At 31.4% G+C, this 71,112-nt stretch overlaps 7 protein-coding genes and 1 long non-coding RNA gene across 14 annotated transcripts; 5 read left to right on the forward strand and 3 right to left on the reverse strand.

Moving 5' to 3' along the window:
* Window positions 1-737: 737 nt before the first annotated feature.
* On the forward strand, window positions 738-5,796 carry LOC108336472 (pectin acetylesterase 8). The gene is made up of 13 exons (XM_017573036.2): window positions 738-942; window positions 1,858-1,979; window positions 2,074-2,156; window positions 3,181-3,310; window positions 3,390-3,469; window positions 3,573-3,659; window positions 3,740-3,864; window positions 3,966-4,026; window positions 4,168-4,221; window positions 4,298-4,375; window positions 4,863-4,968; window positions 5,138-5,283; window positions 5,363-5,796. Exons 2-13 carry the CDS (start codon window positions 1,859-1,861, stop codon window positions 5,489-5,491), a joined length of 1,200 nt encoding a protein of 399 aa, XP_017428525.1. The 5' UTR covers window positions 738-942; window position 1,858; the 3' UTR covers window positions 5,492-5,796.
* A 13,852-nt stretch (window positions 5,797-19,648) lies between these two features.
* LOC108322458 (pectin acetylesterase 8) lies at window positions 19,649-23,901 on the forward strand. Its single transcript, XM_017554563.2, has 13 exons — window positions 19,649-19,799; window positions 20,562-20,715; window positions 20,822-20,904; window positions 21,144-21,273; window positions 21,369-21,448; window positions 21,575-21,661; window positions 21,743-21,867; window positions 21,957-22,017; window positions 22,186-22,239; window positions 22,317-22,394; window positions 22,947-23,052; window positions 23,307-23,452; window positions 23,573-23,901. Exons 2-13 carry the CDS (start codon window positions 20,595-20,597, stop codon window positions 23,699-23,701), a joined length of 1,200 nt encoding a protein of 399 aa, XP_017410052.1. The 5' UTR covers window positions 19,649-19,799; window positions 20,562-20,594; the 3' UTR covers window positions 23,702-23,901.
* A 7,276-nt stretch (window positions 23,902-31,177) lies between these two features.
* Window positions 31,178-31,768, forward strand: LOC108328303 (secreted RxLR effector protein 161-like). The gene has a single exon (XM_017562158.1). It carries the CDS (start codon window positions 31,178-31,180, stop codon window positions 31,766-31,768), a length of 591 nt encoding a protein of 196 aa, XP_017417647.1.
* A 1,802-nt stretch (window positions 31,769-33,570) lies between these two features.
* LOC108332322 (uncharacterized) lies at window positions 33,571-38,426 on the forward strand. The gene is made up of 6 exons (XM_017567526.2): window positions 33,571-34,166; window positions 35,092-36,117; window positions 36,386-36,580; window positions 36,667-36,818; window positions 37,360-37,470; window positions 37,935-38,426. Exons 1-6 carry the CDS (start codon window positions 34,020-34,022, stop codon window positions 38,002-38,004), a joined length of 1,701 nt encoding a protein of 566 aa, XP_017423015.1. The 5' UTR covers window positions 33,571-34,019; the 3' UTR covers window positions 38,005-38,426.
* Window positions 38,427-39,530: 1,104 nt separating this feature from the next.
* On the reverse strand, window positions 39,531-44,930 carry LOC108332640 (rop guanine nucleotide exchange factor 14). 4 transcript variants are annotated; one of them, XM_017567964.2, is made up of 8 exons: window positions 44,737-44,930; window positions 44,145-44,231; window positions 41,515-41,907; window positions 41,240-41,394; window positions 41,083-41,157; window positions 40,724-40,993; window positions 40,185-40,532; window positions 39,531-40,005 (listed from the first exon to the last, which is right to left on the reverse strand). In XM_017567964.2, exons 1-8 carry the CDS (start codon window positions 44,915-44,917, stop codon window positions 39,661-39,663), a joined length of 1,854 nt encoding a protein of 617 aa, XP_017423453.1. In that variant the 5' UTR covers window positions 44,918-44,930; the 3' UTR covers window positions 39,531-39,660. The 4 variants fall into 4 exon arrangements, with proteins under 4 accessions (XP_017423453.1, XP_017423448.1, XP_017423458.1 ...); XM_017567959.2 differs by having other exon boundaries at window positions 44,145-44,261; XM_017567969.2 differs by having other exon boundaries at window positions 44,145-44,307.
* Window positions 44,931-52,246: 7,316 nt separating this feature from the next.
* LOC108342008 (uncharacterized) lies at window positions 52,247-54,741 on the forward strand. Its single transcript, XR_001833331.2, has 3 exons — window positions 52,247-52,415; window positions 52,560-52,632; window positions 54,447-54,741. It is a non-coding gene; the product is annotated as an uncharacterized LOC108342008 (long non-coding RNA).
* Window positions 54,742-55,614: 873 nt separating this feature from the next.
* LOC108328296 (NDR1/HIN1-like protein 12) lies at window positions 55,615-56,569 on the reverse strand. The gene has a single exon (XM_017562146.2). The coding sequence runs from the start codon at window positions 56,346-56,348 to the stop codon at window positions 55,725-55,727; it is 624 nt and encodes a 207-aa protein (XP_017417635.1). The 5' UTR covers window positions 56,349-56,569; the 3' UTR covers window positions 55,615-55,724.
* A 1,975-nt stretch (window positions 56,570-58,544) lies between these two features.
* LOC108320985 (pentatricopeptide repeat-containing protein At1g77360, mitochondrial) lies at window positions 58,545-64,540 on the reverse strand. 4 transcript variants are annotated; one of them, XR_008249870.1, is made up of 3 exons: window positions 62,697-64,540; window positions 59,972-60,292; window positions 58,545-59,037 (listed from the first exon to the last, which is right to left on the reverse strand). XR_008249870.1 is itself a non-coding variant. In XM_052879017.1 (3 exons), exons 1-3 carry the CDS (start codon window positions 64,123-64,125, stop codon window positions 58,983-58,985), a joined length of 1,587 nt encoding a protein of 528 aa, XP_052734977.1. In that variant the 5' UTR covers window positions 64,126-64,540; the 3' UTR covers window positions 58,545-58,982. The 4 variants fall into 4 exon arrangements, 3 of the variants coding, with proteins under 3 accessions (XP_052734977.1, XP_017408083.1, XP_017408091.1); XM_052879017.1 differs by having other exon boundaries at window positions 60,190-60,292; XM_017552594.2 differs by having other exon boundaries at window positions 58,545-60,292.
* Window positions 64,541-71,112: the final 6,572 nt, after the last annotated feature.

Raw genomic sequence — 71,112 nt, forward strand, 5'->3', positions numbered from 1 at the left:
AAAAAAATTAGCTCCTCTGTGTCTTGAATCTTCCCATTTAGTTAGCAAGTCCATGGTCGGATCTGATTTCGATAAATTAAATATATGTGTAGTCAAATTTAGATTATTACAACCTTAGCTATTAGTTTTGTTTGAAAATTGTTATTTTAAAGCATATTTTACATGTTCTAAAAGAGTCAAATTTCGTGAAAAATAGTATCAAGGGTTATTGTTATTGGATTGAAATTGAAAAAAATACATTTGTGTGTAAAAGTTGCAAAATTTGGAAAAGTGAGTATACAGAAATGCTAAAATATTTTCACTTTTTAAAATATTTAATAATTTTCTATAAAGTTATATTCTATTAAAAAAAGTCACGTAAAATGTATATATTCCAGCAGACATTATTAGTATAGTTTTTTTTTTAAGTAAAAATTATTGGTGTTGTTATTCTTAAAAGAAAAAACTAATCAAACACTATTTGTTCAAAATTCATAATTAATTACTATAATACATATTTAAAATCATTTGACAATGGACCTACTCTCTTCCGTTATTCTTACCTCAACATAGTATGAGAAAGGTTATCATAATTTAGTAATTCACGTTCGAAAAAAAGCCTTCTTTAAGTTAAATTTGTTAAATAAAAACATAATTCTTTTACTCATTATCACTTCACTGCCTTTCTTTATGTCTTGATCTATTTTCAGTCTATTCTTTCCCTCTCAGCAATAAAGATTCATTTCATAGGTGCTACGCGTTAACATAACCATTCAATTTAAAGAGAAATGTTTTTCCTAGGAAAATAAAAAGAAAACAAAATAATGTTTATATAAGATTGTGTTCTTGCAAGTTTCAAGTGCATCAACACCACACCTATCTTCCTCTGTGAAGACTTGTTGTTAGCTGAAGCATTTTACAGGCCACCATTTTCCTCGACTACCTTTCACTTACCAATTTAAGGTATTGCTCATTGTTTTTTTCCTTCTTTGTTTTTCATACTATTTTTTTCACCATTTCTCATCGGTAGTTTGTGGGGTGGGAAGTTTCTATCATGGGCATTTCGAATGCTGGAAAAGTTGTTAACTTTATCCATGATGGAGAGTTGCTGATCCAGGAAGTGTTGGGATGTGAACCATTATCTGTTTCTGGTCTGATATTCAAATAGGGAAATACTAGTTTGTGGATTTTCCGCTATAGGTACTAATGGGGGTTTTGGAGTGGGTAATATCTGATATTTCGTTTTTCTAGGCTGCTTTGTTGAATTGATTAAACTTTCTGACGCCTAACAGATGAAGTTCTTTGGTGATTCTTGGATTGTTCAATGGATTTAAAATGTTTCATCTTCTTTTTGCAACAACGGTGCTAATAATAATATATTGTAATTTATTTGTAGATCAGATTCTTCTGACTTAACTATGCATGTTTTTTCCTATGTTCTCTGCATGTTTCTTCGTGTCTTTTAATCTGCATTTCTGTCGGTGCAAGAATTTAAGCCTGAAAACTCTATCAAAACAACATCAAAAGGTGTCTTTTGGCCAGTTCTCATGCTCAACTCAAGAATTTCCTCTGGTTTTTTTCATTTCATGTATGTAAAATCAAACTTATTGGTTGATTATTTTCGGGAAATTAGAGGAGTTGATCATTTGTTGGTGACCTGAACGCACAAGTGATGCGATGAGAGGATAGAAAAATGATAAAAAGTTGTCCTTGGTTTTGTGTGAGAGTTTAATATGATGACGCTTGTTTTACTTTTGTACGACATATTGTTTCTTTATGTTATGTTAAATAATTAACACACCCTATTGATACTTCCAAGGTGCAATTTCTCTTTTTTATTGATAAGTTTATTGTTTTCTATTTGTTTGATTGGTACAGAATGGAGACGAGTAGAAAGGGCCAATGGTTAAGTGTTCTGATATGTGTGGTACTATTACTAAAGGCAGAAGGGGTTCCTGTGGGAATCACTTTTGTTGAAAATGCAGTGGCAAAAGGAGCTGGTGAGAAATTTCTGCTATGATTATCATCTCCTTGGCCACCATTTTTAGGATTGTTCATAGCAGATTTGAAATTGATGTTTGAAATCTTGTGCAGTTTGTTTGGATGGGAGTCCACCAGCTTACCACTTCCATAAGGGATCTGGAGCAGGGATTAACAACTGGATTGTTCACTTTGAGGTATGTTTCCTTCAGCAAGATGGCTTCAATATTATGAGAGTCTTTTACCAACTCGAAAAAAATTCATTTTAATTTAAACTTTGAGTATGTTCCATTATGTTTTCTGAGTACGTGTACAAATATTGATTTGTTAAACTGAAAACTGGATCAGAAGGTGCATTTGTAATTTTTTATATGGGTTGTGTTTTTGCCAAGGTTTATCAAGTTATTCCCACATAAATGGGCATGGGAGAATATGACATTTTTGTTATTGGTATTAGTTTATCTTAAAAAAATTCCCATGTTTTGCTTTGATTTTAATTCAATGTTGAGGGGATGGGTACCTTTGTGTGTCAACAATTAACTTCCATTGTTACTCCCACTTTTTATTTATATCACTATCATTTTGAAAACCATACCCAATAGCCAATATGAAAGTTATTTTTGGTCAAAATGTTCCAAGAAATGTAATAATATATACCTTGAAACTTAGAGTCATATATTTCAATTCTTAAGTCTCAAATTTGGTTATTGAAATTATAGGGAATTAAGGATTTAGGTTGAGGAGGAGTGAAAGACAGATTGACTTTAGATAATAACCATAGGATTTAGTTCGTGTGCACTTCTTAGTTTTCACACTCTTACCCAATCATTAAAGACCGTGTTTTGTTAAATATGTTGATTTTTGTAATAACTAGCTTAAAAGTCATTTCAAAATTATTTGATTGTTGACCTTGTAAATTCTTTTCATTACATGATAATTAAACTCAATATAATATAGTGTTGATACGTGATTGATAAATTATCGGTTCATTTTTAAGTCTCTCTCTCAATATACATACATTTTTCCTTATAAATTTTTTAGAGAATGAACTTATAAGCAAGAGTATAGTTAAAAAGTATGTTATTAGCATATCTCTTTTAACGTTGTATAGATATACCAACACTGGTTAACTAGGTTGTCCTTTTTGGTAAAACCTATTCTAGTATGAAATGTGGAAAGTTCTCTATTTTTGTTGATGATCTTTAATTCAATTTCTTTTAGGGAGGAGGATGGTGCAACAACGTTACTTCTTGCCTTTCTCGTAGGGACACTCGATTAGGCTCGTCTAAAAAAATGGATACCCAACTTTCCTTTTCTGGATTTTTTAGTAACAGTAAAAAGTTCAATCCAGGTAACGTCTACAAATTAATAAACAGTGTTTTGACTGTTTTTCTCATGAATCTATCCCTAAAATTGTTATATGTTTCCAGATTTCTACGATTGGAACAGAATCAAGGTTAGGTATTGTGATGGGTCATCATTTACTGGTGATGTTGAAGCTGTTGATCGAGTAAGTTTTACAAGTTCAAAGGAATATTGTACTGTAAATTTGTATGAAAATATTAATTAATTTTATTTCTGCTGAGGTTTTATAATATTATTTTGCAAATCAGGCAACCAATTTGCACTTCAGAGGAGCAAGGGTTTTTGCTGCTGTTGTTGATGATTTACTAGCAAAAGGAATGAAAAATGCTCAAAATGTATGGTACATTGATGGTTACCTACTTTTGTCTTCATTTTGAATAATTTTTAATTCACTAGTTGAAATTTGTAACTTTAGGCAATTATCTCTGGATGTTCTGCTGGAGGGTTGGCTGCAATTTTAAACTGTGATCGATTCAAATCACTACTACCTGGAACGACTAAAGTGAAATGCCTTGCAGATGCTGGTTATTTTATCAATGTGTAAGCTTATTTATTTACTTTCTGCTTATCTTTTTCACCTGAATTCTTTTGGACTTTGTTAAGTCATGTAATGATTCAATATGTTTTTGTTTGTGCAACAGAAAGGATGTCTCTGGCGCACAGCGCATTGAAGAGTTCTACAATCAAGTTGTCCAAACACATGTACTTGTTCTTTCTCTCATTATTTCTCCCTGTACCATCTCACAAGCATATGATATTAATGTTTTCACTCTTTCTGTTTACAAGAAACTTTCTGAAGCTTTCTCCAATGGAGACTGACATTCTTTATCTTCTTTATTTTAGGGCTCAGCTAAGAATTTGCCTGCATCCTGCACTTCAAGACTCAGACCAGGGCTGGTAAGTTTGTGAATTCCAATACTTTTACCTATGTGACTTCTTTGGTGTACTAATACTTCTTCTGAATAATATGTAGTGCTTTTTCCCACAAAATGTGGTATCACAAATCAGTACGCCAATCTTCTTCGTAAATGCAGCTTATGATTCATGGCAGGTCAGATTATTCTCTTTCGAGAAAAAAAAAATCATTTTAATTCTGAAATGGTGTTATGTATTGTTCCCACTTAAAAGTAACACTATGTTTATATTCATTGATCAATTGGTGCCAGTTCTGTCAGTTATCTCACAAAATTCATATATGAGGATTTATACAAAACAATGTGATTAATTTTGCTTAACATTCCCAGTGAAAAAAAATGATTGCTTAATTAACTCTAGTGAAAATTCGGCTGTCACAAACTGAGCCAAGGTTTTTCTACACTTGATTTTTATCTTAGAATACTATATACCACTATGAACATCTTGTTTTCCAATGAGAACATTTTAATGACAGATGATTGAATTCTGAATCATATTTCCCCTCCAAGGAGGTGCTTAATAACTGATCTCATCATAAAGTTAATGTTTGCCACCACCATATTGCTATTAATAAGTGATGATATAATATTTTCTCTGATCCCTAACATATTGCTTTGATTCAGATCAAAAACATTTTGGCACCAGGTGCTGCAGATCCCCATGGCACCTGGCGTGAATGCAAGCTTGATATAAAAAAATGCTCATCAAATCAACTCAGTGTAATGCAAGGTGAACATCTTCGGATCTTAGTAACAAGTCACACTGAAATTCACTGATACCAAAACTCTAGGATTTTTTTTCTAGGCTTCTAATGACCATCCTAAAGCTGTCTAAACTTTGCCCTGCTGCTATATACACTATAACAGTTTATATGATCTCATTTGATGCATGATTTCAGTATTCAGGACTGATTTCCTGAGGGCATTTGGTGCTGTTGGAAACTCTCCATCAAAAGGGCATTTCATAGATGGTTGCTATGCTCACTGCCAAACTGGAACACAAGAGACATGGTTGAGAAATGACTCTCCTGTGTTAGGCAGCACAGTAAGAAACTGCATCAAAACTTCCTTTCTAAAATATGTGTGCATCAAAATTTCTGACATATTTGCTGAACAATTTGCAGACAATTGCGAAGGCAGTTGGAGACTGGTATTATGATCGAAAGCCATTTAAGCAGATAGATTGTGCCTACCCTTGCAACCCCACTTGCCACAATCGTATTTTTGATCAGAATGAGCGTCCAGACGTATAGATTTCAAATAAGTAGTATGTGAATTATCACTACAAACTATCATATAATAGTTGTCGGTGATTCTTCTCAAGAAGATGTGTTTAATGATTTAGAAGCTTCCGATGTAAGCGTATGCACCCTGATAAAAGGATGGTAAATGTCACCATGCAACCACAAAATTCTATCATCATGGAGAGTGACTCTTTCATCTTGCTTAAACTGTTGTGGATAGCTAGGTATGAAATCCTATTCAAATTGCACATGTTATCTAAATCCTGTTTGTACTATTAAATTTTAGAGTAAATAAATATTTTTAATAAGTAAAAGTGTATTATAATTAAATATTTATATATTCCTGTTGTAAGAGCTATACCATATCGGTCTGTTATAGCAGAAAATCAGGGACGTTTGTTCCTGAGTAAAATGTTTTCGCCTCATTCCGTTTCGAATGATAAATGATGGAGTGTAGGAAGAAATTTGATGGGAAAGAAACGGCCCAAACTCAGTGAATCTTCGTCTAGTTCATTTGGGCTATTAGATCTGTGAAACAGTCAACGAGAAATCAAACAAAAATTGTTTCACAATGGTTATAAGCTCTTTTTTAAATTATTATTTAGAGGTTATCTTTGAAATTGTTTTCCATAAAAATAAAAATTAAATATTCATCCTTCTGTTTTAAAAAAAAAAAAACTTATTATTTTCGGAGTATCGTGTTAAACCAAAAGCCATAATAATTTACTGATAATTTTTAGTATTATTAGATTTAGTACCATATTTCTCAAATTTTATTTTAGTATAATTTAATGTAGTATTTTATCTGTTTATTGGTTTAATCACTGATTCAACTGATAAATCTTGAATACTTCAATGGCTGGTTCCACTTTCAAAGCATATTTTTGAATAATATATTGAAATGTAATTTAAAAATATATATAAAAGTAATAAATTGAAAGATAAAATAAATCATGAAAATCAAATATATTAGCAAAGATAAAAAGATAATGGTTTAAGATGGTGGTGAAAATAATTGAGCTAATAGATAAATCTAATTTAATTAAAAATTATACTTAAAAATAATCAAAATTAAAAGTTAAATTAAATTAAAAATTCAACGTACAATATGTTCAGACACATAGTTTTGATAGTGATAAATGTTAATAACTTCTGAACTAAGTTGTTAATAACTTCTAAATGTGCCAAACTTTAAAAAAGAAAATCCTAGAAACATTGAAGAATAATTTTGAGAAACATATTTTTATTGAGAATATAAATAAATTCTACAATATTTAGGTATAAAATAATAATTGTAACAACATCTCTTAGTTAGAGTTGAATAATTTAATTTTAATAATTTGTTTTAGTTTTGATAAGACTATAACACTTTTAATGATTTGATTATAACATAACTTGTTTTATATGATAATATTTTTATCAAGTTTATATCATATTATTAGATATATTTTAATGTATCTTTCGTAAAATATTTTACAGAACTATCTATGATAGTGGTGTTATAAATAAATACAAGACTACTCGACGTTAAGCGCACAAAAAATAAGGCGATAAAACCTTATTTAAATGTAATTATCGGATTGTCTTGTGTAAAGTGATTTGATCACTTAAATATCAAATACAATTATGATACAATGACTTGTCTATAGTCTAAATGTAAGTACTACAAATAAGTTTCTCGTAAGAGAGAAGATTGTTTAGAAAAGAAAACACAAAAGAAAAAGATAAAGTGTCACATGAAAAATATCAATATAACATGCTCACAAATTCGAATAAAGCACTAATACAGAATAGATTATTTGCACATGAAGGGATTATATAAACAATTGCACTAATCCAAACAAATATTCGAATTGAAAAAATAATATATATATTATCTTTAACTTAAAAAAAGTATCATTCTTTATTAATTTCAAACTGTATTTTTATTACACTCTTAAAATATAGGTACTTATTATAATAATAATTTAGAAGTTTAGTTAGAAAAATAAAATAAATATCAAAACCAAATAACTTAATTCTAGAAACATAATTACTTAATTGGCTCAAGAAATTTAATAGACAAAATTACGTAAGAAAGTATAAAAATAAAATGAGTAAAACTATGGTTAAGTCTCTTTTTTTTCATCTCTGTGCATAAATTAAAATAATTATATCAAAATAAGAGTATTAGCTGTCATTATTCTTTAACAGGAATATTCTTTCAATGTTTTTTAAATAGTTTAAAGAGTGTTTGTTTAATAAGAGAGATTTTAGATTTTTTTTTTCTTAAATAACTTTTCGTATTTATTTTTAAATTAAATTTTAATGACTTAACTATGTTTTTTTTTATGTTTTTGTCAATAAAGTATAATTTGATTTTGATTTTTTTCTTTATTTTAAACTTTGATTATATTACGTCTTATATGCATGAATAATCTTTTTCATCCAATGAAGTTAATTGTTTTTTGATGTAATAAATGACGAATTACATTACATGTAATTTATAAGTTTTCTTTCACGAAAATATAGTTAACATTGTTGGATAAAAATAACTCTATTCATGCATTTCTTATTATAAATAGTTTATATGATTAAATATTAAAATAACGGTGAAACCAAAAACATAATTAATCCATTTCTAATATATATATATATATATATATATTAAAATTAGGATAATTAAATTAAATATTGTGTCATAATTAATTTATAATAAATTTAAAATGTTTCAAATATTGAAAACTATTTACTTGGAAACTAGGACAGATATACAGGAACGTCATGGATTTTATTCCCCTTAAAAAATATATATATAAATTATATATATTTTATGTTATATATATTAAAACAAAGTGAACAATGTTCATCAATGTTTCTCAAATTTGATATTGATGGTAAATATTGTAACAATTTATAGTAAGAGACATCATCAATTTCAGATTGTCCAAGCAACCATAAAATTGGTAGTGGACTTAATCAAATAAGCACTTTACGAAGAGCTGGTTGATGAAGATCTCATTTGAATTCAGTTTGAAGCTTAATATTAATATGCATGTACGAGACTACTTGTGAAGTTTTTCAAAAAGCTACAAAAGAAGGTAAATATTTCTTATGTGATGATGCTAATATTGCTTATGATATTCTCTCATGAACTTATTTTTTTTCTTTATCTTATGAAAGATATATTGGTAATTACCCATTAATTTTGTCATGTTTTGCAATATAAGAATTAATATATTAAATGCAATATCTTTGATTTTTTGATTTAAAGAATGAGGAAACAAATTATTTTAAAGGACGTCATATAATTTTGTAAGAAACATGAAATCAATGTACCTGAGATGATTACTTTATATATTTCTAGAAGAGATCAAGCTCGAAAAATGTTGATAACATTACACTTGAACATTATTATTGTATTAATTAGTTCATTGCTACACTTGATTAATACCTAATTAAATGAGCTTAATAGTAGATTTTATGATAATATGATGGAGTTACTTACTTTGAGTGTAGCTTTAGATCTAAAAGGCCTTTACAAATCATTCAATATGGAAAAAATTTGTGAATTGGCAGTCAAGCTTTATCTTGATGATTTTATAGAACTGGAAAAGTTACATCTTAGAATACAAGCTCGACATTATGAACTTGATGTTCCATTTCATTCTAAAATGAGAAATTTATCAATAATTTATGAGATATGTCAAGAATTGGTGAAAACAAGAAAAAATGACTTATTTCTTGATGGATCATTTGATTTGATTCTTGTTTCAACTATTACAACTGAGAGATCTTTTTCAGTTATGATGTGAAAAATAGACTTATAAACAATATAAAAGATGAATTTCTAATTGATTGTTTGATTACCTGCATTGAGAGAATGATTACTGACAAGTTTGATATCGATTCTATTGTTAATAAATTTTATAATAAAAAGAAATGTCATGTATAACTTATATAGAGATATCATGTATTTATTTATTATAATTTAATTTTTATTAAATTTTATTTCCTTTCAACTCTCATTTTGAATTTTCGAATCCATGAAAAAATAATATTTTTAGAAGGTGCTAAAATCAAACTATCAAATTCTAACTTCATATTTATACACACATTATCATAGGAAAAGCTTTGAATTTGATTCCATTCTTGCATAAATGATTGGAGGTTAAATAATGTTTTTTCCTTAGAAGGAAAATTTAAATTTTGAGTGTTGGATATGTATGGAGCCATAATGGGGTTTATCTTTGATTTGAAAATAATGGATTGGTGATCTTCAATGATGAAAGAAGTTGGTTGTTTAGAATAACTCAAATAGCCTTCTTAGTGACCAAGCACTAACCATGGTCCAGCCTTTCACAAACCTAAACACCACAAAAGTAAAAGAAAGAGATGAACGAAATTGAAGATCCTATCCGACGCAAAACGCACTCACCAATCATTTCAACCAAATCAATGCCAATCAAACATTTCAAAGCTAGATTCCCCTCATCCAAATACATCACTACCTCACCATCATAAACTCAAACATACAACCACATAAGCAAAATAGCAAAATGTAAAAACCACCAAGAAATGTCAATTTGAAAATATTAATAACATCAACCTAAACATAAGTTTAATTTGTGAATTAAACTCAACATTTCTCTCTCACTTTTATATATAAGTTTAACTAGAGATAAAATCAAAGATAATATAGTGAGGATAGTTGTTATTTTACATACTAGTTTTATGATAATGTGGTAGGTTTAAATTTATTTCTTAATATGATAATAAAGTTTATTGTATGTTTGTTAGCCTTACTATATCTCATTCGTTGTTGAATTACTATTAAGGCATCATGAATATCTAGTTTCACATATTATGTATATATATTTCAGTTTGACAGAGTAAATTTAAGATTTGGCATCAACCAAACATAAGTCCGATATATAAAATATAAGGAAATTTTTCACTTTCGAATTTGTTAAGATAAATTAAATTCACTTCCTAATAATTTTTTTGTTACCTTTTTCTTCTCATACCTTTTACTTTATGAGTGAATAACTTGCTATTCTGATCACTGTTGTGGAAAGAAAGAATTTTGCGTCGGAAAACAATATAGTAGATAATTATCTTATGAGATAATCAATTAGCACCCTGGTCCAAAGATTTAACTATATATGCTCGAATATACCAATTAATTTAGGGTACATTGATTCCAAAATTTTCGATTATTCATTCATGATGATATCACATGCAACTTTGATCAGTGTTAAGCATAGACCATTAAAGCACATCCTCATAAGCAATTTTGTTACCGAATATTTTAAATTATTTATGAAAATAAATTATCTTCTAAATACACATTAGCATTTAGACATTCACTAACATTTTATTTCATAATTATTTATGTTATTATTGGATTTAGATGGAGTGTTTTTTATGCAAAAGAAGTGATATTTAATTGATTTTATTGTATATGTGAGTTGTAGATATCTGAGATTTGAGTTTTATCAAATAACTTGCAATATGTGAAAATCTAACTTTTAATGAATTTTTTTCGTATAAGTAACTTCTGAATATTTAAGATCAGAACTTTATGGAATAAATTGTGAATGTTTGAGAATCCGAACTTATAACTTTTAGAAGTTAATGGGCCTCAATTTTCTTTTTTTTTTCTATCATAGAACAAAAGTTTTTATTAGAGACTCTCCAGAAGTTTACAAGAGTAGTTAGATGTTACAATGACACATATTTCTCTCCTACATGGCTTCCAAGTGTACATATCAAAATGAAACATGAATCCTTAAATAATTTATCGTTTTACATATATATGTCCTTTTGTTTCTTTTGAAATCTTTAAAAACAAATCATTAATGTGAACTTAAAGTCGTCTTTACTTTAATTATGGTTCAAAATCAAGATTCTAAGTTTAGGACAGTTTTGCTTTCAGGTTTAATAGGCACCAAAAAGAGCTTTTTTCAATTGGTTAGTAAGGACTAACTTAGTCGCTAAAAAGAGTCAAAGTTGTGTGGTGATTTTGTCTTGGTGATACAGGTCAAAGGCATAATGGAACTTCATGTTGGTATGAGTTGTAGTGTTAAAGTGGGAAATGCAACGAAGTCTAAGAGGTTAATGGAAGGAAAATGAAGTTGTGACTCAAAGCTTTGGAATAGAAGGAGCTTTTACGTACTTTTCTATCTGTTGTCTAATTATCAACGAGCTTTAACATCTCAACTACTTAAAAGTCATCATGTGTTTACTAATTATATATCACGTCAACCATTATTTTATAAAAATGCATATGTTCTTCTAAGATTTAAAAAATTATTTATTGATTCAAGAAATCACGATAAATTAAAATAAAATTATTTTCTAACAAAAGCCTCCAAAACTCTTCATTCTAAACGTGTTCTAAAACATAAATTACTTGCACAAAATCAACATAAATACAAATCTACACTTAAAAAGTTAAAAAAATCATCTAGATATTCATTCTGATTTCCTCTAAAATTATTAGTATATGAAGTTAAATCAAAACAATTCCTAGCTACACCATTGATATTTATCTTAAACTAATTATCAGATTTAACTTTTCATGTTTGTAAATGAAATCATCCTATTATTTCCTTGTCTGAATATTAAAAAAGTTTCAACATAAAAAGAAAAATGAGAGACTATGTTACTTACCTGTCTCTTAGATTTATTCTTTGCTACATGTAATAACTCTTTAATTTGAAAAAAATAGCATAAGTAAAAGTAATTGAATTTTAAATTTATTATAATTTCTCATTTTTCAAATCATGTAGATAAATATAATAAAAATAACCACTTTAATTACCATAAACAAAGACTACTAAGAGACTTAATAAACTCAACAATCAAATGTAAAGAAAAAACTACAGATCCCAAAAAACTTATTTCAAACATTCTCATGACTGCATATATAACAATTTTGAATTACAAAAATCAAATAGTAAATATTAAGTTGTTAGCAAATTACAAAATTTGTTATGAATATAAAAAATTAATTTTGTCTATTAAAATATAAAATTTCACTACGGAAAATGGCTTAAATTTCTTCTTCTCTAATAATTCGGACGTGATGACTTTTTATATGTTGATAAGAAAATAATTAATAAATTAAAAAAATATATTTCTTTTATTTTAGAGTAAATTGTCTTTTATGCTTTATGCCTTTTAGTTTTCCTAAATTTTTTAATAAAATATGTAAATTTAAAGGAAAAATTGCATTTTACCTATTTAGGTATTTTCTCTAAATTCAAAGTCGACACTTATTTTTCTTAAATGTTTAATAAAACGATACTCGTATCTCTTTAACTCTTTAGGAAAAAGGACGCTCATTTCTCTTATAATATTTAAAAAAAATTATTTGTATAAATTTTTTTGTAATTTTATATTTTAAGACTTTAATTTTAATTTTTTATAATTTTTTATTTAAGTTTTAATCAATATAATATTTTAAAGTAAAATACGGGATGCAGATATCCTTTATTAAAATTATGATTTTAAGCTTGATTTTCTTTTAAAATACATTAAATTCAATGGATTTGTTGGTGATTGCCTCTTTGAATTAATATTTTTACAGCAACATTATAGAAGGACTATAATAGCAACCTGAGTAAAAGTTACGTCTGTTTTTCACCATATATATATATATATATATATATACTTGATTAATTGTTGAGAAATGCTATAAATGTATTTTCTGTTAACCTTTAAATAAATATTTATTAATAGAAATTTAAAAAAAAATTAGAAAATTGGAAGATTTACATTTTATTTAATACTTATAACATATTTTATAATTTTTAATTATTTAATAGTTAAAAAATGTATTCAAAAGAATGTGGGTACATTATTTTGTTTGTTATTGTGCTTATACTTTTACATGTATCTAACAAATTTATTTTATACGGGCAATGATAAAATGGTATATCTTTAAACATCTTTTCTCTTTGGTTGGAAATGTTCTTTTTTATGGAGTTGAGATGCTTTCTTTCTTAGTGAGAAGAGTTCTCTCTCTCTCTCTCTCTCTCTCTCTCTCTCTCTCTCTCTCTCTCTCTCTCTCTCTCTCTCTATATATATATATATATATATATATATATATATATATATATATATATATATATATATTAATAAGTGAAACAATAACTATATAATTAATAAAGAACATGTATATTTGAGATTTTAACATAGTTTAATAAATTTTTACCTATACAAGTTTGAATAGTATGTCCAAATTATCTTATACTTAGTTAATATTTAATTACCTAATTACTCACCTATCTAAATATGAGACCCAAATGTAAATGTCAAGAATTTCGGTTATGCATCATACATTATATACCTAATTTATTTTTGGTGGTATGAATCATACTAAACAGGTCACCTAAAATGTGATTGGTTTCAACTCATATATATTAATTTAAAATATTAAATTAGTTAACTAGTTTAACCTAAAGTAAAACAGTGAAGTGATAGATATATTTTGATATAACATATTTTTTTACTGGTGCAGTTTTATAATATTGTGCAAACTACCAGACATTAATTACGACGTAAGCTCTCACCTTATAATTTCTGATTTACTAATGATAACAACCACATATTTATAAAGTGTGCATTATGTAGCACGATACGTTTTATTTATAAAGGGTGGTTACGAATGATGTGCTAACCAAAACAACACTACTTCTCAACTAAATCAAATACTAAGAATTACTATGTTGCACTTTACACTAAAAGACAAAACAAAAATCCATCATACATGTTTTGCGAGTTTACGCACCTTCAAGCATTTAGGTTCATCCATCACAATAATCCGTTAAAATTTGTTTTCATGGTGACTTTTCACTTTCCTATAGTCTTCCTTTTTGAGCTCCAAGACCTTTTTCCTTCTTTCTATGGTAGTTACTAATGATTTTTCTTCTTACCAAGAGATTAAAAAGGGAAAAGAAATCAAATCATCTCAAAACAATTAATACCAACTTAATCACCCAAAATAATCTGTTTTTAGTTCTAAAATATATTTGTCCACTTCGATCACTTTTAATATCTTCAAAACAGTGGTTGTAGGAAATAACTTACGTTTATCTATTATATTAACATAAACTAAGATGGAACAACTCTCACTTATCCTTCAAAACAAAACTTAAAAAAAAACAATTAATTATATATAGAGAGAGAATGAATGTTGCTATTTTCTGAAATGATAACTAATAAACAGAAGAGAAAGTGTTCCTTTACCAACTATAATTTATTTCTCTTCTTTAGATTAGATTGAAAGCCAAACTTTTGATTACGTTTGGTGAATAAAAGGAAAACCATATTTGGATGTGAATAAAAAAAAGTAATTTATTTCATTTAAATATTTGATAATTTTCTTTAACTATACATCAGATTCTATAGCTATGTTTTGAATGTTATTGGATGCCTAGTATGTCAGTGGGAAATGAATAAAATAGGTCTAGTCACTTCTTAAATGTGTTATTTTTTTGTAGTCATTTTATTAAAATTACATGTCTATTAAATATTCAACAATTTTTAATTCAATATCTGTTTTTAACTAGTTTTCTTTTTCTCTATCCTTTTAGTAGCTTTTGTATCTTTTAAAAGTTGTATTTTAGTTTCTTTATTTTGATTCAATTGCGTTTAGTACATAAAAGACTTTTTACCTCCTCTATTACGTTTTCGTTTTAATGAAATTGTTGCATAAAAAGTCTAAGTGACAATTTTATAATAAGAATAGATGAATCGATAAGAGTTTTATAAAATTGTTGTTACTGAAATGTAACTGGCTCTTTGGATGAAATGTTGTCGACTCTTTGAATGAAACGCGTGGAGAGGGAAGTTTTACATCCAAAAAGATTTATTTATTTAAAGATGACCCTTTTAGTGTATTACACAAACTTAGTGACATCATTGCAAATGAGCCCCCAACAATCCTAGAGTGGTGCCCAACACTCTCGATTACTAGAATCACTGACTGTTGAGTGTCCAACGATCTTAGGGTACCACGCAACATCCTAGAATACTGGAACTCGCTTATTTGAACTCTCCACTTAGTGCCTAATTAACGATTATATGGTACTGCTCAGGATTATAGCAGACATATAAGGGTTTTAGTGTGTTTAATATCGAAATCATTAGATATATCTAAATTATTTTAAGGTTTTCTTATGTCATATAGGCTAATTCTTTTTCAAAAATATCTTAGTACACTAATGAAGCAATTTGAAACATACCAAACATAAACCATCTATTTTATCCAATATAATTTCTTTATAAGAGTCACGTTATAAATGCTCCAATCAACACAATGAAGAAAATAGCTCAACAAAACCATCCAATAATCATGACATCAAAGTTCAATTTAATACAAAACCAACCTAAATAATTTAAGTGACAATGCTATACAGTTATAAATAACTACTAGTACAATTTACTAGTGTAATTTAATTGGACTATGCAACTTACACCATCATGTCATGTCACTATTTTTTAAAATCCTTATAGGTATATTTAAAGAACATAATTAACATTTATATAATTAATTAAATATAAATATAAATAAACTTAATATGGTTAAAAATATTTAGTAAAAACATCAATTTTAATAAAAGTATTTGCTAAGATTTATATGTAAATTAAATTTTGTTTAATTTGGGAAGAAACAAAATTGTTTAATTTTTAAAATTAAGACTAAATTGAAACAAAATAAAAATATAAGGACGAAATTGAGACAATAAAAATACAAGGACTACCTAAGACTAATGCAATGATATGTGACATTATTAGTGTCGATACTATCATTATCATATGGTACAATGTCAGTTTGATACATGACATTTAAAAAAAATAAAAATAAATATAGTTTGATAGAGGACAAAATAATTTTTTTAAAAAACTATACATATGACACTTTTTTAAAGTTTTATTAGTATATAACTAATGATAATTACCTAATTGTTTTAATTTTAAAAAAATAAAGATCAAATTAAAAAAAATAAGTAAAAGAGTTACTTGAAATTTTTTAGCTTAGGAAACTCAAAAATATTAAACTTCAAAATATACATTTATTAAATGTGTATTTTAAGTTTTGTTTTAATTAATGACTAAATTATAATTAATTGCTTGGAAAAGTTATCGGTTAGACTGGTATGTATGTAACAGTTACTGAGATCACGGGGCTGCTAGGCACACACTTCGATGTATTTCAGAACAAGACAGTGTAAGTTTGTTTAATGCTAATTTCATTTTCCAATGCAATCTGTTTGTCTCGGACAATGTGTTTTTGGAAGAGGAAAAAGAGACTTGGTTTAGATTAATACTTTCTATTTATATAGAATGCTTAACTAAGTAATACATGAATCGTTAGAATTATGCAAGGCCAGTTTATTTATTTTAGTTTATATGTCAATAAATATGTTTTATAAGTGTAATTTCTCTAAGTCTGTGTTCATATATATTTGAAGATATATATATCTGAAGATTGAAATACACCATAAAACTCTTAGTGACAAAGTATATTATTTTACCTAAGAATTTTTCAAATAAATAAATTCATCTTTTGTTATCTTTAGAGTATTTTATTTTTTATTTTTATGATGTATGTGTGAGATTAAGGAGTTACATGTGTCATTTCAATGTTTTAAATAAATTTTTATTCAATTATGATGGTTAGAGTATGATCACATTATTAATTTGAATTTTCTTTGTGAAAATATTACCTTCTTTATGATTAAGAGTGCTTACAAGTTGATGAGATTGTGTTTTGTGCTCACAAGTGAGGTAAGAAAAGTTAGTTATTTAAAAAGTTTAAACGTGAATTGATATGAAATTGAATTTTGAACTAAGAATTGATCTATTTTGATGAAAGTGATTTGGTGTTGAATTGCAATGATGAGTATGTATGCTTGAGATGTGTAATATGTTTAAGGTTGCATAATAGCTTTAAAAATGAGTGAGCCTCTTTTAATTGATATTATTTTTTACTTTGAAACCAGAGGTTTTGTTTGTTGATAAGGATTTCTCTAAGAAATAAATATATTCTTTTATTCTTCATTAATATTCCAATTTTAAAAAAAATCAAGATTTAAAACCAAAACTATCAGATTTAAAAACTAATTATGAAAAAAACACAATAATTAAATTTTCTTCTTACATTCATAAAAAAATTACTGTACAAAAACTCATAAAATTAAAAAATAAATATTATATTATGAAAGTAATATTTTACTATCCAATAAAACAAGCGATATATATATTTTTTTTCTTATAGAATAAAACAATAAGAAATGGAAGTACAAGGGTGAATTTACCTTAAATTTTTTTCTTTAAAAACATAAAAAAATAAGATATAAAAAATAAAAAAATCCTAATAATTTAATTTTTTATTGGATTTGATAATAAAGATATATTTTATAAAAAAAATAAAAATATACTTAATTTAATTTTATAAATTTCCATTATAATATACAGAATTATAAGACACGTCCGACTCTCATAATGCTCCACCCTGGTAATGGGCAACGTTGGCGTTGCTCTCGGGTTTAAGAACTAATTTTCAAAGTCAGAATCTATGAATACCTAATAATAAACATTTCTAGCCTCAATTTTATAGCCTCCACGACCTACGCCAACAAGCGTACACCAATCTATACGTTTGGATATTTGAAATGGAGAAAAAAAGAAGTGATTCTGCAACTTCTGATTGATAGGAAATAGAAAATAGAGGAAATCACAATTTTGTAACAATGAATAGATAATTTATTAACTTTAAACCAAACATACCCTAAGTCGTTCAACTGACATACAAGGCATCAAAGTCGGTCAAAAAGCTGCATATTTGGATTCTTTAAACATGTTATCAAAGATTTTAATTCTTACATGCAAAATATTTTGTTAAAGAAAAACCAGATTCAGTTTGGTGATTTCTACTCCTTTACTTTAATAGAATGTTATAATTTACTAAATTGGATGTTATAATTTGAAGAAATAGAATATAATAATAAGTTTCGATACTTTATATATAACTTTCACTAAATACTATATATATTGGATTCAGTTTCATTTTACTTAAATTATGTTGACAAACTTTTATATTTAAAATCATTTAATGTTTCATTTATATAAGTCAAAATCAATGTAATATATGCTTTTAAAATTTATTAAAATATAAACTATTTGCTAAGTTTTAATAAAGTATAACATAAATAGCTACGATAATGTACAATATTATTTGATATTTGAATTGATAAAATTTATCTTTTATATAAAATTATAACCATATAACACTTGATACAATTTATGCTTTAATCACTTTTCGAATAAATATAAATTTACAAAATATTTTACTGTTTCGAACCAAACTAGTTGTAGTTATTAAATTCAATTTTTATATACTTTTTTTAGTAGTTTCTTTCTGCCTATGGATAGTGACCATACCACTAATTGTCCTAGTCAAAACAAGACGTGAGAAGGATGATGAGTTAGTATACTGTTATATAAAATTACAACATTTTTAAAAAATCAAATCAAATCAGAAATAATTAATAAAAAAATATAACAATCCAATATGATTAATGTTTTCACGATGAGGTTAACATATTATCATATAGTAAATAACATAATCTATTACGATTAGATAATGTTTAGAACATAACTAAATATTTTTTAAAATATTTAAAATTAATTTATGTATAAGTTTCTATTCTGAAGTAATAAAAAAGTTAGAGCAAGTCTGTCTTTTTTTTTTTTAACTTTGTCACAAAGCTGGTGGCTGATTTCGTTAAGAACTTCTTGAATTTGTAGACTTATATCTAATTTTATTGTATCTAATTTTACATTATTAGACTATATCTTATTTTATTGTATTTTTTTTAAGAAAAGAGATTGAAAAAAAAAACCTCCTTCTCGTTAGACCAACGTGTTAATCCAGTTACACGAGATGAATGAAGGTTGAGAAGCACCTGGTCATGACAATTTATCGTGGGTACGAGTGTTGGCTCTTGGGTTCACAACCGATGAAAGTTGACAACCAATGTATTGTTTCTGTGTCCCTTTCCTCAGAAGAGCGTTGAGAGTCACAAATCACATACAGTGCCCCCAGAAACGAAAATCCAAAAACCACAATCTCCCTCCACGCCCTCTCATACCAATTTTCCACTCACCCTCCCAAAAATGCATCTTTCCCAAATCTCCTTAACCATTGCCTATCTCAGCAAGTCACCAATTATGTCTCCCCGTCCACCATTTTATAAGCCACCACCCTCAGCTCAGTTTCACTCACTCACTCACTTCATACCACACCACCTTTCCTCCTTTTCAGGTCTTCATTCTCCCCATATTCTTACTCTTTTTTCCCCTTCTCTTTTCTCTTCATTTCTTTTTGTGGGGTTTGGAAGAAGGTTCAGTTTTTTATTTTTGGGCCGGGGAATGCATAAAGTTATTGAATTTAGCTCTATAGTTGTTAACATAGGTAGTGTTGGAATGGGAGAAGAATTTTGTTTCTGGGCTATAATGAATGCAGGTTTATGCTTGGTTTTGTGATGTTATGACATATTTAAAACTAGTAATGCATGCCAGTTTCTGGGCCATTGTAGTACGTTATTTAACTTGCATAAACATTGGAGGTTTCATTTTCTGGGCTAATTTATCGAAACACTTTTATCTTTCTGGTATTAAACAGACGAAAGAGTGCTTAAGTCTATTTTTGTGGAATGGACTTGAAATATTTCATCTACCTTTTCCAACAAGAAAACAAGTTCTTTATCTTCTTGCCCATAATTTTCATTCTACGATCTCAGTTTCCTTCGTCCTTTTTCTTTCTTTCTTTTGGTATATTTTGTCTTTCTTTTTGTGTCTGCATAACGGTCAGTACACGTTTTGAAATGGACATTCGTTCCTCTCTCTTAAAGGTTCTGCACAGTAGTTAATGAAATATATATCACTATCTTCTGCCAGGATGTTTCAGCGAAGTTCTTATTATTCTTTTTGGCCAGCAAAATTTTTTGGCCTTATGTGAATTATTTATATACCATATTGATTCCTTTACATAGGCATCTCCGTGAACCTTGTTTTCTATGCACAGGTTTACCTTTTTCTTTTGGTTGGATTTTGCTGAATGGAGAGTGGAAGAATGATCCACTGGTTAAATCTTGTAGCCTGTGTACTGCTACTGCTTAAGGCAGAAGGATCTTTGGTTCCATTGACTTTGGTCGAAAATGCACTGTCGAAAGGAGCTGGTGAGGAATTTTATTTGTCATCTTATGAAACTTTAATACTCCAGTGTCACAATTTTTAGCAATATTTATATAATAGTTGAGAATTGAAGATTAACATGTGGTGCAGTTTGTTTGGATGGAAGTCCCCCAGCTTACCACTTTGATAAGGGAGCTGGAGAAGGGGTTAACAACTGGATTGTCCACATGGAGGTATGTCCCTTTCAGCAACCTGGCACCAAAATTTTTGTTTTACTAACTCATGGAAAAATTCCTTAGTCGTTTTTAGTATTTCTTATATGTGTATTATGTGTAGGAGTACAACACAAATATTTCATCTCTTGTGTAAATCTTAAATGCCATATTTGTTAGTTGTTTTTTTCTTGGTTTTGGACAAACCATGGAAATTTTCCTTTCATGATAATGATGTTCATCACCACAAATTATTTTAGGGAGGAGGATGGTGCAAAGATGCCGACGATTGCCTTGGCCGTAAGGACACTCGCTTAGGTTCATCTAACCAAATGGTTGAGGATCTTTACTTTTCTGGAATTTTAGGCAACGAGCGAGAGTATAATCCTGGTATTGTTGTCCACTAATTTGTGTATATTGCTTCTTCATACTAGTTATGAACTAATTATTTCGCTAAGCTTTTTCATGTATGCTATAAATTTCAGATTTCTACAACTGGAATAGAGTCAAGATTAGGTACTGTGATGGGTCATCGTTCACTGGTGATGTGGAAGAAGTTGATCCAGTAAGTTTTGTAGAATTCAAAGGAATGTGGAATTAAATTCAGAGTAAACTGTTAGGAGGGTTGGTAAATTTTATTTCTTCCAATTTTCTTTCTGATGAGATTTGTGTAATTTGATCTACATATCAGACAAACAAATTGTACTTCAGAGGAGCAAGGATTTTTTCAGCTGTAATGGATGATTTATTAGCAAAAGGAATGGACAAGGCTGAAAATGTACGAGACATTGATGATTTGGCACTTTTTTTCTTCCTCCTGAATGTTTTTTCTTTCACTAATTGAAACTTGAACCTGCAGGCTATTCTCTCCGGCTGTTCAGCTGGAGGATTGACTACCATATTACACTGTGACAATTTTAAATCTCTGTTACCTTCTGGAGCTAATGTAAAATGTGTTCCAGATGCTGGTTTTTTTATCAATGTGTATGATCCTCTAATTTTCTTTTACTTGGTTCTTCCTTACTTTTTATAGTTCCTTAGATCATTAAATGATTTAATGTATTCTACAACAGAGAGGACATCTCAGGAACACGTTTCATTGAAGACTATTACAGTAAAGTTGTGTCGACACATGTAAGTGCCTTTTCTCTTTTAATTATATGAGGAAATAACTTACTTACATATGCAGTGTCTAACACCAAGACTGCTACTGAAGTTTTCCCACTTTTCATTTGAAAGTTACTTTCTAATGGCTAAAGTTTTCTTAAGCAGAGACTGAGCGGTTTTTATGTATTATTTTAGGGCTCGACAAAGAATTTGCCCTCATCTTGCACTTCAAAACTCAGCCCAGGACTGGTAAGTTTGTGACATGTAGTTTTCCTTTTAGGTAGGCAACTTCTTTGGTGTTACTAATGCTTCTGAATGTCATGTAGTGCTTTTTCCCAGAATATGTGCTATCACATATCAGTACCCCAATCTTCATTGTAAATTCAGCCTATGACTCATGGCAGGTTAGATTACTCTCATGCTCAAGAAGTTTCAGTTTGTTTTCAGATTGTTCTTTTAGAATATATTGTCCATACAAGAAACTTCTTAAGCCTTGTTCTATTCTTTCATCAATTGACGGATATATAACAAGATGGTAAAGAAATTATCTCAGTATGAGTTAGCTTTTCACAAATTTCTCATTTAAGGATATTTTTTTTTCAGAACTAGAGGATCATAGACTCTATATATGAATCCATAATTCTAAGTGCAGGATTTTTACAGTTTCTTATTTAACTAAGGATGAATTGCTTCAAGCAAAGTAAATTAGTTTAGATCAGAAATTGAGCCAAAATAACTCAGCATAATCTCTTCATATGAATCTTCTGTTTTCAAAAGAGAACACCGAAATCTAAGTGGATGAAAGTATAATCATATTTTCCAACTGAAAATAAGCTTACTAACTCGTGTCAAAGGTTTTCTCATTGGATGTTTTAACCACTTATTGCTCTTTAAAAGTGGAGATATCCTTCTAGTCTTTTTCTTTTTCTGATCCTCAAGATATTGCTTTGATTCAGATTCGGAACATCTTGGCACCTGGCGCTGCTGATCCAAGTGACAGTTGGCATAGCTGCAAGCTTGATTTAAGCAAATGCTCACATGATCAACTAAGTATAGTGCAAGGTGAACAGATTCTGTTCTTAACAACTTCTGTGTAATAAAAAATGTAACACATGAAAGAATTTCACTGTGTTCTAATCAATCCTTGAAAACATTCTAAAATTTGTCATGCCTTTATTATCACCACTTGATGTATGTACTTTGTTCAAAATGAAGAACATTGATATGAAAAAAAAAAAACTAAAAACATTTAGAATGGTAATTCTCGTTTACATTCTTCTGCCATTTGAGTGAAAGTAAAATCTTGTGATTTTCAGGCTTCAAGAAGGAATTCGAGAAGGCAGTGAGTGTGGTTGGAGACTCTTCATCTAGAGGAATGTTTATAGACTCTTGCTTTGATCACTGTCAAACAGAATCACAGGAAACATGGTTTAAAAGTGACTCACCACATCTTGCCAATACAGTAAGATGCTGCATTATTTTCTTCCATTTGTCGAATATAAGCATTTTTGTGTGTTGTTATTATGATTACTTGCTTCTTTATGCAGTTGAAAAACTAACTTGTATGCATGACATTGTGCAGACAATTGCAAAAGCAGTAGGGGACTGGTTTTATGGTCGAGGTTCTTTCGATCAAATAGATTGCAACTATCCTTGCAACCCCACTTGTCAGAACCTTGTTTCTGATCTAAAAGACCACCCTGGAATATAGATTTCTTCCATCATTCCTATACACAATTATTAGTTAAATGGTTATTGTATGAGAGTTTAAGGTTTCCAAGTTTCATAGTTTGCAAAATAAGAAAAGGCCACCATTACCCTGAGATTGTGCACTGGGTGCCCTCAATCTTTAATGTTGTAATTTCTGTAATCTTAATCAAATGGCACATTCTGTGCTTTTACTTGTGTCTACTTTACTGGTGTTGTAGCAACTCAAGAGAAAAGTATTGAGCGAATAAGATAACAATACTTAGTGAGAAAATTTTATCATGATTGAATTTAACATCTTTGTCAAATGCTGTTACATATTAAATCTGTACTTCCTTTATCAATGTTATTATAATCAATAAAATAGAAAAAGTTAAATAAAATATAGTAGAAAAATAGAAACTAATCATTTAACTTTAAACCATTGTATAGGAAAATTCCTTACAACAAAATCTCACAAACTATAATTTGTCTTGAGTAAAATATTATTGTTCTTATTGCAATGTTCTACAAGATTCAAACAAATCAATATGTTAGAGAGGTCCAGAAATGGATTTTTCTTTTCCAACTAAAGGAGCTTTTGATTTATAGCAAGCATCACAAAGAAAAAGTACAAAAACAAGATTTGAAAATACCTCTTATACAAGGTTATACCGTTTTATTTTTTATATAATTATACTTTGCTTATGCTCTTCTATTGTGACTTTTATTAAATCCAAAAGTTCGACTACATTCCTAGGCCCGTTGATCCTATTTTCTTTTTCCAATTATTTCTATACGATATATATATATATATATATATATATATATATATATATATATATATATATATATATATATATATAATATTATTTAAGATGAGACGTTTGCTATTATAATAAACAACTAATAATGATTGGTAGTTTGTCATGGCATTAAACAAAGTTAATAAATATTAAATAGTCTTATTGAGTATTATCAATTACTAATTTTAGGTAATGCTACTAATATCGTAATTAATCACTATTATTTTAATGAAGTCATTATTTTTAAAGAAACTATGAATTTGATAATTATGATATATAAGAGATAAGGTTATGGGTTAGAGATTTCACATCCATGAGTTTACAATATATAAGTGTGTACAAACTTCACTTTGTAAGTGAATTTAATGGAATTAAATTAGGTTTAAAGTCTACTTTTTAACATGGTCGATTTAGTGAGATTGAAATAGGTTTAAAGTCTACTTCTTAACATAGTATATCAGAACAAGTTAAAATTTATTCTAGCGATATTTGTTATTTGTTGGACTTATTATTCCACTCATTGTCGGACCACCTATTAGTGTCTAGTTTAATGCTCGAAGTGTATATGCCTTGCCGTAAGATAGTGTGTTGGAGGTTTCATATCAACTAGACATAATATGAGTTTACAATAAATGACTGCAAATATCAATTTATAAGTTGATTTTATGATGTTGAGTTAGATTTAAAATATATTTCTTAATATGAATATAATTTTTTTGTTAAATCATTACCTTGCCCTAGATGAGAAAACATTGAAAGTATTAAGATAATAAAATTTCAAGCATCTAAGATAAAAGAGATTTGGTTTAATCAAAGTGAAAAAATATGTGTTTAATGAGATAGGAAATTTTGATTTTCTTTTCCTAATGAAGTTTTATATTAATATTTTATTAGGTATGGGTTATAAGTTAGAATAGGTCTTTTTAATTTTTAAATTCATTCTAGAAAACTATTTTATAAATTAAAAAATATGACTTTCACACGTAATAAAATAATAAAGATATTAACTTTGATTTATGAGAGATCCAATAAATAAATATAGGTTCTTTAATCTCCTTGTACCCACCAAGTGTACCAGATCCAATTATACAAGTATGCTTAAACAATTTGAAACAATCATTCCTAAACTTAGAAGAGCATCCAACAACACCAAGCTTAGACAAATAAACTAAATTTCTAGTGATACAAGTTCATAAGAAGTACCACCATCAAGTCTAAGTGAAATATAGTGTCAAGGATCAAATGATAAGTCCTAATAGCTTCACTCTATTCTCCATGAAGACGAACTTCTCATTTGGTTTATGGCTCGGGTTGAAAGGAATCCCTTTCTTTTTTAATCAAGCTTTACACTTATGATAGTCCTTCTGAAAATGTCCAGACTTGTTGCAGAAATGACATTTGTCATTTTTCTTTAAAATTTTAGTAGAGGACTCAACGATCTTTAATGGTCATTTACAATTTTCATGTTGTTATTATCAACTTTCTTTCAAGCTCATTGATTTTTCACATAATGAAATGATTTTCTAATGTGTTGAGTTCAGTTTCCTCTTAAACTAACATAATTTGTAATTCATGTATATTTCATTTGTCTTTCATGGTATTATAGTTCATTTGGAACATACCATACTTAGATGAGAATGAGTTAAAAATGAATTGCACAAGAAATTTCTCATCCATGTCATTTCAAGAAATTTGAGTTTTGTTGTTATGTTTGACATCTTGGTAACATGTCTCTGCATGGTATGAGAACATCAAACTTCATGATAGTCAAGATATTTGTCCAATGAGGGACTTGTCAACAACTTTGGGAATAGTCTTCCACAAATTTAATAAATTCTTTCACATTCTCATATTTGAAAAGAATATACTTAATGTTACTAAGTAAATTAATTTGCATAAATAACAAACTAAATCTATTTAACATTTTTCAAATCTTATATAAAATAGTGTCACTTACAAAATTATCTACTATCATGTTCATCAATTATAAAAGCAATTGATAAACCTTTGAGTAACAAAAAAATGTTTTATAATAATGAACTTCAATTAATTCATAATTCTATGGATAATTGAAATAAAATCATCATTAATTTGAAATCAAATATCTTTAAAATGTTAGGCATTTTACTAACAAAATTTATCATACTTAATTTCAAATAGTTTTGTATTGCTATTAACTATACATAACATTCTCTTAATTTTAATTTAATAATAATAATTAAACATTAATTTCATTTCAATTGAAATCTACAAATACCGGAAGAGGCATTCTCGCCTTGCCAATTTCAGCAGCAGCATATCTTATTCAGCACCACACATGCGCAATGGTGAAATTGCCTTTTATTGCTGTAATAACATTAATTGGGTATCCCTACACCTATATTAATTATAATTTTCAGCAACTAAAACAAAGGCTTTAAAATTGATGCCAGTGGAGAGCATAATCCAATTATTTCACGGAACAGGTATTTTATTTTCCCATCAAGTCATTCAATTTGAATTTGCAATTCAAACCTTGCAATTAAGGCATTTAGTTTTGATAACCAATTTTGAATTCGCATAATAGGAAATTCCAATTGCACTTATTCACGCCGTAATAATGATTTACGCATGCACTTTTCAATTAAATTGGATTTCAAGATTTGAAGACACGATCACTGCAGTGGCTATACTAACTGGAAAAAGCAGAAAGAGGAGAATTATAAATTTAACAGCTTTCTAATACTACATATAATTTATTACTTTCCTAATTCATTATGGGAACCTTAAGATCTTAAAACCATATGATTTTCAAACAAAATAAAGTAATAAAGATACTAATCTTAATTCATGAGATCCAATAAAAATATGTTTTTCAATTTTCTTTCTCAATTTATTTCTTGGTCATTCTATTCTTCTCTCACTGTTTGTTAAAATTTTTATATGTAAAACGTAAAAAATGGTATTTTAGAAGAGAAAGTGGTTTAAAAATATAAGATTCGATTATTTTGATATTAAAGAGTTTTAATATAAATAGTTTCATTATGAACGATTTTTTTAATTTTAAAACATAAAATCTCTCTAGAAATCACTTTTCTAGAGTTTTTTGATTTTTTTCTACGAGTTTTCGTCTTTTGTTCGTCTGATTGAAGAATCGAGACCTAATGATTGATCATTATGGTGAACTCTTCAATTTGGATCGATTAGTTTTTCACATAGAGTAAATTCATTTTCTACTCCTCTTTTTGGTCTGTTTTGTCATGAGTTTATTGTGGATGCATGTCACATTTGAGTCTTCTATAAGGTTGTCTACTAATCAGTGGTTATAATTTATTGGAAAAGTCAAGTCAAACAACTTTTAATAGCTTGCTGGTTTTCTGTTTAGACAGTTTTCGTTTTCTGATATACTATTATCACATACACGTTGTATATAAACATTGCATTACACTTCAGTTCAATAACAGACTCTCTATTCTTCACTTTTCTCTTCCAAATTCTCCAACAGAATTGGTATCAGAGCGCAGGTTACGAAGAAACCTGAGGCGTACTTCAAGAAGACCAAGAACACAATGCGGTTGTTTGGATCTTGAAGCAAGAAGAATGGCGGGGAGTGATCTTTCCACAACAAACCTTCCGATACTCACAGAAAAGAATTGGACGAGATGGAGCACACAGATGAGGGTGCTGTTCAAGTTTCAAGACGTGAGTGACGTTATTGAAGGTGATGACCGAGAGATTGGTCTTGGTGCAACGGACGACCAGAAAGCCGCGTTCAAGAAGAAGGATAACAAGGCCCTTTTCATCATTCACCAGTGCGTTGATGATACCCATTTTGAGAAGATTCAGAACGCTAGCACTTCTAGAGAAGCCTGGAGCATTCTAGTACGTTGTCACACAGGAGGGAAGAAGATCAAGAAGGTGAAGCTTCAAACCCTTAGAAGGCAATATGAGTTACTGCAGATGGAAGACAACGATAGGGTTGGTGAATATTTCAACAAGATACTCACCATTACGAATCAGATGAAAGGATGCGGGGAAGTCGTTAATGATACCATGATCATGGAGAAGATCATGAGATCGCTACCACGGAAGTTCGACTATATAGTAGTCGCGATAGAAGAATCGAAGGATCTTTCGATGATGAAAGTTGAAGAGCTCCAAAGCTCGCTGGAAGCCCATGAAATGAGAATGATGGACAGAAACTCAGTCAAGAACGACGAACAGGCCTTGAAAGTGCACCACTCCAAGCATGATGAGAAGAAGAAGTGGAAAGGAAAACGATCAAAAGGGAATTGAAAATCTGATAAAGACAAGGCTGATCATGGGTCTGCATCAGTGGAGAAAGATGGGAAGCCAGAGAAGCGTCATTATTCAAGGAAGGATAAAAGAAACATCAAATGCTTCAACTGCAACAAGTATGGACACTTTGCGTCTGAGTGTCACGCGGAAGAAGGAAGACAAAAGCGACATCAAGGCACAGAAGCGCATATCGCTCAAGAGGATTCAGACTTTGAACCTCTAACCTTGATGGTGACCACTTCAGGAAAAGGCTCAAGCTCTCACGCTAACATGTGGTATCTGGACTCGGGGTGTTCGAACCACATGACGTGTCATCAAGACTGGTTGATCAACTTTGATGCCACGAAGAAGAGTAGAGTCAAGTTTACTGATGACAGTACTCTGAGAGTGAAGGGCATTGGAGATGTAGTAATACGGAGAAAGAATGGCTCGCATGCAATGGTCACGGGTGTGCTTCTTGTTCCAGATATGAGATGCAATCTGTTAAGGTGGTGATGGAAGACAATAAGGTTGAGCTATTCAATAGAGACAAGAATCTGATCTTGAGAAGCAAGATTTCCAATAACAGAACCTTTCAGGTTAGCCTGGAAGTAGTGGAAAACTTTGAGTGCATGGCTTCAATAAAGACCAGTGAAGAAAGCTGGTTGTGGCACTTGCGATATGGCCACCTGAACTTCAAAAGCTTACAGCAGTTCAGCGCAAAGGAGATGGTTTATGGCCTGCCCAAGATTGTATTACCAGGAAAGGAGTGTGAAACATGTATTTCTAGGAAACATACAAGGAAGCCTTTCAAAGCTGAGTTGGGTACGAGGGCAAAGGCTTGCCTAGGAGTTGTACATTCGGACATTTATGGTCCAATTGAAGTACCTACAGTTGCTGGAAACATGTACTTCATCTCGTTCATCGATGAATTCAGCAGAATGACTTGGGTATATTTGATTAAGGAGAAAAGTGATGCACTGGAAACCTTCATTCGTTTCAAGACACGTGATGAAAAGGAAAGCGGACAACTGCTAAAGATATTGAGGACAGACGGAGGAGGAGAGTACACGTCTGTTGCCTTCGAGAGCCACTGTCAGTTGAGTGGGATTACACACGAGATCACCGCCCCATACACTCCTCAGCATAATGGGCTTGCGGAGATGAGGAATCAAACAATCTTTAACATGGCGAGAAGCATGTTGAAGGAGAAAGCACTGCCACAGAAGTTGTGGGGCGAGGCAGTATCCACAGCTGTCCGCCTGCTCAACAGGTGTCCTACGAAGAAATTAGAGGGTAAAGTGCCACTTGAGGCGTGGAGCGGTGAGAGACCGACAATTGATAATCTGAAGGTGTTCGACTCACTCGCGTACATGCACGTCCCAGATCAGAAGAGATCTAAGTTGAAGGATAAGAGCAGAGTAATGTTGTTCATCGGGTATCATCCCACTGGCGCGTATAAACTCTTCGATCCAATTGAAGAGAAAGTCACTTTGAGCAGAGATGTGGTGATTATGGAAGACAAATGCTGGGACTGGAATCAGAAGCGTATCAGCTTGATGAAAACCAGAATGGAAAAAGATGAGGATAACCCAATCACAACAGAGTCAGCAACGATGTCAGAAAACAGGCAGCGAGTTCAGTGTGATGAATCTGATAGACTAAGGAGGCAACAAGTGCAACCGCAGAGGTTCGGCGACTGTGAGGTTTATTTAGATGCGCAGATAGGTGATGAAGGTGATTTGGTGCACATGGCTCTATTGGCTGGAGCAGAACCCATAGACAAAATCGAGGCGTTAAAGGAACATGTGTGGAAAAATGCTATGAGAGAAGAAATAGAGTCCATCGAGAAGAACAGAACCTGGCAGCTTGTCGACCTTCCTGCCAAAAAGAAGAGCATCAGAGTGAAGTGGGTGTTCAAGCGCAAGCTGAGGCCTGATGGATCTGTTTCCAGGTACAAAGCACGATTGGTTGCAAAGGGTTTCCTCCAAAGACAAGGCTTTGACTTCAATGAAGTGTTTGCATCAGTCGCTAGGATGGAGACCATTCGTTTGGTGATAGCTGTAGCCTGTGCGAGATGGTGGTCTTTGTTTCAACTTGACGTGAAGTCCGCGTTTCTCCATGGCCCATTGGAAGAAGAAGTATATGTACAACAACCACCTGGGTTCATTGAAAAAGGCAGAGAACACCAGGTGTATAAGTTAGAAAAGGCGCTATCGGATTGAGGCAAGCTCCCAGAGCGTGGAACAAATGCATTGACTCATTCCTAATGAAACTCAACTTCACCAAATGCGTGGTTGAGCATGGTGTTTACGTGAAAAAGGGTGAAGGAGATGAACTGCTGATTATCTGCTTATACGTGGATGATCTACTCATTATTGGGTCGAATCCAAACTGCATAAACAAAATTGAAGAAGATGATGCAGTTATAGTTCAAAATGACTGACTTGGGAGAGCTGAACTATTTTTTGGGCATGGAGTTCACCTGTACTGAGACGGGTCTGATTTTGCATCAGAGGAAGTATGTTAAAGAATTGCTGGAACGATTCAACATGTTTGTGTGCAACCCAGCAAGGAGTCCAATAGAAGTGAATCTAAAACTAATGAACGACAAGAACGAAACCGACTCTGAAGAAACCTTGTTCAAGCAGATTGTAGGTTCTCTACGATTCTTGTGCAACAGCAGACCATATCTATCATACAGTGTGGGGTTGATAAGCAGGTTCATGAGGAAGCCAAGGAGAACGCATATGCTCGCAGCAAAAAGGGTGTTGAGATATGTCAAAGGCCCTGCAGACTTTGGTATATTGTTTCCATTTGGGAAGCGCAACGCTGATGAAGGAAGTTTAGAACTTATTGGGTTCACAGATTCAGATCATGGTGGAGATTGTGTTGAGAGGAAGAGCACATCAGGCTATATGTTTATGCTGAATGGATCTCCCATTTCGTGGTGCTCGAAGAAACAGCCTGTGGTGGCTCTGTCTAGCTGTGAAGCGGAGTACATAGCGGGCAGCTATGCAGCTTGTTAGGGGATCTGGTTGGAAGAAGTATTGAGAGAGTTGATGATTCCAGTGAAAACGCCTTTGCAGTTGAAGATAGACAATGTGTCTACTATCAATCTCTCTAAAAACCCCGTGAGCCATGGTCGAAGCAAGCATATAGAAGTGAGATATCACTTTCTCAGAGATATGGTGAACAAAGGAAGAATAGCTCTGACTTACTGCAGCACTGAAACCCAGCTTGCGGATGTCTTTACGAAAGCAGTGAAGATTGAAAGATTTGAGTGGTTAAGAAAGGAGATCGGAATTAGGTGCTGTGTGAGTTTGCCTTGAAGGGAATTATTGGAAAAGTCAAGTCAAACAACTTTTAATAGCTTGCTGGTTTTCTATTTAGACAGTTTTCGTTTTCTGATATACTGTTGTCACATACACGTTGTATATAAACATTGCATTACACTTCAGTTAAATAACAGACTCTCTATTCTTCACTTTTCTCTTCCAAATTCTCCCACATAATTGTGTACCCTCTGTTATTCATAGGAGCAAATAGAGCTTCCTATGCGTTGGTAATGTGTTAAGTCTTTTAGAGCGGTTTGGTCATCTATAAGATAAGGAAAACTAATTACCACTTTTTGATGTTGTTGGTGCTTTAATAAACTGTTATTCATTTTGAATTTGATATGATATGAGATTGGTTAAACTGAGTTAACTTAGGTTGAAGGTTCAATAGAGTCAGCTCAAGCTAAAAGCTTAGTTGAGTTGGCTTAAGCTAAAGGCTCAACTAAGTTAGTTCAGATTGAAAGTTGAGTTAATTTGACCTAGGTCAATGTTTGAGACGAGAAACACTTAGGTCAAAGGTAAGATTTGTTAACATGAATTGAAGGTTGAGATAAATTAATTCAAGTCGAAGATTGAGACGAGTCAATTGGATCGAAAATTGAAACGAATTCTCATAAACAAAAAGTTGAGCTAATTTAGTGCAAATCAAAAGTCTAACCGATTCAACATAAATTAAAGGTTAATTTGATTCAAAATAAGTCAAAAGTCAAACTAATTTAACTTATTCCAAAGATCAAATTGATTTAATTGTTATGTTAACATGATGAATGATATTTGAGTAGTTAGAGAATTTTCTTATAAATAATACAGAATTCAAAAGTTGAATAATAATATATTCATATGAATAAAATATTTGTAATGAAATTTTAAGCAGGTAAAAAAATATTTAATATGTCTTTTCTTTTTCTAATATTATTAAATTAAAAAAAATGAAATGACTAAAATATGATTCATAATTTCACATCCTTTTGGAATAACATGATAAATAAAAAGGATTTATCAAAATTAGAATGTCAATCAAATAAGCTTATTAATAGAATAAAAATATACATAATCATAAAAACTTGAGAAAAAGTTATATGAAATAAATTATTATATTATAGATTATTTATTTTTTTATGATATCTTCTCATCATATATAATCACATAGTATCTCAAATTAAGGATCATGTTCATAGAACATAGCTTTCACAAGTTTAAAAACATATGAATAAATAAATTTTAATTAATTAAAAATATATAATTTTTACATTAACAGTGCATTTTCATTCAATTCTAAAAACTTTCCCTTCACTTTTATTCTATATTTAGACAGATGTTTTTGTGCAATAAACCTACCACTTCTAAAGTAAAATGACTTTTGTCACAATTTATATATCTATTATTCATCTTTTTATTGATTTTATTTTCATACCAACCTTCCAACATAAAACAATCATTCATAAAGACACTTGACTAGGAGTTTGGAAGCCATCCATTAGCAAGTGTTTGGTCCCATAGGGGACCTTGACTTTAGAGGAACTTGCTGGGAATTCTAATGTTATGCAATAATCACCCAACTATGGCCTATGTACAAAATTAATTAAATCACATAATGGTTGCTGAGGAAAACTCTGTCATCTCAACACGGTTTAATACACGAAAACAATTACTTTCTTAGAAAAAAAGTTTCATCCTCTCTCCGCAACAACAATCGAGTTGCTTTGTCCCATTCACCCAGCTACTCCCATCACCACCTAAAAATGTAACCTCTACCCTTTCATTTTATCTGTACCAATTTTCTCTTCAATCCTACACAGTCTCAGATACCAATGCAAGTTTAGTTTTACCTCTCTGTAGATCTGACCACGTTGGAATCTCAAGAAAGAAGCCATTTTGAGTTCTGGGTTTTGTGAATTGGTGAACTGGGTTACTGAAAAAGTGGAGACTTGCTGTTGGGTTCATGGGTTCCAATGGTAGCAAAGCCACTCCTTCTTCTCCTTCTTCGTCGGGGAGTTTAAGGAAGGGTCGATCTAAGGGCTTTAGAGTTTTTCCATCTTATTGTCTTGGAACTACTTCTGGTTCTCACGACAGTGATAATGCAGACCAGGTAACTAACTGTTGTCTTTGCTCTTTCTTTACTTTTTTTTTTCACTTTCCTATGTTTATTTGTTTTCATTTTCTTCTGGTTTATCGACCCCCTCTACCTTTCTACCTACTATAAGCTCCTAACCGATAGGCTTTGAGGCTATTTGGATTGTGAAATGGAGGATTTTAATAGGTTCAAACATCGAAGGATTCAGAGGCTACCTACTTTCCGGTTCTGTTCAATGCTACATGAATTGGATTTAGAAGAACCATCGTTTCGAAACTTTCATGCGTTTTATCTGTTTGGTTTTTTAATTTTTTTTTTGATTGAGTATGCAAAATAACTTTTTATGCACGGGGTGGTGGTGTACTATTCTTGTTTTTACGTTGTTAAATTATTAGTGTTAATGTTTTTGATGCTATTTGTCGTAAGACGCTTTTACTATGCATGGAGTGGTGGTATACTGGTTTTTAATTTGCAATCTTAAAATACTAGTTGTGTTAATGTTGTTGTTATTTGACTTAAAACAGGACCTTCAATTTCACTGTTTTTAATATAAAGTAGTTGGTAACTAGTTTTTTCTGAGGATATCGAATTACTGCTGTTTTTAATATAAAATCTATTATTGAAGAACCTTGCGTCCTTTTTATCCACAAATAGAAAGGAGAATAGGAATTAGGTGAACGTATTCTCGTGGAGCATCGCATCTGGTCTGCAAATAATTTGCAAGAGCTATCTTGATTTTTAAGAAGCGTCAAGACCTGATTTCTTAAAGCTTTAAACATGTCTTGGAAGTAATACTTGGAATGGTTCGATTTTTTCTATTCAAAATCTGATTTCCAGAATAACCATCTTGAATTGAATGTTGACAGCAGTTTTGGTTGATTTGAACATAGTTTTATGGTGCTCGTTAACTGTCTGACCATAATTGTAATTCTTGCTGTAGGCTTGTGATCAGAATAAAGTAAATGGCAGTGATATTACATATGCTAATGGCAATGTAACAAATTCGCATGAGGTGAAAACAGAGTCATTTACAAAGGTTAAAGGTAGTGAAATAACTTGTATGCCTTCTAACATTGACATTCATGAATGGGGAGAAACAAGCATCCCCAACACCTCATCCAGAACTGCTAGCAGCTCTAGCCATAATTCTTCAACCCATTCCTTGAACCCTACAAGTCATTTCCTTTCTCAGCTTAGCCTCATTCCAGGTAGTGTAAGCTTCAGACTTAGCCGAACCACCAGTTTGGGGTCATCAAGGCCTTGTCCTGTTTCTTCTGCAAGTCTCTCAACAATTGACAATGAAGATGAGTGTAATCTCCACCCTAGATCTCCTGGAAGTTCGATTAACAGAAGAGAAGCACTACAAGGCAATGACCTGCTTCATGCATCTGTTTTCAATCAAATACATGTACAATCTCATGAAGATGCTTCTAGTAATTTAAGGTCAAGTGTCCTTACATCAGGTACACTTGGAAACTTGCAGAGAAATCCCATAGATGGAGTTCCCATAAGAGAAGGGCTGGATGTGAACTTATTTTCTCCAAGAATTTTAACAGAGACAGAAATTGATGACACTAGAAATATTGATCAACGAAATGGTGCTCGAGAATCAGTTGAACAGAATGTTCATTTTAGCCGAACTTTAAGTGTTGGAAGACTTCATGACAGAGTTCTTCGTAGAACAACATTTTCAGACCTCACCTTTTTCCCTTTGCAGCAGGAAAGAGAGCTGAGAGATGCTAGCCACCATAGCCAGGATATTGACAGGCAATCGCTGGAGGGAGATTCAAGAGTGTCATCATCTGATCACACGACCGTTAATTCTTCTACATCTAGCATGTCTAACTCCATGTTTGGTATCCAAGACTACGAGGATGATACTTCACGATTGAGAGAAGGTAGGTATCAGGATCTTCTGGAGCATAGGTCCAATTTCCTTGAACGGAGAAGAAGAATGCGGTCCCAGGTTTGTGGATTTTGAACTTTGAGTAACTATTAGTGATTTGATAATGTAGAAACAAACTAACCAGCAAAATTCAGTCTTTTTGTTAAAACAAAAGAAGAAAATCCACAATCCAAACGCGTCAAAGTGATGAAGTTGATAATTTATGTTGTCATTATTAAATCATAAATCTTTAAACAAGCAGAAGGAAAAGTAAGACTCAAGGAAACTTATTTATAAGTATCCATACCCGACATATTTCCTTTACTTATTTGCATGTAATATTATTTAGGTTCGTGCTCTTCAGCGGTTGGGTAGCCGGTTTGAAAATCTTTCTGGACATGATAGATCATGTATCTTGTCTGGTCAACATAGAAATGGGCATTGTACATGCCGAATCAATAATCGAAACACTAATTCAAATGATGATACCGGTGCCAGAGCTAGCATATCAAGAATTGTTATGCTTGCTGAAGCCTTATTTGAGGTAATTTTAATGTGCTGTTTAATTACTTTGATTTCAAATGATAATAAACTTAAGCAATTTGAATCTTTTGTACATGTTTGAATTAGGTTCTGGATGAAATTCACCAGCAATCTGTTGTTTTATCTTCCCGGCCATCTGTATCTTGTAGTGGATCTGTTCCTGCGCCTAATGATGTTGTTGATTCCTTGCCTGTCAAGTTATATGAGAAGTTGCACAAGCATCAAGAGGACGGTGCTCAGTAAGTCTTTTAGTTTACCACTACTCGGTGTCTAGTTTTTTCAGTGCGTTTTAGGATTTTCCATTTCTGCTTTTATTCCCTTTTGTATTGGTAATTTTGGTTTTGGAATTTATAGATTCTCTTTTGTATTATTTACAACATAACGTGAGAGAACACAAAAATAATAATTTGCATAACAATTATTAGGCTTAGTTAATTATAATATTTGTTCCTTTATAGTAGTCAATGTGTGATACTATCCCCTAGTCAATGTAATAGAATTGACTATACAATCTAACATAAATGACAATATTCTAATGCAACTGTTAATTTAATGAACTTTCCCAAAACAAAAAAGAAGGTAAAGAAGACTGTCAGAAGGCCACGGGTTTTGGTTACAGTATAGATTTTTGGAAGAAAATACTACATGGTACAATGATACCTGGAATTTTGATGCTTAGTTTGTGCAACTTGTTATCACTTTTACAGCATCTGCAAGTATTACATACTATAGAGGTATGTTACATTTTTCAACTCTGCTAATCCGTTTTTTTTTTCACAGATGCTATATATGCCTCGTGGAGTATGAGGATGGAGACAACATGAGAGTACTGCCATGCCATCACGAGTTTCATAGAACATGTATAGACAAGTGGCTGAAGCAGATTCACAGGTATGAGAAAATTTGATTGGGTTTTCTGGATCACTAAATTGGTAAATTGAAGCTTCAAATTTGTACAAACTACTTATGTTCCATTTAATCGAACCAATTTACTGCTGTATTGTATCTATGCATAGATAAATGAGCTCTACAGTTTTTGTGCACAAATAATGGAATGTAATGATGGCAGAAATTAGATATTTGCAGATTATGAGCTGGTTAAGATTCTACAATGGCAAAATATAGTAAATGTTGTAGCATCTCATGTTATGAGCCTTAGTATCAGTACAATGTATTATTTAAGTGTCAATTACCATTGGTTACTTTCAGTGGACACTTCTACCTGTTTCCAAAACATAATTAAGGGTGCAGGTCGATAAATTTGTTCATGAATAAGAGTTTTTTGCAGTTATTGAGAAGTATATCCAAATAAAGAGACTTAAGAATGTTTCTAACTTTAATGCTATTATGCTCAGGGTATGTCCACTTTGTAGAGGAGACATATGCATATCCGATTCAACGCCAACAGAGCACAAGAGTGTGTAGTTGTTGATGAATATCTGTTTTGGAGCATCCACTGTCACTTGCACTTTCTGCTGGCTGCCATTGTCACTGTTCTCAATCATCATTCGCTCCTATAGCTCAATACACATCAAATTCATGGTAGTGATGAAATGAAATGCTTAAGGGTGAGGGGAAAAGATAGATTGAAGAGGTGTAAAAAAGTGGTCACAAAGAAAAGGGACAATCCTCAAATATATATACTTTTAAGAGAAGGGGATAAAATTTTCCAAAACCATGATTTTTAAAAGTTCTATTCACTTAGATTTTAATATAACATTCTTTCTGAATCTCATTTATATAAATCTAAATCGATATGATACATACAGTTTTCAAAGTATACTACAATGTAAATCATTTGATAATATTTGTTATTATTGTCCAATTTTATATAGAGCAGAATTGATATAACTGTACTCTTCAAACCATATTAAAATATAACTCATTTGATCATTTTCTTATTGGTCAATTTGAATAACTGATGATCTGAAATTGTAACATAACTATTGGATTTATATAATTATTTTTTATATAAAATTATTAAATATGTGATATTTAATAAAAGTTTTACCCGATTAATTTAACCTCTCTTAAGTGAGTTTTCTTTAATGTTATATTATTTAATATTTTTTTATTCAATCATACGTTCTTATAAATAATTATTAGATTAAAAGTTCTATTCATATAGATAATATATACTTTTATATTATCTATAATTATGTGATGTCTCATAAATTAAAATAAATATAATATATACTTTTTAAAAATATTTTTCTATAGTAAAGTGGCAGGAACGATTTCAAATTCTGGTTGAAGCTTCATGATAGGTTGTGATGTGAAACTCCAATTCAAAATGTTTGGCAGCATTGTCTTGGTTGAAAATAAGTTTCAAGTGGTCCCAGGTTTTCTTAGGAGGTAGAAAGAGAATGCAGATTATTAACCATTTGAGGATCAATAGAAGCAAGGATCAAAGAAGAGATAACGAGGGAAGTAGGAGTAGTTGTATTCTCTTCTATAAATAATACATTCTCAACAACAGTTCTTAATAACAAATTTAATACAATTCTTAATTGATACAGGATAACAACAGAAATTTAATAATACTTAATTATTAGGCAAAGTTTATTTAGCAAATAAAAGGAAACAATTCATAATCATAATAGTGGATCTCTAATCAGATCCAAGCCTGTCGACTGATACATGTGATCATGAAATATCTAAGCTCAAATTGCATAAAATCCTATGATCTTTAACTTGGAAATGATTTAAAAGAAATGTAAGAAAGACGCTCGAATTACCCAAAATTCACTAGAACTATCAAAATCATGCATGAAACTCAATACACAGATACCAGAGCTCAAATAATTTGTCAAATCCAGTAAATTTGATCAACAAGTGTTTTGAAACATCCCTCGTCCTTTTAAGTATTCAATTGCTAGCCTAGCCATGAAGAAACTCGGATATACAATCACAATCTACAACTATAATTGTTGTGGACAAGATATAAAATTCCTAGGCAACAAAAGAACCCAAAATTTATAAGGCAAACCTGTCAGTTTGCTTCTTTTAATACCACCTGTATGGTAATAACAGTACTCATCATTTACAAAAGCCACAGTGAGGAATTTTTTAGGAGAATTTTTACAAGTTTCTACCCATGCACCACAATCGACGGCTTGGAGTGGCAGTTATAATGTTGGCACTGGCCTCAGTAGGTGGGAGTTCTATGTCAGAAGTACTGCCACAACTGGAACGACCATGCTGTCCTTCTGTCTCATTCATCTTGTCTATTAAAGAGTGTCTTATACTTGAACCAACCACCCAAGCTTCAGAGAGATTTGTCCCAGGAGAGTGACCTATTGAGATAGGTGAATTGGGATTGCTGAAAGCATCCTCCTGCAATATGTCTCCTATTCTAGACAGTATGCTAAATGCTAAACTTCCAAGAACTCTAGAGTATGCTTCCAATATGGAATGCCCAATATCCTACAAAAAGTTGTTAGAAAGAAGTTAATACTATAAAATTTGACATGGAGTTTTTATTTTGTGGGGGAAGAAGAACATATGAACAGTGTTGTGAATAAGTGGATAAAACAGACATGTAAGCATGACTAGGAAACTTTTCCCGCTCAGAATGACTTTGAAATAATTACTATCAAACTTACCTTGCCATGTTGAACTTTTGCAGCATCCAGAAATGTTTGAGGAAGGTTTGGATGTCTGGTCTTAAGCAGATTTAGAAGTTTTTCTGCACGTTCCAACAGTAGTTCCATCTTCTCTATACCTGACACAGGGTCCTTCAGGAAGGACCATGAGGTTCGAATCGGAGATTTGCCACTACTTTCCTGTATGATTCTTTCTTTCCATGAAAATGTAGCTGCTTCCAATTTATTAATGGTCTCTAGGATAGCATGTTCAGATTTCAAATTGAGAGCTTTAAGCATTTCTTCTCCAAAAATCGATTCAGCCATCAAAACCTTGTGCAGTTCCTCTCCCAGGCTTGCCTTTCCACTCTAAAACACAAACAGATTTAATTAGAATAAGAGAAACAACAACTGAAAAAGACCAAAAATCATTGTGATTGCTATATTTCTTGATCAAATTGGGTACGGCATTGTTATCATGTTGCTTCCAACCATCTATAATGGAAAGCAGTTTGCTTGAGGCTAGAAGCATAAAACTTCAAACATTCAAAGTTGATTACCTTCAGAAGTGCATCCTTAATTACTGATGGCACGGGTATCTCAAGCAACATGTTATCATTGATTGATTTGGCAGCCTTGAATATTTGATGAACTATCCTTCCCTGATGAAGCAGCCTCTTTCTTTCAACTTCAGAAAGTCCAGTTCTTGGTACTCGTGGTGATGGAAGCCACCATCTTTTGCTCTGTCTTCCAGTTGTGTTCCTCCCTTCTGACCGGCTTCCTTCCTCCGCATACCAAAACTCGGTATTCACCATCGAGTCTAGTGTTTCCTGTGTGAACAGAAGACCACAAAATGTTACAGGCTAATAACACAACACAATGTTTCATGGTCTTAAATGAGAATGAAGAGATGACCTACAATAAGCATTGAGTCCAGTTTCTGAAGTGCTGGAAGATTCATTTGAATGTCTGCACGGGCTTTTGGGGTCATTATCTGTTCAAAGATAATTTCTACCTTATTTTTTCTGTAATGTTATATGTATGAAAATATTCAACCCAGTTCAAAAAAAAGATACCTCAAAGATCCCACCATTGGCACCATTTTGCTTTGCAGGAACTAACTCAACCATATAGTTAGTAGGTAACAACAGCCATCCCATTTCTCTTTGCCATTTGCTCTTCCTTTCTTCAGACAGTGGTTCCAATTTCCACAACTCACCAAAAACCGTCACTGCAGATTTTCATCTTACTTTCAAATTTTCTTAAAAAAGTAATTTTGCAAACTACATGTACTTTTTATTTATGAGACCAAAAGATAAGAGTAAAAAAGTGCACATAAAGTAAAGGCAACCTGCAAGGCTTGTGATAGCAGTAGACAGTGCTAAAGCTGTGTTGAGGCCTTTTGATCCTCCTGTAATATCTCCACCAAGCAAAAGCTTTGCAAACTTCTCCTTCATTGCTTCTACATCTGAACTTTGAACGTCAAAGGCAGACTTGTGTTTAAGATAAAAATTCGGAGGGCTTTCTGGGAGTTCCCACTCTTCCAACCCTTGTTCATCTCTTTTCATGGTCAAACATTTTGAAGAGAATGATCCAAAAGCATCTTTACTGGATGAACAGCAACTGGAGTCATCATCATTAAATGAATCAGTTATACATCCATCTCCTCTACTCGTTATGCTTTCATCTCCACAAGAACGATTATCCGAAGGGAAACTCTCAAGGCCATTATATGTCACAACACCTGAAACATTATAAATTCATTTTAATAGCAGTATATACAACATCCAAATCCTCAACACCAAAATGAGAATCTATCAGGGAATGTTAAAAAGGAAAGAATACATCAACAAAGTACCATATGAAGTAATGCAAAACTGGAAACATTTCAATACCATGATTACAGAGAAGCCTTTCTAGAATAAAATGATTTTTTTTTTTCTAAAGATCACAGTTGGTTGATACTGTGAAAATCTGTCTATTTTCTCTATATTCAAGCAAACACATACTACATCAGAACCATAACTGAACTTACATCGCAACATTCTACAAGACTCACATGCAAGACTCATCATTTACCGTGTATTCCACATTGCATTTTCAGCTAATATTCTATTTTTTTTAAAAGCAAGTTTCAAGTCATGTGAATATTTTTGTTTTGAATATTCAATAATTCTTTTCCTAATATTGGTACCTAACAAATTGAATATTTTGGTTTAAATCTTTTTGTTGTATATGGTAAAATGAAACACAAACTTGTGACACCAGTGAAAAGTTTGTAAGAGATTTATATACATTAATTATCACAATTTAAGTCATTCTTTTATTGAATTGGATAACCAAAGGAAAATTATTTAGGAAATTGAGTGCGAAACTGATGATGAATAGCATGCTGAGAGACAAAAAATTCTGAATGGAAAACAGAGTTCTCGGTGATATGACAGAAAAGTACCCAAAAACTACTTCCAATTCAAATGGGAACAAAATAAAGATAATAATAACAAGAAGGATCAGAGATAAGTGAAACTCAAAAAGGAAAAGAGAATTCCCACACATGGGTCCCATACAAATACAAAGAAAAAGAGTACAAAGTTATGCTTTGATTTTCATTTTTGTTTTCTGCTACACTAATGTCTGGATCAGGGAGATGTATGCTTTTATTATTTTTGGATGGGTTCATTTAATCTATGGATGAATAGTATTTAAGATATTTGTTTAGAGTTTTATATTTCATTAAAGTTTTGTTCTTTAAATTTTTTTTAAATATATTAAGAGAAGAAAGTGTGAATAAATAGTTGAAAAGTAAACTTTACAAACAACTAACGTTTGAGTACGATGACAATGACAATAACACTTTCCTTTTTATTTATCTATCTTTGCTTTAAGAGAAAAAAAGTAAAAAGAGCTTGTTTTTATTTATGAAGCATGTAACATTGTTTTGTATGATTGAAGTATGAAATAAGTCTGTTACTGTGAAAAAGAAAGTAAAACAATTTTAAGATTATTAATAAGAAATAATGATACTTTAACAACATTTTATCATCATTTACATGTCATTTTGTGATTGGTTCAAAATTACTTCACAATTAATAATAATGATTATAAATACTAACATAAACCAATCACAATAACATATAAATGATCTTAAAATGTTGTAAAAAAAATATTTTCAAAATATCATTGTCTTAAGAATTGATTGACATGTCCCTAAAAAAAATGGTATGCTTTAATTATATTCATTTACATTTTTATCTATGAAGTTTCGTGTGAATTTAGTCTTTCAGTTTAAGAAACAAAAGCATGTTTTAAGTTTATATTAAAGTAAAATCCAGATGCACCATAAATTCAGAATATAAAAAGTAATAAGTCTTTTAATTATAAAAAATAAGTATTTTTTGTATATTTTTTTGAACTTTCAAAATTTAAAATGATATCAACGACTTTAATTTTCAATAATGCTTACTTTCACTTTCAAAATTTTAATTAGTTTATACATGTACATTTATTGTAATAAAAGAAATCATAAATGCTTTATTAAGATAAAATAATTACATTTATTGATTTCTACGTTACCATCATCATCTCAAATGAAGAAAAACGTACGCAGTGGAGAAAAACGTTAATTTCAAATTCAAATCTCTCTGTTTTTTTTTTGTTTGTTTGAATAAAACATAAACAAATGTGAGTCAGTCAGTGAATGGAAACACTTAAGTTATTAGTTGGTGGTCCTTCTACTTTAAGCAAAAATCACTAATAAAGACCCCAAATTCATATTCAAAGATCATCAAACCTCACACTTGATTTGATTTCGCAGTTGAAACTATGATTAATGATGATATAATAATTCAACTGAATTTGAAGCTAATAATGAAGCCTTTCAAATATAAAAAATGAGAGAAATCCTGAACCAAATAACAAGTAAAGTTTTTTGTGAGAGTGAAAAGTAACAGAAGATTACAGAAAGATGATGAAATCACTTACTCTCTGGCACATCAAAATCAATGCTGATCTTGGTTTCCTTCGTGCAGCAACCTAGTCTTTTTCTCAGAACCACCGACATCCTTTTCTCTGTGTGCCTCTCCAAGGTTGTTTCAGAAACTATCAGTGTCCACAATCACCAACATCTCAAGATCATTTTCTTTTTCTTGTACACAAAAATATAAAATAAACTAAAGGGTATTATTATATATACCCACTATAAGTTTATGATCAGTAGTATACGCTACAAAAAAAAGCAACAAAAAAAGTGAACTTTTTTTAAAAAAAGAAGTACACTGTTTGATAAAAAGTTAAGTTATAGTAAAATGGTCAAAAAGTGTGAGAAAGCAAAGTAAAGGTCTGATGCAGTGCAGCATGTGCAAGGCAGATTCGACCTTTTAAGTTTCAGATATGATTACTTTTTTTGCGTAGGAACTGTTTTGTTTTTGTTTTTGTTTTTCCTAAGACGTTAAAACACAAGGTCGGAATTAAAAAACAAAAACAATGAAGTTTGCTAAGTTCAAAATCAAAGTTGCAGAATGAAACTCAAGAATAAAAGAAAAGGTTGAATCAGAGAGTGGGAAGAAGAAAAAACCTGAGCTAGTTGAAATGGAGGATCCTGGAAATGGTGTTTCAAAGCTTGGGTGGCACAATTTAAAGAAGTTAAGGTTTGTGATTGGAAAAAGATAGAGAGAGAGAAAATAGGATTGAATGGAAGAATGAGTAATGGCGTTTGGGTGTGCATTAAATAAGAGAAGAGAAGAATGACTAAGCATAGCATGAAAGTTGAAACAGACGAGAATGAAGTTGAAATAGGTAAGAAGAGAAATAGTGCATCGGGTAACGTAGAGAAGAGCGTCTTCGCTAAAATCTGGACCATTGGATTCTGGGTCTATGTGCCTGATGACGCTCTGATTTGCACGAACGGTCAGGATAATGGGGTGCAGGATTTTATAGTGGGGTCGTGGGGCCCAATGATAGTGCCGCATTAGGATCTGGAAGTTGAAATGAGTCCTGGTGAGAAGGTTTTGTATGGGTTTTTTCAAAATGAAAGGAGGTAAGTGTATGCCACGTGGAGGTGGCCCATATAATAGTTGGGCTGAGATATCAATTCTTATTATTTCAATTTGCCTTTACCAATTTGAATTTAAAAATTACGTAAATAAATGCTTTTATCTGTCTCCACAGATCATTAATTGAATTTTCTAGTGCGAATTTAAGAGTTATATTAATGGTTCTTGATTTAAATTTTTTGAAAAAGTTAACGTGTCTTTCTTACTCGGTTTCATTAATTGCTGGGATAAAAGCACTGCGTTTAAAATATGTTGGTATTAAGGATTTTAGAAGTATTGTTTTAGAGTGTTTTGGAGTGATGGTGGATTATTATTATTATTATTATTATTATTAGCATTTTTTCAGTTTATGTAAATTACATGGTTTTGAATTTTTAGCACCAAAGTGAACGTATATTAGTATTTTTAACTCAAAACACGTATTTGGATGATTATGAGAAACGTTGTATTCTATAGGAGTGTCTTGAGTGGAGGTGACTCCAATAAGAAACAACCAAATAGTGGTGGACAAAATATATTCAAAGTGTTTTAGAATCATGGTGATGGGAAACAAATCAATGAGACACATAGAACATATATGCTGACCCTTTTGAGAAAAATGTTGCCCGTATACGGAAACGATGAAAAAAATGTTTAAAGTTAAGGGCTTAATATCTTGCATAAACATGTCAATTTCAATCAGAGATGCTTTAGTTCTCACCCACATGACTTGGGATAAAAAAAGATTACAAGAAGAAAAAGTCTTTTATTGAAAAAAATTCAAAAAGATTAAAATATTCACAAAATTTTTGTAAGTCAAAATATGAATTTTTTTAGAAGAAATATTCATTTTGAATATAATAAAAAATACAATTAATTCTTAATTTATTACAAATTTAAGTACTTTTAATTTATTGTAAGAAATTTTAATAAACTCTTATGTAGGAAAATTATGCAACACTATAGAATGTTGAAATCCTTGACTAGTTAAACATTTTTAACTTTTTCTAAGTGACTAAACATATTTTTAAAGTATATAAGATAGTCAATTAGTTTTGTTGCCTGAAAAATTTTTCTAAATCTAAATCAAAATTAAATACGATATCTCAATTTGAAAATTTAAAATAATAAGTTTATGAATATTTTTACTGTATGTTGTTTTTTTTCTTTTCTTAATGTATGACTTAAATTATACCAATTATTTATTTATTTTTATTATAATAAAAATTATATATATATATATAATAACCGTATATTTAGTAATTATAAAAAAAAATTAGTGTGAATTTTATTAAAATTAATCCAATATTCTCACATTTTGGTTACATTTCATGTTTTTTTGTGTTATGTTTAAGATTTTATTACAATGTATTACGTAAGATTTTATTGAATGTTATAAGTTTTCTTCTTAAGAAATTGATAAAAATAAATAAATTATAGTCAATAAGAGTATTAAATTATATATTATATATTTTATTTAATAACATAATAATAAATAAGACATAAAAATAATAATTTAAATATAATAAAATTATAACATATTAAACTATCTAATAAAATATATAATTTTATAAATGATATTATTTCTAAAAGAGTTAATTAAAATTTTATAATAGAGTAACATGATCCTAGCCTACTTCATATTGAACTTTGGGGGAGTTTTTTTTCTCACATGAAAGAGTTTTTTAAAAGAAAACTTTTTCAAAGATAAATTAAGACTAACTCATAGATCATGGAAGAAATTAACACCTCTAATATTGCATCTTTAATATTTGAAGGGTTGTGTTTCACTGAGATGGTTCGGTGGTTAAGCTTTTGGACAAAAGTAAAACATCTTTTGCATTATATTGGGAAAAAACCTAGAAATGTATAAAGCATAAAGAAATGTTAGCCCAAACCTAGAGAAGGCATAGATCCCCTTCGTGGTGATTGGGTGGTGTTTTGAAGGAAGAAACGTAACTGATATTTCTAGGGAAAAAAAAGTGAAGGATTCAAAAAAACTATTTAAATAACATAAAATTAGAAACTACTTGGAGAGGAAAGTCAATCATGTTTAATTCTAATCAAAACAAGAACAATTGAATAACAATATAAAGAAAAATAGGTGAGAGCTATGGTAATAAAAACACAACACAATTTCATACCTAGGTTGTTTATTCGTCGGGATAGATGTCAAACTACAAAACTTCAGCATTGAAGATATTTGATGCACTGATGATGATTTTCCTAACAAGTAACTTAATTTTCCAAGATGTTTTTCTAATCATAATCTTGCTATCTTGTAGCTTCATCTTGCATAGTATTATATTAATCCAATAAATAATACCATGCATTGGAAGATATCATTCGTTGTGTTTTCCTCCCTACGTCACTGCAAGAAATTCAAAGGTATACCACTAAGATGTGGTCTTTCATTTTGCTAAATAATGACTGAGACTTCTTTTAGTTTTTTTAAAAGTTATTATCTTTTGAAAATGTTTAACTATTTTAGAAAGTAATTTACATGGTTTTGATTTAGAACTAAGTACATGTCTAATAAAAAAAAGTAATATTTTGTGTATTATTTTTTTTTATTTCTTCATAGTTATTAATGTCTCATCCAACATGTCTTCGTGACTCACATTGAAATACTATTCACCTTATCGTCAAGTTTAGAGGTGTCATTTGAACCTCTGGCCCATGGGTTGACCCTGACCCCTTCTAAAATCAAGCTCCAATTTTCTAATGGGCGTTACTCCCTCCACCACCACACACTGCTCATTACACCTTCCCATTCCCATTTTACCCTTAACTAATATTTAAACGGATACAAATATACGTTGGATTTTAAATTGAATATCAACATTTATGTACGGATTTCAACATCCGTTGAAGGATAAACAGATGTTGATATACGTCCGTTTAAAAATTAAGGATATACGGATGTTGACATCCGTCCAACTATGCCTACACCATTAGTGGACTTCCGACCACTTCACAAATAAAATTATAAAATTGGCTAACTCACTACTACACTACTTTAACAACTTTTACACACAATACATTCTCTCTCTTTCTATCAGTGATTCCATGCCTAACCTATCAGAGATATGGGAATTTGAAATTCATGTATTCAAGTAAGTTGTCCACATGCAGAATACTGAACTACACCAGAAGCATTGGTTTTGTTCCATTATTATTAAAGGGCCTGTTTGTATTGGTTTTCTTCATTGACAAAATAACTCTTTTGTAGAGAAACTGATTATGGCTCAAGTAAGAATTCCTCCAACAATAAAGATAATTTGAATTGTGTTTGTTGGATGAAACTATAGAATTAACATATTTTTTGGTGTTAGAAGTATGCAGACAGCTAAATGTTTGTCTTTATATGAAAACTTTCAGAAGATGATAGTAAAAATGAATGGAACCATATCAAAATTACAAAGTCATTTAATCTGCATTTATTAAAAACAATCCACCGTTTGGCCTCTATCTACAAAAAGGAAGATTACAAGCCTGTCAATATAATTGCAGCATTGATATCTTGATTGACACATTGCAGATGTGTATATTTAGAGGCACTCAGGAGCTGGGGAGGTGAAACGAAATGGGAAAAGGGAAAGAGAGATCCGTGGGTGGGTGCTAGGAAAGTAAAATTAGGGTTTTAAATTATTTAAAATAGGGTAAAAGTAAAAAAAAAATTTAACTTAAAGATATAATTGTATTTAAAATAATGTGGGGAGGTGGAGGAAGTATACGGTGGTGGTGGAGGGAGCAACACCCATTTTCTAGCTCACTTAATAGGGGGTTTTTTAAAAGCCCCAACCCCTAAAGCCCCACATAAAGTGGGCTGGGGTAGGGTTAGGATGGGGCTAGGCCCCAAACTAAATTAATTCACTTTTAATGTTTTTTTAGTTATTTCTTTTATTTACTTTACAAGTTCAATAATTTCCAAAATTTACATGATATTTAATATCTTTTTAATTAAATATAAATGTATAAATATTGATTTTATAAAAAATTATTTAAAATAATTTTTTAATTATAAGTATATTTTAAATATATAATTTTATTATTTTGGAAAGTTAAAAAAGAAAATTTTTATTATTATTTTTATTTAAAAGAAAATGAAAAGAATTTCAAAAAAGAATTTCAAAAAAGTAACACAGTTGAAAATTTCAAAAAAGTAACAAAGTTGAAAATTTCATTTTCAATAATCGAATTCTGATATCTATATAAATATTTGAAATATTAATTATGGATAGATTTTAAATTCAAATATACTGATTAGATGAATTTTTAATATCGGTGTAAATTTTTTATTTTTTATAGTTTGTCATATAAAATTCTTTTGTTGAATGTTTTGTATAGATATATATACATTAAAAAATTAAACCACAAACTTTATAAAGTTTAAAATTAATTTCACGTAATAAAAGAACTAACTTTTTAGTGAAAATCCTTGTTAGGCAAAATTGTTATAAATATCATATATGTTAGTATACAAGATCTAGATGTAATCCTAATGGTTATAAAATCAGATTTTTTTTCTAACCTTTTAGATTAAATTAATATTTTAAAATCAGACTTATCTTTATCCAACAAAGATCGATTTTATTGAATTATTTATCATAATTGAGCCGATTGTAATAAAAAATAATTAAATAATAGATACAATATTTTTAAATAAATATAATGTTATAATTTATAATACTACAATTAAAATTATTATTGTATTTAATTATTAACATATAAAATAAATAAAAATTATAATAATTATTATAATAAATAAATTACATCAATGTCTCTTAATAAGAAACTAATAAAAAAGACAAATGAATATAATATAAAATATATGAAAAAGACATAAAAGTATATAAATTGATGTAAATGACTAAATTATACGTTTCATAAATTTTTTTTAAAAGAATTATATAACTTTATAAATAATAAATATTAATTTTATTAAATTTGGAAAATTAAAAAAGTTAAAAAGTTATTAAGTCAAAATTTTAACATGTTCACACCAATTAAAAATAATGTAATTTTGATCACAAATATTAATCAAATGATATTGATTTAAACTAGTGACAAAATAGATTACCATATATAAATAAATTCGTTAGTCCATCAAAATTTTACAAATTAAATTAAATTTTTTAACTTTTAAACCTATTTTATGTGGATATCTCTAAACTGTCAAATTTACAAACCAAAATTAAGAAACCAAAATTAAGATAAAAAAATTATCAAAACAAAATTTGGAAATTAAGGAATAATTGTATAAAAGCATTATTATTAAACTAATTAATATAGAAACAGTTATGAAGTAGAAAATTAATTTTATTGGTAAAAAAATATAATTACACATGAATCAATTATGGTTATAAGTTATTACTAACAAAAATAAAATGAAAGCGGGATAAAAAATACACATGATTTGTGATTACTTGTATGATGATATTATGTTTCTGGACGTTAAATTTTGTAAAAAGGAAAGCCCATGGGCTGACCCTGGCCTATAGGACTTTAGGGATTTTTAGCCCTATGAACTTTTTTAGTAAAGAGTTTTTTTGGCCCTGTAGGCTTTTTTGGCCCCAATCCACATGGGTTAGGGCCAAATCTTATTAAAAGGGCTCATTTGACAGCTCTAGTCAAATTATACATCTATTTTATTAGAAAAAGACTCTTAAAAGAAATTCAAATGAGAGAAACTAAGAAACACAATGAGTTAAAAGAGGAACTACAATTTTAGAAAAGAGAATAAGAAGAGATTGAGTAGAATAAAACACCACTTTATATATGGAGGGCAGGAAGTGGCGCTTTCTTCATCGAGGAACAATATATTATTCATTGGATCAACACTTTCCTATTTAGTTTCTTTCTTCGTCAGTAGTTTTGTGGTTCAGGTGTGAAAGTAGAGATGAAGATAAACATGCTTGAATTCGATGTATCTAAAGGTCTTAAACTCCCAATGGTGGTGGATTACTCATGAAAAAAGATGAAAGAAAGAGTTTAAACATTGAAAATAAGATTTGGACAAATAGAAAAATACGTCGAATAAATGAAATATGTATTATTAATAAATTTACTAAATTTTTTTATTAATAATAAATTTATCGATAATTAAAATTTTAAAATTTATTAATAATAAATTTATCGATAATTAAAATTTTAAAATTTATTAATAATAAAATTTGTTGATAATTTAAATTTATAACAAATTATTTTTGTCGGTAAAATTCTTTTAATAATTTTAAAAAAATTGTATTAAAAACAGATAAAATTAACAATGATTCCACAAATAAAAGAATTAAATGAAAAGTTATAATCATAGGAATACAGTATGAAAAAATGAAAAGGAATAACAAAAATGATATAATGAAATCAAGATTTTTTAAAAAGTAATAATAATAATTATATATCACAAATAGATTTCATTTTTTATCATATCTTTGGAAAAGTTTTTTTATTTCTTTTTCCAACTCCTTATAACTAAGTATTTAGAATTAGAAAATTTTTAATTTTGTTTAAAAGTTAAGAATTTGAAATTCTTCAGTTTTCTTTGAAATTAATATATATTTTTTTCATATCTTCTATTAATTTTAGTCTTACTCAAGATATTATCAACTCAACTTCTATTAAGATGTTATCTATTTGGTCAAGATGAAAGCAGTATTGATCAAATGTACACTTTTCATGAAAGTTTTCGTAGTTATTTTTCAATCATTATAACAATATTTTCTTTTTTGGCAGATACAGGTTAGTGTTATTATTTCTCAAGGGATATTAATTAGGACGATTTTCTTATCAACATTAACAATGATTCTGAACAATGTCAAATGCAATGTTTTTCAACTTAACATCAATACATTATATTAATTGATGTCCATCACAATTGTCTTAAATCGACATTGATTAAAACTTAAATCAAAATTATTTCTAGATTAGCATTAATTATAAGGGCTTGGATTTGAGTCAGCAAAAAGGGGATGACAAGTGGCAAAGGATGAGAGGTTGAGTACTTTAAAATAAAATTTCATTAGTTTGGAAACATTGGTTTTTAACTCATTCCTCTTGTCTGAGAAACCATTCCTCTTCCTACAAGCTCTCTCCTCCTCCTATGTCTTCTCCCTTTCCCTTCTTCACACTGAACCATTAAATTCTCGGTTAGGTGCTGCCCCAACGATCACAAAGTAGCGGGTATTGCTCTTAGTCGATCCATTTTCTCTAATCTGAACCGGTAAGAAAACCCCCTTTCTCATGTGCCCTAGGGTTGTAAGCATGTGATTGAACTTGTTGCATGCAACCCATTTCGTTTTCTTCCGTAATCTAGCTTCTATTTGGTGCTAAGATTCGTTTTCTATCATCAATTGATGATTTATAGGTGATTCTAACATTTTGAAAGTGCAAGCAAGTGGTCTAGGGTTCCTACTTGAGCTGGGTTGTCTACACTAGAGGTAAGGGGAGCTAGTTCTTCTTTTTCGATTTAGTTGTATGACGTGAATCCATGATGATTTTCAAATTGGTATGTTGTTGGAAGCATAACTTTGATTTTTGCTAACTTGAAATGCATGTATGGAAGTGTGAGTGTTATGTGAATTTGGTGATTGATGGATATGAATTGTTTGGGATGATTTTGAGTGATGAATTATGTATGTTGGAACTGCTTTGGTGTGGAAAATTTGCTGTGGTGTTGATAGGAAGGAAAATCAAGTGTCTTAGGGTCACTTTTTGGTCATTTTAGAGGAAGTGAGGTAGTGATTTTGAGCAAATGAGGTTTGTCATGTTTTTGGACTGTGGGGACAGTTTCACCCACTGTATTGTGACTTGTTTGAGTCACTCATTTGGTCAAGATAGGTGCAAAGTGGTAAGAATCAAATTTGGGTCCCTAAGTTGTTGAAGTTAGTGTTTTGGGCTGAAAGTGAACTTTAATCACTTAAAAATGGTAGTAGAAATGTTTAGAATCATTTGGATAAGTGTAATTAAGTCTAAACGAGAATTAAGAGTCTAAGAAGTTGAGAAAAGTGGTTAGAAATGGTCAAGGGAGATTCTGATACAGTCTGCAGAATTCTGAGAATTCTGCAGAATTAAATTCTGCAGAATGTGCAAACTGAGCGTTCGTCCATGTCGTAGTTGAACGCTCGGTCATGCCATGTGCTGAGTAGCGTTCGGTCAGTTGAAGGTTTAATTAGCGTTCGGTCAGGGGTTGAATTAGTAGCGAGCGTCCATAAGTAGTAGCGAACGTCCTTAAGTAGTAGCGAGCGTTCATATTGGAGGCGTTCGACCTAGTGTTTGATCCCACAGTGTTCGTCCAAATAGGGTTCGTCCAAGTGCTTTTGACGTTCGTCCAAATAGGGTTCGTCCAAGTGCTTTTGACGTTCGTCCAAATAGGGTTCGTCCAAGTGCTTTTGACGTTCGTCCAAATAGGGTTCGTCCAAGTGCTTTTGACGTTCGTCCAAATAGGGTTCGTCCAAGTGCTTTTGACGTTCGTCCAAATAGGGTTCGTCCAAGTGCTTTTGGCGTCCGTCCAAACAGGGTTCGTCCATTTAAGTGGTGGTGTTTTCTGTTTTATTTCCTCTCATCCAGTAAGCTATGTTATTTAAATATTTCAGTTACAATTTATGAATGCATTTTCATGTGATCCAAATTGGTTGAAAGTGTGTGGTTATAAGTGGTTTATGATGTACATTGTCGATCCAAAAGGAATATCATGACATTTAAGATGGTCGGATTTAATCGGAAATTTAGATCTCTCGGTGGGATCAGTTAGTGTATTGAATGAATGTAAGAGGCTTCCATATGGGGGGTTATCCTTAACACTCCAACGATCTTTCATTCTCACTTAGAGAGGATTGATGCGTGTGGTGGGAGTAGTGGGAGGTCCTAGGGTAGACGCTATCACTGGAGGTCTATTCTGCGGTAACGGATTAGCCTTGTGTATGGTCGAGTGGAACCCCTCGGCAATGGCTTTGCAAAGCAGTAGAGGCCATCACAAGTGCACAACCCGCCCCAGCTCTACATACATTTTATGTCCGGACGTGTCTAGAGTCTTAACATGCTAGGATGCTTGTCTTGATGAGTTTTATGAAATAAATGCTTATGTTTATGATGACTAAGGTGTTTATATGTGTATGGATATTCTGGTAAATGCTAGATTGATTGAAAATGAATTGTATGATTGTTTGAGACCTAACTCACCCTTGCATTTGTATGTGTTGCATGTGTTTGCTTCCCCCTTGCGATGATCATCCAATCCTTTGGATGTGAGCAGTAGGTGATGATGTACCTTTGGAGCAAGCTTTGGAAGTTGAGGAAGACCCCGCCCCTAGTGCTTAGGATTTCTACTAGCTCTTATTTTTAAACAGTTCTTTATTTTGAAAGACTTCTAGCCTTCATGTTATCATAATCTGCATTTTGGAGAATTATGAACTTGTACTTAAGTTTTAAAACTTCCCAGCCAGACTTGGATAACTGTACTCCTTAATCCTATCTATTGTGTACTCTTAACTGCTTTCTATTATTATAATCGATGCATTCTACGTATATACATTGTTATATATTTTGGGATGTCACATTAATAAGAGTTTTCTCAACCACCATCGATACGGTCACTTCTTAACTAATTTCACAAACATTTTGATTGAGGTCCATAAAATTATTTTTCAACTAATAGAAATTAAATTTTCTACACAATGTTAATATAAATTACTTTTTAAATAACATTGCGAAATTGTTTAGGTCAATAATTACATTAAACTAACTTAAGACAACTATTAAAAAAAATCCTAAAAATGACACGTTATTTTATTCAATAATGCGCATGAACCTCTAATAAAAAGATTTATTGCTCTTTTTATTACTTTTTTGGTCATTATGCACTAGTAATTGAATATTCTGGTAGCTTTAAACTGGTATTGGGTAAGGTTTTCTTGGGATGTGACCCTGACACTTGACAGTGTGTTACACAAATTGTAGCATTTTATATAAAAACTAAAAAGTGTCATGAGAGGAGCAATACGTAGAAACTTAACAACTAAGACAGTCTCAAATGTGTAGAACATACAAGGCTCGAGGGAAAGGCTTCCTTAGAAAAGGGACCAAAAGAAAAAAATAAATACTTAAACTATTCAACAACTTTTTATATTGGATGAATGTTAGGCTTTTTTTTTTCTAGTTTCTTCCATTCTCTTTCTTGACGATGATTTCAATTTCCATCTATAATATTTGCTTGAAATCAGCACTTATAAACCTAAACAAAGGTATAATTAAATCCAAAATCTGTCCATTCTGCAAATCATCTCTACTTTCCCGTTCTGTGAGGGATGAACCAACAAAAACAAAGTAAATTTGATAAACATGTTCTATATCTATACACAGATGATTGATTTAATTCAGTGAACTAAGTTTTCTAAACAGTAACAATATAGATGCATACTGAGTTAAGCATCTGCAAAAACCAAGACTCAAAACATTCAGAATTTCATTAGCTGAAAAATCTAGATTTATTGCTAAGAAAGTGAAGGAAATATGAAAAAGCAGTAACTAAGAATCAATGAGATTTGGAGGTGCAGCGGGAGGGTATGTAAGTCCCATTCAAAGGTCGGAACTTGAGGTCACAATCTAGATGGCACAAGTACTTAACAGAGCCTAAAGGTCCTACCTTCCACTGTGTTCTTGCAGCGCCTGTGAAATCAAACTCAATCTCATTCTTTTTCCACGCATCACCCACTTGCTCCATCTGATCAGGACTCAAGGGTATGGATGATGACTGAACAACGTAGCTGAGGTCCTTTGAGCTGTTCTTTGGCACCTCAAAAGGGTCTGCAACAAGCACAGCTATGTCCTGCCCTTGGTAGCTGATGTTGAAGGTGATGTCAGAGAAGCTTGCATGAGCCCTGGCATTCCCATTCTTTGCAGTCACAACAATGGTGAGTTGGGTTTGGAGCAAACCAGCATAGTCATTTCTAAGAAGGTCAAGGTGAGCATTGTTCACACTTATCACAGGCACTCTGGGGTGGATCACCATGTACCCAATGAACACTGCAATGCCTACAACTACCACTGCCACTGCTATCACGGTGCAGATAATCGCCACCAGCCACACCAAAGGGTTGGTCCGCCCATTTGCACCCATCACCAGTTTCCCCTTGAACTTCGGCATGGTTTTCGCCATGGAGAAACAGCATGAACAGACGAAGGACTAAAAATGGTTTTTGCTGCAGTGAGTGAAGAAGTAGATTATAGTTGTTTTAACTCTATTTTGATTCAAGGTTGGTATCTTCTTTTCCTCCCTTGAAAGCATTAGATCTAGTGCATTTATGGCATAAGCTTCTCCACGACTATGAATCATAGCTGCTATTTGGTTTTCAAAAAGGTGAAAATACCAAACTTGCAGTGCTAAATCCTACCCGATTATTCTTTTCTACTGTTTTGTACAGACCAAATTCTCTCCTTTGTTTGTGCACCTCCAAACATGCATCAATTTCACACTAAGGGTGAATCTAACAAGTTCTTTAACCATTTTAATATCTTTTAACTAAAATAAACTTGTTTGTGGAACTTATATTCATGTTTTTGAGAAATTATTATTTTCTACACACAAATTTTTTATATTATTTAATATTATCATTTCTTATTTTTTTTATATTAAACGAATATTAAAATATTTGTTACATATGGATATTTATTATTTACAAATATCAATTATTTATCGCGATTTTATATGTAGATACGATATTTTTATCATTTTTAATTTAATTCACGGTTAACAACCCTTTATTATATTTTTATCATTTTTATAAGTTTTATTGTTATGATTATTTAATATATAAAATATAGTTTGAGAATGAATTTTTTCAAATATTAGAGTTTATTCCATAAATAATTTGAATGTTTAATTTATTTGTTTACCAAATAATTTCATATTTTAATTTCAATAATTATTTTTATAATAATATAGTTGAATACTTTGATTACACTGTTATAAAATAATGGGTCAAGTATATTTACTTCGATTGCACTCCATAAATATATAAAATAAATTAAAAAATAAAACATAATAAAGCGAATTAATTTTTTTAATTTATTAATATATTTATTAACTCATTTTTAACTCAAATCATAATAAAACAATCTATACAAGTAGATTTAGCCCACTTTAACATGTCTAAAAGGAAGTCGCATTTGCATTATTTATACCCCTTCATGCAAAGAAAGTTTATTTTTATTGTGTATAAATTACAACGACAACATTTTACTCTTAAAGATATCATTTTCTAAAAAAGGTACAACAAAAGAAATGGGATGTGAACTTAATATTTAAGGATGAGAAGACTTTATCATTTATATAACTTTTTTTTTTTAAATTTATCAATTTCAATAAATGTAAACGAAAACGGCACCTACATAGAACATAAAAGATCTGTGATATGATAAGAAATAAACCCTGAAGGACTTCATTCATAACACTTTGATGCATAACAAGCCATTTATAATGGCTATCTTATATCCATCTTTGGGATTTACCACAATTTGATTAATGCTACTTTCCTATCAATATTTTTCTTATTGTAACAGAGAAAGCATGTTTATTTATGTATGATTAGAAGTGTTAAAATGGTGAACTCATAACCTGCCAGCAAAAACCTTATCACCTTTTATTATAATTTGTAATTGTTAACTACTTCTAATTATGTAATTGACAATGTAATTATGTAATCTTTTTAAAAAATAAAATATTATTCAAATGATTTAATTGCTTAATTTATTTTATTTTCTAATTACATAAGTTAATATTTTTATTTTCACTTATTATTTTCATAATAATGAAATAAATAATACTTTAATTATAATGCTATAAATAGATGAGTGAATCAATCTATTTTGAAAGTGTTTCATTAAATATATAAAATAAATTAAAAAAATATATAAAAACTTTAACTAAGTCAATTATCTAACCCACCTCACCCACGGATTTATAGTGAATCTCACCAAAAAGTAAATGAGATTAAGTTAACCTATTTTTAATTCAACTGATTCACTTTTGACACCTTATTTTATGACATAGAAAGATCGACATTAACATGTCGTCAAGCCACAAGAATCCAACAATTCATTGTTGGCGGATAGTTATTTTATACCCAGTCGTAAAAAGTACAAGGTCTTTCGAATGATACATGTTTCTCACATATTTAGAAGAAAAACTAAATTTTTCAAACAGAACAAGCGGTCTTAAAAGTAGAGATTATGCATCAAAACAACAACAATCAAATGCGATAACTATTTCTTTTTTAGCAAAATGCAATAACCTTCTTTTAATGGTAAACTGTTATCCTAACAACCAATAACGTCCTATAGTTGGTAACAATAGTAAATATATAAATTATTTACACAGTTCTCTGTATTAAAGAAGTGCTTCTGTTAGGTATAACGAATACAATTATCATCTTAAGCTGTGCTTCGTTTTGCTAATAATTGATATCTCTACTAATGTAAACAAAAATATACCAGAATAACAATTGATTTAAGTTTGAGCTATGCTTCAACCATTTGTAATAAATTTTAAAGCATATATATAATATTTATACAAAGTTTACATGTCACCATGTGACAAGGAACATCTGTAAGTACAAGTGAAAGTAATAAACAGAAGCACTCACCACCAGGTGTTGGTAAGGATCCGGGGACACTTTCCTGAACAGCTTATGTTTGATAACCATCCATCTTGGTCAGCTATTTATAAGTAGGCAGCAGAAGCCCATGCTAAATCTTGTGGCAAGCCCTGGCCTAGAAATTATAGTCTTCCCTTTCACAAATCTTTTCCCATCCAAAAAACAATTAAGACCAATAACATATTTGCCCTTCTGTGCATACAGTAAATGAGCTAAATGTGAGGAAAAGATGAACCATAGATTGCAGACAGTAATCATAAAAGAAATTATCAACACAATATACTCTCAATTTGTAGCAGGTTACTAGCACGCTCTACATTAGATGAGTCAAGAGTGTTTATGAATTCCGAGATCCCAGAATTATTTGGTTTAACTATATGGACCTTCTTTCAATAAAGGAGTAAATTTCAATCACATTAAATTCTAAAATATCTCCCTCAATTTTACCAAATCTATGGACAATTTGCATCAAACATATCAGCCTTTTTTAAGCATTACGGCATATTTGGGAGATGAATGAACCAAGCAAAGTAAAAATACGGAGGAAGTGGACTAAAAAATGAATATAGGATGTTAGCACTCAGCAATATGCACAATATCCCTCTATGAAGATCCACAATCTTGTCACCTCATTGGCATAGAATACAATCTCATTCCTCAAAACCTAGAATAAAAAGGATGAACATATTAATTAAAAGGAAGAACAGAGCTTTCCCTGGGTTCTTTGATGATCAAGCCATCGCTAGAACAAGGAATGAGAAATAGCAAAAGAGGACGAGTGAGGGAATAATCCATGAATTTTGATTCAGAAGTACCTAGATTCTGTGAATGAGAGCCCAGGAGGAGGAGGGGAAGAGGGCAGATTATGATCCAAATAAACATACCCAATAGTTAACTATCACATGACTACAGAAAATCCTTCAATGATGCACATACTGTAAAAAGAATAGTTGAGCAAGGTGTATCTCTTTGGAATTGTCAATCAAGCGGCCTCAAAAGTAGAAAACCCCATGACCAACTAACAATGTTCAGAGAATTCTTTTAAAAAATCATATTTGAAACAATTTAATTGCATGAAACAGCCAAGAAAAAAATAAAAAATGAAAACCGTCGTAATGGCCCATACCACCCCTAAGATAATTTTATCATTCAACTCTCTCCACTTCGGGTCTTTGTGGTCCGAGTGTTTTAGATTCCGGTTGTCGACACAGTTGTAGAAACCATGAAAACTTTGATCTTGCGACCACAATTCTAGTACCATGAATCCCCACTTACACCAACAAGGCAATGCTATCAATAACATATGCACAAAAATCTAATAGAGTATAAGCACGAGGCACTTGCATCAAAGCACTGATGATAAATGTCCACGTAAGGAAACTTAATCTGCAGGTTTGCTCTAAGCAAGCATGCACAACTTTCATGAAAGCCCACGAAAACTGCCCTCCTACAAAAAATACGAAAAACAAATTGAAGAGAAAATGCTAGGACTGGGTTGACAATCATAAACCGATAGTCAAACGCAAATAGTTACATGAAAGTCATAATAATAATTTTTTATAATGATTATGATTATTCTATCATGACTTCTTAATTTAGAAAAAACAGCCCCAAATCCCATATAATTCACGAACCCCTTGGTTCATCGTAGGTAGCCGAGTGTGATCAGCCTAATATTATCATAATCATTTTAATATAAGGAGAATAAAAGGAATTATACAAAAAGACAGCATAGACAACTAATTATCCACAAGGAAAGGCTACCATGGAGTGAAAACAATGAAACTCATAGAACACTGCTCGAAAGAAAGGTAAAGCTAACTGAGACTTTCAAGAACAAGCAAAACATGCCTGTCTCCAAGACCAAAAATTGAGAGTTAAATTTAAGCATATACAAGCAAATATCTAACAGATTAAAGAAGGGACTGAGAAAATCTATAAAAACTATTTAATACATCGAAATCAATAGTTTTTTCTATAGATTAATTTTCTTGATTTATGTAGCCAATCACGCCTAGTAGGAACAAGTTTTGTAGTTGTTGTATTGACATAGAATGCAATTCATTCCACAAACACTAGTATAAAAAGGAAGAACTTTTTAATGTAAAGGAAACAACAGTCGTTTGCAGGGTTCTTTATTGATAAGCCATGCCTAGAGAAAGGAATGAGATTAGCCTATGCAGGAAGTGAAAAAGAGAATATCCCATGATTATTCTATGCATGATTATTCTATAGCAAAGGAAGGGGGTTTGGGCAGGACAGGAGCAGCTTGTTTTGCAACTGAACATACCCACAGTTCGACTTCCATACAAACCTTTGAAAGAACTGAATAAGAAAAAACAATAAAATGGTAAAAGTGGTACGGATTAATTCATCACCGTAAACAATGACTATCATTGGGACCTTAAGTGCATACAAGGTGGGTATTTCCCTCCAAACATGATTTATTCCATACGAAAAGTGGTATCACTAGGATTTGAACCCTGAATCACTTGATTAAAGGACACGAGTCACTACCACTTGTGCCAACCAATGTGGTTTCTCACAATCTTTACTTATGCATGTACGAAGAATGTTTGTGAATGTTGAAGTTAAGGGGACACCGAAAGAAAAATATGGGGTAGCAGCAATAAAATTTTACGATAAATGAGAGTGGTCACACAAGAAAGGACAACATACAAAACGATTAATTAATAATACAAGGATTTATTGGTGTGGTACCAATTGAGAAAAGGATGATAAAAATTCAAATAAGGTAGTTTGAATATGGGAAAAATGTCACTGGCAACACCACTAAGGAATAGTTGCATGGTCTTTGGTGATGAAAAGAGAGAGAGAAAGACCAAAATAAAACATTGATAAAATTGTCAAGAGCAGCCCCATGATGACCAACATTCCTGAGAATTTGGCCTTTACCAACCCAGTAAGAACATGTGAATCCATACAACTGACTTCATTTAGTAGGATAAGGAATGTCTATCTAAGTGAGCGAATCTCCAACATTAGAAAATAAATTATAATCATAAATTATCAAAAACCACATTATACACTCAATATCAAGAGAAAAGATAACTTGTCAATTATATATGGATATAAACAGAAATAAGAGTACGGATGATCTTGTTTTTTAAAATATTTGGAGACTTGCCAAGTGAGGTTTATGATCCCTGTTCCCATATCTCTATACTGTGGAGAACTTTTGCTCCTCTTCCCCATCTCCCACAGGGTAACAATCCATAAGCTTTAAGGCCTCTAATGTGATGACAGAAAATTGACATGCAAATACATAGATAGTAAAATAACCATGTAGAAACATGAAACAAGGAAACTCAATGTGAAACTTTGTCATAAGATGCATGATTTTAATGAAAAGGCCAACAAGAACAGCCTGCACCACAAATGTGAACCAAAACATGGAGAGGCAAGCCAAGTGAAAATATTTACAGAGAGCATTTAAGTTCTACCAAATATTATATATTATGAGCACCCCGTCATGAAAACTAACTCTAGAAATTTGCATGCAAACCGCCGATGGTTCATGATTTATTAAAGTTGATCCTAAAGTGCAGTATGACAAGCTCAAAAACAGATATTTAAAATAAGTGGAAGAAAAGGAATTAGCCAAGAAATATAACTACTACCACAAAGATTATCACAGGGAAAGGCAATCATGGAGTGAATATGATAATAGTTGCAGAACACCACTTTAGCCATCAAAAACAGTCAAGAACAAGTATAACCTGCCTGTCTTTGGCAACAAAGGTTGAAAAGCAACTAATTTTTAGATTACAACTGGACATGAGCTTTCCACTTCCTAAAAATACTATCATATTTGTCTCTTGCACTTCTACCTTCTTTATAGAAGGCATCCTTCAGGAAAGTCATTGTAGATTCATACACCTTGATCCTTCTATAAAGCACATCCTCAGCCAACCTCTTAACCTCCGAGAATCTACTCAAGTTACAAAGTCCAACTAGCATGGCATTCGCACTCTCATCAAGCGGCTTGACATGATTCTCAACAACATAACTCCAAATTTCATGCGCTGCTTCGGGATCATCACATTCAAACAACATTGCAATGGCGGCAGCGCAGTTAGGGCCGGTAGGGGGCCACTCATTCTTGATCATCTCGGCGAAGAACCTCCCCGTCTCACGCGCCTTCTTGTTCTTCACCAAGCACTCAAAGATCATGTTGTAGGTAAGGGAGTCCGGAAAAGCGCCATGGAAAGCCATCTCATCGAGCAGGCGAATGGCGTGATCAATAGCAACATTGTTGCAGAGCAACCCAATCATGGCATTATACATGATCAAATTAGGCACTAACTCGCCACTGACCATCACATCCCACATAGGGATAGCGTGATGGGCGTCGTTTCGCTTGACAAGAGCGTCAAGCGCGTTGGTAAAGAATTTCAAACCTGGGAAGCAACCATGGTCCTTCATAGCCTGAAGGAACCTGACAACATCATCCATGAGGTCAGCGCTAAAGAGGGTCATCAAAAACGCGTCGTAGGCAGCAACATTGTCCTTGTTCCAGCCAATTTGAGCCACCATATCACCAAACGTGATCTTAGCTTTAGCAGCATTGCCTTCCTTTTGCCACCCTTCGAGAAGAATGGCAAAGGTGTCGCCGTCAGGCGACACCTTCGCCTTGATGCTCTCGAGAAACTCGACGCCCACGGATGTTTGGTTGTCCTCGCAGCAAATGGCGCTGAGGAGCGAGTTAACGGCCACCACGTCCTGCTTGACGCCGTACCTGTCCATGACGTCGAAGCTCATGACGGCCTCGTTAAACCTACCGGCAGCGGAGTAGCTATGGAAGACGGAAGCGAAGGTGGAGAGAGAAAGTTTCTCTTCCTGTTTCATAGACCTGACGGCATCCCACATGGGCTCGAAAAGCTGGTTTTTACCCAGCAGGTCGACCATCAAGTTCCAGGTATGAGCCGGGTGCTTTTTGCCTCGCCCGGCCCACCGGAAGAACTTGACGGCGGAGGAAGGGTAGTTGTAAGAGAGTTTGAGGACCTCTTTGACGAGGTCCTCCTCGGGATCGATTCCCGAGGAGGAGAGGGCGGTTTCGATGTCGTGAGGGGAGGCGCGTGTGAGGATGTCACAAAGGGCACGAGCGGAAGACGAGACGTTGGGCGCGTCGAGGTGGGAGGGAAATTGGTTGGGTTTGGGAATTGGGGATGGTTGAGGTTTGTTAGGGTTTATGGATGCGTACTTTAACCCCGTCGACCTTGCGGGGTTTTCAGCCACTGCCTCCATTTTACGATTCATGGATCAATGGGTCCGGTGAGGCGCATCGGAAGGGCTCTTCAAGAATGCTTGAATTTTGCGTTGAAACGGTGGAAGCAGTGGCTTGGGTTGACGAAGGAAATTGGAAGGAGTGGATAGAAAAATGGGAATTGGAGATTCGTTGTGAAGAAGGGAATGGTGTGGGGTTTTGTTTGGAGAGTGTTTTGGATTGGTTGAGTGCAGTGTTCAGTGACTCGCGAGTAAGGAAGAAAGTTGAGTTTGTGTTGTGTAATTGTGTAACAGAGAAGCTGCAGACTTTGGTGAGCAGAGTGAAGTGATGCCAATCGATACATGCACGTGCATAGAAATGGGCCTCTGTTATGTAATGGCCCAAATTGATTGGAATGTGTTACCATAAGGGTATTAGAAATTTGTTAAAGCAGTCATGTTATGTTTATTAATAACTTCAGTGTACATTACTTTTATTATTTTTACTAGTTTTAAACACTATCTATGGATGAGTTGATGTTGATAGAATATATTTAAAAATTGAAGAAATAAATAATAAATATATTTAAATTTATAATTAAATTTTAAATAGAAGTAATATAAAAACTATTTATAGGTTTTAAAAATTAATATATTGTAAAATATAAAAGATAAAATATATACAATAATAGATTTTATAAGAATATAAAAAATATGTAAAATTAACTCGTAAAAAATATAAATAAATTTATGAACATATTAATTTAATGTATAATATTAAATTTATTTAATTATATTTATTTAATATATATTATTAAATTTATCTATTCAATACACTCTTTCAAGTAAGAAGTTATATAAATATTTCATTCACAACTCAACAAAATTCTTTGAAAGTCAAACTCCCAAGTCAATATAATTTATTTTCACTCTCATATTAATTGAATTGTATAATTGTTTGTATAATTGGATTTTATTATTTTATTTTACTTTCAATCCTTGAAAAAAAATTATTTTTATGGTTTTGGATTTTATTTATGTGTTTTAATTCTTTTAATGTATTATTTTCATTAAGAAAGATAATATTTACTAATGGATAAAATTTGTCAATGAAAGAAAATTGATGATTTATTAATAACAAACAATTTATTAATAAAATACTTGTTAGTAAAAAATTTTGATAAATAAAAATTTTGTTGATAATTAACTATGACATATTAGTAATTATTGGTTGGTAATCACTCCACTACAAAAAAAAAAGGGTATTACCGAAGGCCCAAATCCCTCGGAAACAGCCAAAAGCCGTCGGAAAAAGACATTTACAGACGGCCTACCGACGGCCATCGAGCCGTCGGTAAATCTCTTGTCGCTAACAATTACCGACGGCCTGTGGCCGTCGGTAATTACCGAAGGCTTTACCGAAGGCCAAAAGCCTTCGGTAAATACGTCGATCTGGTTCATCTTCTTCCTCTTTCCCCTTCTCCTGTATCCTTCGTTTTTCAGTTTTTTTTACCCAAATTTCTTCATTCCTAAACCAAAACAACAATTTTATTCATTCCAAAACCAAAATCAGAGGCTACACTTCGGTTCTTTAATTGTTTTAGAAACCCTAAAATTGAAAAAATCCCAAATGGCAGTGAAGCTTGCACGGTGGTGTTCTCCCATGGCAACGGTGGTGCTCTCCAGTGACGGCGGCGGCGCTTCACCCACGGCAGCGGCGCTTCTCCCACGGCAGCAGCGGCGCTTCTCCCACGGCAGCGGCGCTTCTCCCACGGCAGCGGCACTTCTCCCACAGCAGCAGCGGCGTCCTCCCACAGCAGCGGCGGCGTCCTCCCACAGCAGCGGCGGCGTCCTCCCACAACAACGGTGGCGTCCTCCCATGGCAGCGGTCGCGTCCTCCCAAAGGCTGCGGTGGCGTTCTCCCAGCGGCACCGGTGACAGTGTGGGAAGATGGTTGCACAGCAGAGAAAAATGGGGGCAGAGAAGGTGAGAAAAGGTGAGAAATATAGTAGAGGAAGCGATTTGTGAGTGATAAAAATGTATAAACTTTGTCTAGAGAGAGTGAAAAAATGGGAGGGAATTTTGCCGCTCTTTTTACCGACGGCTTTACCGAAGGCTTTTGGCCGTCGGTAATTACCGAAGGCCCATATCCGTCGGTAAAATACATTTTTTTGCATCCGTCGGTAAAAGCCGTCGGTAATGCATCATTTACCGACGGAACTAAGTCCGTCGATAAAAAACCGTCGGTAATTCTATGTTTTGTTGTAGTGCTCGTGATCTAAATTCATCTGTAACTAATTATCAATAAATATTTATTAATAATTATGGTTGAGTTTGGAGAATTTTTTTTTCACTAATAAAATTCATTCACAAATATTGTGATTTGATATTTTTCTTATTCCTTCTCATTTTTTATTATTTTCTTTTTCTTTATATTTTTTTTACCTTTATCTTGTTCATTTGTCACCTTTTGTCATCATCATTGTTACGTGGTTGCTACATCCACATCCTATGATTCTCCCTCGTTATCCTTTTTATCCTTTTCTTTCTTCTTCTTTTTTTATTTCTTCCCTTTCTCCTTCTCTTCTTCTTACTCATATTCATTTAATTTATAAATCATATTTAATCATATTTAACTAGAAAATTAATATTTATTTTTATCGACGAATTTCCAACAAAATTTTCAACAAAATTTCACAAATTTATCTAGTGAAAAGTTTTTCAACAAATTTTCAAATAATTCAACTACTAATAGATTTACTGACAAATTTTACAATGACATGATTAATATTAAATTAGAAATTTTAAAGCTCATTTACAAATAGGTATCAATTAAATTTACTTATAGATAATAAAATTTCTATACTTTTACTAAAGTTTACTTAACGAATTTATTACCAATAAAAATATCAATATTTAAAATCCTAAACCTATTGATAATTAAAATGTAAATATGTCGATAATTAAAATCTTAAATTTGTTGATAAAATTTATCAATAAATTTGTGAATTGTTTTTTGTTAGTAAAACTTATCAATAATTGTTATTTTGTTGGCAATTTTTTTTTATTTTTCCATTAATAAAATTTATCCTAATCAAGTTCTTATTATCCAATTTTATATCTAGATATTTATTTTTTGATGTGATTATAATATGTAAAAGAGGAAGCTGCTTTTATCGATTTTATAAAATTAAATTAGATTTGAATCACAATAATTCATTCAGTTATGATTCAAATATTTAATTTATTTAACAAATAATTATTGTAAATTACATTAAAAGTTATATACCGTCGTATATTCATTTTTAATATAAGGTGAAATTCGTCATATTTACATATAATTTAATTACATTTTGGAGTGCTCGACCTACTCGCGATATTAATCATTACTCTTGTTCCAATATCTGATCTTCTGCTTATTTACTTTATCATTCTGAACAACAACCAAAATGGAGTGACCTAGCCTGCACTTCAAGCAAATTGAGAGCAATATTTAATTCGCAACACTCTACCAATTTCCATCTCGTGCTCAAGTTAGAGAATGAAAACGAAGAAAACCGGGGGATGAGATAGAAGATGTATGTATCAGGTAATCCATACTTTACTTAGTGGAAGAACCATTTTGTTAATTAACATTTCTATCATGTTGCAGAAATTAGCTATTTATCAGGATCCAGGTAATGCTGAACTAACTTCTTTTGGATATATTCCCATTAATGCTTACTCTTCTGTATATGTTCCTGCATTTCCAATAGTATTTACAGGACATCTTCATGTGCATAAAACCATAGTTAATGCTTCAAGTTGCAAGCCCTATAGGAGTAGGAAGTCTTGTTAAATACCACTCTCATCTCGCTCATCCAGATCATTCAGTAAGTTGCTCTTGAAGCAATATATAACGCTATAGTCAGTAAGGGTTTAGCTCAGTAACCTTGTCTTGTGTTCTACTCAGTTTCATTTCATGGCACCAAAAACCATCATGTTAACCTTTCTTGTCTTCCTTATTCTGCAACACAACTTTGACTCAATTGAAGCGTCAAGGAACAACATTCAGATAACACCAACAATACCTCGGAGTCCACAAGCTCCTTCAGTTTTTTGGAATAAACCAAACAGTGATACCATTGGAGGTGGTAGTGATGCCTACCGCCCCACCAGTCCCGGTCATAGCCCTGGTGTAGGGCATGAAACACCACCACAAACCAATTAAATCATCTTTAGCTTAAAAGGCTTTCGGGCTTTAAGCTTTTTTTCTTCTTGCTTTCACTTTGATCATCTCTGTTTGTTCTCGCACTGATGAACCAAATAGCAGAGAATGTTTTCGCCAAGGGAAAATAATCTAGAGTGATGTTATTAGTTGTTTCTTATTGTGTTTTAGAGGGGGGTTACGTTTGATCAGTATTCGAAAAGTTGCTCGCCATCAGTGTTTGATTATTTTAGTATATATTAAGTTCCTTGTCTCTTTCTATGTTTTCTTTCCCATGTTTTGGTGTGGAGAATCATCTTTTGACCTTTGGTAATTAAGCTTCACGTCACTATAGTTTTGTATTATGTAATGTTATAAAAGTTGAATGATATTGCAAAAAACCGTGCATATGTTCTGCCAAGATTCTCGATGATTTGTTATTTCGTTTGTGACCAAAAGTTTTCTGTAGTTAAAAGATGATATGTTAACAACTTTTTTTAATCATTTTTTTATAATAGATTATGTGACATTATTTTATTGATTCGTATATTTGAAACGTACTAATCACAAACTACCTCATAAGCGGTGGTAAAATTGTAAAAAAAAATTGTTCAAAAAACATTTTCTTATAGTTAGTTATGTAATTTTGTGAACGTTGTTAACCAACTCATGAGACTACCAATTACCAACTTACCAACTTGTGTCCCAAGTTTCACATTTTCTCCACATTTTAAGGCCTTTTTTAGGGTCTAAAATAGATCCTCGTTCACTCTTCCAAAATACACACAATCTTTGTTCTCTCATTCTATACTTTTCTCTTTCTTTTTCTTTTTTAATTTCTTTCTTATTATATTATGGGTATTTTACTTTACTCTTTTTAAGTTCTTGTTAGTTTCGATATCTTCGATTTTTTTTTTTGAAAAAGTTTCTATTATATTTTGGGGACTTGTATACACCACGAATAAGTCTTTAAAGATAATGATCTACAAGTCTCGGAAAATTTTGTTCGTGATTTTGCTAGTTTTTCTACAACAATCTTAAGGACTTATAAATGACATCAACAACTCAATCCCGGAGAATTAGAATATAGTTTTTGGAACTTAGACGGTCTTCGCGAAACCTTTTCCAGATGTATAAAAAATCGAGGCCTTCTATGGTCATAATTTTTAGCGCTGTCAAGAACGTGTGTCAACCATTTTAGACATGTAAAGACACATATATGTCACTTTCAAGAAATGTCACTTTCAAAGTTCATTGCTCACATAATATTGAAGATACCAACAAAAAAGAGTGTGCTATTATAAAGGCCAAAGCTTTGTCTGCAAAAAACAAATATAGTAGAAGACAAACCTGATCCAAAAAGGTACGAACATAAACCTGATTACAATAGGAAAAATAAATTTCAAAAATTTCGTCCTAACGGATCTAACCCCACCTTTAAGAAAAAAGGAAATTGCTTCGTATGTGAAAAGTCAGGTCATCATGCACCACAATGCATACGTAGAGCAAGAAACAACAATCCTCCTAGTGCAAATATAGCCAAAGGAGATGACATTATCGTTGCAATCATTTCTCAAATAAATCTAATGACCAATGTGTGCAAGTGGGTGGTACAATATGGTGGTACTAGGAATATCTGTGCAAACAAAAATGCAATTACTTCTTACACTAGTGTAGGGGATGAATAAGAACACGTCTACCTTAGTGATTCCAAGACCACTCATGTTCAGGGAAAAGGGAAAGTTCTTCTCATGCTCACATATGAAAAAACTCTGGCCTTGAGTGATGTGCTTCATGTATCACCAATCAAAGTTAATTTAATCTCTGTAGCACTAGTGGAAAAGTGCGAGATAAAGTGTCATTCGAGTCTGACAAGATTGTAATGACAAAAAACAATATTTTTGTGGGGAAGAGATATTGTGATCAAGGTCTCTTTGTACTCAACACTTTTGAAAATATTAATGAATCTTCTTCTGCTGCTTATATTGTTGATTCATATGATATGTGGCATGCTAGATTAGGATATGTGAATTCTTCATATGTTATGAAACTACAATAATTAGGATTAATTAATATGCATGATAAACAAAGTAGTAAATGTGATATATGTGTAAAATCTAAAATAACTAAAAAAACTTGTTATCCCGTAGATCGTTAAACGAAATTGTTAGGGTTAATTCATACTAATCTAGCTAATTTAAAACAAGCCATGTTTAGAGGCAATAAAATTTATTTTGTAACCTTTATAGATTATTATTTTAGATACACCAAAGTGTATTTAGTCAAACATAAAGATGAAGCCTTTGATGTTTTTTTAACTTATAAAGCAGAAGTAGAAAATCAATTAAATAAGAAAATTAAGAGGATTAAATCAAATATAGGTGATGAATATGTACTGTTTAATGACTTTTGTGTTAAAGAAGGTATTATCCATGAAGTAATCCCAACATATTCACCTAAGTCTAATGGAGTAGCTGAGAGAAAGAATAGAAGTCTTAAGAAAATGATGAATGCCATGCTTATTAGTTTTAGTGCAACTAATAACATTTGGGGAGAAGCCCTACTTACTGCGTGTTTTTTAGAAAATAGAATACCTCATAAGAAAATTGGTAAAAGTCACTATGTGCTATGCATAGGCTATGAACCTAACCTTAAATATCTAAGAGTGTGGGAGTGCCTAGCTAAGGTCATGTTACCCGATCCTAAGAAAAGGAAATATACTCTAAAACCTCTAATTGCATGTTCTCAGGCTATGCTGAACATAATGTTGCCTATAGGTTTCTGGTTTTTAAAAGTGATATACTTGAGAGTAATTATATAATGGAGATGAAAAATGCTGAGTTTTTTAAACATGT

The sequence above is a fragment of the Vigna angularis genome, chromosome 1, assembly GCF_016808095.1.
Source record: "Vigna angularis cultivar LongXiaoDou No.4 chromosome 1, ASM1680809v1, whole genome shotgun sequence".
NCBI classification, from domain to species: domain Eukaryota; kingdom Viridiplantae; phylum Streptophyta; class Magnoliopsida; order Fabales; family Fabaceae; genus Vigna; species Vigna angularis.

What these genes read in the sequence shown, in the direction of transcription:
- LOC108336472 (XM_017573036.2), top strand. Translation starts at nt 1,859, where the DNA reads ATGGAGACGAGTAGAAAGGGCCAATGGTTAAGTGTTCTGATATGTGTG. An exon ending in ATGTTGAAGCTGTTGATCGA is followed by an intron (nt 3,470 to 3,572) that starts GTAAGTTTTACA and finishes TTTGCAAATCAG; the next exon opens with GCAACCAATTTGCACTTCAG. An exon ending in ATCAAGTTGTCCAAACACAT is followed by an intron (nt 4,027 to 4,167) that starts GTACTTGTTCTT and finishes TCTTTATTTTAG; the next exon opens with GGCTCAGCTAAGAATTTGCC.
- LOC108322458 (XM_017554563.2), top strand. Translation starts at nt 20,595, where the DNA reads ATGGAGAGTGGAAGAATGATCCACTGGTTAAATCTTGTAGCCTGTGTA. An exon ending in GAATGGACAAGGCTGAAAAT is followed by an intron (nt 21,662 to 21,742) that starts GTACGAGACATT and finishes TTGAACCTGCAG; the next exon opens with GCTATTCTCTCCGGCTGTTC. An exon ending in GTAAAGTTGTGTCGACACAT is followed by an intron (nt 22,018 to 22,185) that starts GTAAGTGCCTTT and finishes GTATTATTTTAG; the next exon opens with GGCTCGACAAAGAATTTGCC.
- LOC108328303 (XM_017562158.1), top strand. Translation starts at nt 31,178, where the DNA reads ATGACTGACTTGGGAGAGCTGAACTATTTTTTGGGCATGGAGTTCACC.
- LOC108332322 (XM_017567526.2), top strand. Translation starts at nt 34,020, where the DNA reads ATGGGTTCCAATGGTAGCAAAGCCACTCCTTCTTCTCCTTCTTCGTCG. An exon ending in TTGCTGAAGCCTTATTTGAG is followed by an intron (nt 36,581 to 36,666) that starts GTAATTTTAATG and finishes TGTTTGAATTAG; the next exon opens with GTTCTGGATGAAATTCACCA. An exon ending in TGGCTGAAGCAGATTCACAG is followed by an intron (nt 37,471 to 37,934) that starts GTATGAGAAAAT and finishes TATTATGCTCAG; the next exon opens with GGTATGTCCACTTTGTAGAG.
- LOC108332640 (XM_017567959.2), bottom strand. Translation starts at nt 44,917, where the DNA reads ATGCTTAGTCATTCTTCTCTTCTCTTATTTAATGCACACCCAAACGCC. An exon ending in TGCTATCACAAGCCTTGCAG is followed by an intron (nt 41,395 to 41,514) that starts GTTGCCTTTACT and finishes GAAAATCTGCAG; the next exon opens with TGACGGTTTTTGGTGAGTTG. An exon ending in CAAAAGTTCAACATGGCAAG is followed by an intron (nt 40,006 to 40,184) that starts GTAAGTTTGATA and finishes AACTTTTTGTAG; the next exon opens with GATATTGGGCATTCCATATT.
- LOC108328296 (XM_017562146.2), bottom strand. Translation starts at nt 56,348, where the DNA reads ATGGCGAAAACCATGCCGAAGTTCAAGGGGAAACTGGTGATGGGTGCA.
- LOC108320985 (XM_017552594.2), bottom strand. Translation starts at nt 64,125, where the DNA reads ATGAATCGTAAAATGGAGGCAGTGGCTGAAAACCCCGCAAGGTCGACG. An exon ending in GGATGCCTTCTATAAAGAAG is followed by an intron (nt 60,293 to 62,696) that starts GTAGAAGTGCAA and finishes TATTTTTTGTAG; the next exon opens with GAGGGCAGTTTTCGTGGGCT.